Here is a 69,358-nt window from a genome sequence, read left to right on the forward strand (position 1 = left end):
GCAGTGGTCTGGACCCGCTGCCTGGTACTCGCAGCACCTGTACAAAGCCCCCGTGACTTCAGTGAAACAGGGCCGAACAAGCAGACCTTTCTGCCTGCTGGAAGTGCCCCTGGAAGGGATGGAGACAAGGGGGGGGGGATGATGTCTGGCTGCCCGGATCAGGTTGCACTGCCAGATTCTGCTGAGAGGAGATTAAATTAAACGCCGTACAGTTGCTTTGAAGCTGAACCCTTCCAACCCTACTTTAAAGCGTTCAGTGGACTGGTTCAATCATACCATCTACTGACGGGGGTTAGGAAAAAAAAAAAAAAAAGAAAAAAAGCAGTTTTCAAAACCCAGCAAATGAAACAAGAGGCATCCAAAATCCCTTAGCCACCAGTGGGAGACACTTCATAATTTTCCACAGCTTGGCATAGCGTGAGGCGGTCTGGGAGCATCAGCACCGACTGGGCTCAGCTGGGCTGAAATTCCTCTTGGGATAAAGAGTGAAACGGAATGGATCAGGGATGCTCTTTGGATACCTTATTTAAATGCCTGACAAACCTTTATGCTTCTGGCATAATTCAGGCGAGTCCTGGCATATTTTGACTTCTCTGATGATTTTTGTATCTAGGAAAGCTGACATTTGCTTTTGGCTTTTCCTGAGGGGTTTCTACCAGTTTCTGCCAGCTGGGGACTCGGCCCCCTTTTATGCACAACATGCAGTGGTGCAGCAAAGCATGCACAGAGCTGGTGAGGAGGAAAAGAAGAGGGTTTTTCTAGCTTCATGAAGCACTCTACTGCTTGAAGATTTGGGATTTATGAATCAGTTCAATCTAAACCATTCCACCCAGGGCGAGCTGCTCTTCCTGCACTCCTTGTTATGGCTGAGGTCAACTGCATGAAGTTCAACAAGGCCAAGTGCCGGGTCCTGCACCTGGGGCGCAATAACCCCAAGCAGAGCTACAGGCTGGGAGAGGAATGGTTGGAAAGCTGCCAGGCAGAGAAGGACCTGGGAGTGATGGTGGACAGTCGGCTGAATATGAGCCAGCAGTGTGCTCAGGTGGCCAAGAAGGCCAACAGCATTCTGGCTTGTATCAGGAACAGTGTGACCAGCAGGGCTAGGGAGGTGATCGTCCCCCTGTACTCAGCTCTGGTGAGGCCGCACCTCGAGTACTGTGCTCAGTTTTGGGCCCCTCGCTACAAGAAGGACATCGAGGTGCTTGAGCGGGTGCAGAGAAGGGCGACGAAGCTGGTGAGGGGCCTGGAGAACAAGTCCTACGAGGAGCGGCTGAGGGAGCTGGGCTTGTTCAGCCTGGAGAAGAGGAGGCTCAGGGGTGACCTTATCGCTCTCTACAGATACCTTAAAGGAGGCTGTAGCGAGGTGGGGGTTGGCCTGTTCTCCCACGTGCCTGGTGACAGGACGAGGGGGAATGGGCTTAAGTTGAGCCAGGGGAGTTTTAGGTTAGATGTTAGGAAGAACTTCTTCACTGAAAGGGTTGTGAGGCACTGGAACAGGCTGCCCAGGGAAGTGGTGGAGTCACCATCCCTGGAAGTCTTCAAAAGACGTTTAGATGTAGAGCTTAGGGATATGGTTTAGTGGGGACTGTTAGCGTTAGGTCAGAGGTTGGACTCGATGACCTTGAGGTCTCTTCCAACCTAGAAATTCTGTGATTCTGCGTGATTCTGTGAAAACCTGGCGAGCTGTAGGGCTGGGAAGAGCCCTCCAGAGCCGACGGGAGGCCGGGCCGTGCCGTGCCGTGCCGTGCCGTGCCGGGGCGGGGCGGGGCGGCGCCGCCGCTGCGCGCTGTGTGCTGGAATGCGCCTCCCGCCGCCAGCAGCGCCCGCTCGGCCCCGCGCCGCGCCGCGCCCCGCAGCAGCAGCAGCAGCGGCAGGAGCAGGAGGAGCAGCAGCAGCGGCAGCAGCCCCGCGGCCCCGAGCCGCCGGTGAGTGCGGCGGAGCCCCGGGGAAAGCAGCGAGCGCAGCCGGGCAGAGCCGAGCCGAGCCGAGAGGCGCTGTCCAGGGCTGATCGGCGGGGCGGGGGCGGCCGGGCCCGGCCGGGCCGAGAAGGGAAATGGGAAGGAAGGGAATGAAGGGAAGGGAAGGGGGGGGGGATCAGCACCACGGCTAAGGAGCCGCCGCCTGCACCGCGCCGGGGCTGGGCGGAGGAAGGGCAGCGCCCCGCGGCCCCGGGAGGCGGCGATCGGCCGCGGTGACCTTGCCCCGGAGCCGAGCCCTGGTTTTGTGTTTTTTTTTTTTTTTTTTTTTCTTTTTTTTCTTTTTTTTTTTTCTTTTTTTTTTTTGGGGGGGGGTGTGGGGGGAAGGAGGAAGCGGAGCCCTCGCCTCGCCTCCGTGCCGGTTCCACGGCGAGGCTCCCCCCCCCCTCTTCCTCCCTCTTCCTCCTCCTCCTCCTCGTCCTCCTCCTCCTCCTCGCCTCCTTCCACCCCCCGGCGGCGGGGAGGGCCGCTTTGTGTGGGCAGGCAGAAAATGGCCGCATGCCTGGCTGGGAGGGAGGGAGGGGAGCGGGGAGGGAAGGAAGGGAAGGGAAAGAGGGAGGGAGGGAAGGAGGACGGGGGGGGAGGGCTGCGGCGGGGCACGGCTCCCCCGGCCGCCTCCCGGCTGCACCCCCGGGGGGCTCCTCGGGGGGGGGGGGGGGCGCAGGGGGAGCCCCCCCCAGCCCCCAGAGGGTGGCTTTGTGTGTGTTTTTTTTTTTTTGTTTTTTTTGCCCAGGTGCTCACTGCTGTTGCTTTTCTTCCTTCCCCCGCAGCAGCGCTGCTATGGCCACGCAGGTGCTGGGGCAGGCCGGGGGGAGCAGCCTGTTCCCCGGCGGGGCCAACCTGGGCATGGCGCTGCCCGGAGACATGTACGACCTGCACGAGCTGTCCAAAGCCGAGCTGGCGGCTCCCCAGCTCATCATGCTGGCCAACGTGGCCCTGACCGGAGAGGTGAACGGCAACTGCTGCGACTACCTGGTCGGGGAGGAGAGGCAGATGGCGGAGCTGACGACGGTGGGGGACAGCAACTTCTCCGACAGCGATGGGGAGGGTATGGAAGACCCCCAGCCTGAGCAGAGCGACCGGGAGGCACCCGAAAATGTGGAGCTGAGCCCTCTTGAAGTGCCCAGCGTGGAAAACGAAGGGCCGGTTGCTTGCCCCGCTCCCGAGGCTCCTAGTGCGGACAAAGAGGCCCCGTTGGAGGCACCGGGTACTCCAGAAAGCACGGAGGATAAGTGTAAGAGCCTCAAGAGCAAGCCGTTCCGTTGTAAGCCTTGCCAGTACGAGGCAGAGTCCGAAGAGGAGTTTGTGCATCACATCAGGGTTCACAGCGCTAAGAAATTCTTTGTGGAAGAAAATGCGGAAAAGCAGGCCCAGGTCAAGGAGTCCGATTCCTGCACCACCGAAGAGGTGGATTTCTCCAAGGGCCCGATCCGTTGTGATCGGTGTGGCTATAACACTAACAGATACGATCACTATCTGGCTCACCTGAAGCACCACAACAAAGCCGGAGAAAACGAGAGAGTCTACAAGTGTACCATATGCACTTATACTACTGTCAGTGAATATCACTGGAAGAAACACCTAAGAAATCACTTTCCTAGGAAAGTGTATACCTGCTCGCAGTGCTCCTACTTTTCAGACAGGAAAAACAACTATATTCAACATATTAGAACTCACACAGGTAAGCCTTTAATCTTCTTTTTTTTTTTTTTTTTAATGTAAGCTTGGTAAGTACTGTGAAACTGAACGGATGAAGCAAACCAAGATTCTTCTCTTTGCAGAGCTTGTTCCACCCTTGTAAGGCTTTCTTGTTGTACTTGGTGCTACCAGGCTGTAGCCTGTGACATGGGGGTTGGGTTTGAGCTCCAGTCTGCAATTTTAAGAAGGCCCTGACATCTCTCGATGTCGGGAGCCCACAGGGAGGTGAAGAGCATCCTGTTTATTAATTGTGGGCAACTTTTTTGAAGAGGGCAAAGTGTGCGTGTGATGATTGCCAGGGTCTGCGAGGCCCTGATGTTTTGTGAGAACAAAACAAGCAGGTTGACAAAAGATGCCTAAATCACATAGCTGGTTTTGAAAACCGTGGCTTGAGACCAAGCTGAAACTTGACTAAGTTGTGAGTAGAAGAAAGATGATGCACACATGCAAAAGTGCTCTCTCCTATCTACAAAGTCATAGTAAATGTTGAGTAGTGTTCGTAGGCAATAAATTTCCCTTAATGGCCCTTACTTTTTTTCTAAGGTCTGCATCACTGCAGTAGCCAAAAGTAGATGCATACTAATGTTGGCCTACAGGGAGCCCTCAAGTGAGACTTTGGCTTGTTTTCATGTCTTCTCCCAGTGTCAGTTTGTAATCTCCAGGAAAAGTATGAGGCCCCTTTCAGCTCTGATTTATACCAAATGGATTCAGAGGGCCTTCAGTCGTGCAGCTGTGTGAGCTGGGGCTGCAGCTGATTAGGAAATACCTTGCTTTGTATCACAGAGCCTCCGCAGCCCCTGACGTGGGAAGTGCTGAAGTGCAGCCAAACTTGAGACTCCTTTCTGACTAAAGGCTGCGGTCTGAGAGGGGATGTCGCAGCCACATCCTCTTCTTAGGGCAGCGAGGTACAAGCGCTTTGCCTCCTGATGCCTTCCGTGGGCAGGGAGGGGCCATTCATACTTTACTTGCAGGTTTTTTGGAGAGCAGCCTTGCTAACTAGCTTCTGGTGTGATGTCCTGGCCCGGTTCCCTTTGCTGGAGGTGAACAAAAACACTTGTCGAGTTGTTTCTTCGAAGTTACATTTCACACTGCTGACACGAGTGGCTTTGAGGCTTCTGCTTAGTTTTCTGCAGCTGCCTGGAAGGGGAGGGCTGCACGCTTGAGACCTTGGAGCTGGGCCTGAGCCGAGGTGTGGTGGAGCACTGGGGAGCAGTTTGGGCTCACAAGCGTGCCTTAGGGGCTGCTCTGACAAAGGGTCTGCAGGGGCTCTTCTGATTTTTGATACATTAAGGCATGCTACTCTCTTAACAATAGCTGTGAGACGTTGTTTAAAGGAGATCAGTCTTGTCTAAATATTTTTTCCCAAACAAGTAAACAAAGGTTATTTTAGGAGGTGTTAGGAAAATGGTACGTTTTGTCCTCCAGTGTGTTTTCATTTATACGTATTGTGGGAGATAACAGGAAAGAGACCAGGTAAAACTGACCAAATGTAGGAGAAACCTAAATAAATCATCCCAGGAATTCGTTGCCAAGTGTGAGCTCATGCTGTGGTGCCTGTTCTACATATGTCTCGACTTTGAATTCATCCCTGCTAGTGTTTGTGTGACATCAGGTTCCCACTCTGATCTCTGAAAGCCCTCATTGAGTTTTAGGGGAACTAACCCTGAATGCATGCTTGAGGAAGCACCTTGTTATCACTGCAGCTGGAGAAGGAAGGCAGCAGAGGGTGATGGCAGCAACTGTAGAGCTGGGAAACTCTCTGCAAGCTCTGAGAACTGCAATCTTAAAGAAAATCAGTGACGGAAACTATTCAATACAATCCTAATTTCCCAGAGCTGCAGGCAGAGTTCTCTGAAGGTGACAGTTTTCAGCAGACAAGTGCTGCTGTTTTTTCATGACTGGTGAGCTGTATTAAAAAAGAAAAAGGAAAAAGAAAAAGGCAAGTTAAATTATGTAGAATATTGTCCAATTCCCTTTTTCTCCTTTAAAAGTATTTTGGTTTGGTTTGTCATGTCCTTTCATTGTTTTAATTAAGCTGAAGAAGAATAATTATGATTTTACGATTTCAGCACTTTTTAGTTCGCTCTGGTAGCTACTCTCTTTGCTAGCTGCTAGCTGAAAGCTAGCACATGCAGATCTTTCTGCCAGTTCTCACCTGATTAAAAATCTTTCAAATAAGTGGATTCCTTTTTAAATGTGCATTGTTTGCAATAACAGTTTTTATAGATTCAGCTTACCAAAATGGCAGCGAAATATCCCTCTCTTCATCCCCAAGTTTGTTTTCTGCTGGGTAGTGAACTGAAGTGGCTTAATGAGGGCACACACAAATGCCAGAGAGGGGAAGGGGGCTGCAGGCAAGGGCAGTGCGTGGTGGAGGAAGCATCTGACCTCAGGAAAGCAGGTGGGTGTTAGCTGCTCGCCTTGTGCTTGCATCTCTGTGGAAAAGCAGGCGTGTGTGAATCTGTCCTGGACTAAAAACTGAAAACTGTGGGACAGGCTGCTGGCAAATGGGGGACCTTGGGCAGAGGGTGGTTTAAGGATCCTGCAGCAGGTCATAAGCTTGTCTGCTGGGAAAGCTACCCCTGGAAGAGCCTGGTGTCTGGAGGAGCTCAAGGCCATGCCTTTCTCTGCTGGTGGGGTAGAAAGGCCTCTGTGTGTTGGGGACAGAGCCACCTAGACTCATTTGTGCTCACTAGATATATTAGAGCAAGTTAAGACTCGATTTACCCCCCCTCAGGTACTTCCTCCTGCTGATCCTGGAACTGTATTAAGTGCAAGACAGAATGCAGTTATTTTATTTTATTTTATTTTATTTTATTTTATTTTATTTTATTTTATTTTATTTTATTTTATTTTATTTTATTTTATTTTATTTTATTTTATTTTATTTTATTTTATTTTATTTTATTTTTCCATTTTACTTACCAGAAACTATTTCTAGGAGCCTTAACCAAAACTCATTTACAGGGCTATATAAAAAATGTGCCTTCTTCAGGCAGTCCCAGTGTTCGGTGCCTAGCTTCGAGCTGCTGTACTTTTATTTTGTTTGCTGTAGGAGATCTCTCTTGCTTGCCGCACTGTACTGGCAGTTTGATGGAAGCAATTTTGTTTCAAGCAGAGCTTTTAGGAGCACAGGAAGAAAAGCTTTAGTGAGGAGGTGATCTCAAACATGTTCACTGAGGTCTTTCTGCCTGTTCATTTGTGTAGAGTTGAGTGTCTGCTTTGGCTTTTGCCAGCTCGGGGTTTATTCTCTGAGCGTCTCATAGAGGGTTTTTTGGGGGCCTGTTTGCATACAGCGAGCTTGTAAAATAACATTTGGTGAATAGGACTTTATAAAACAACCCTTGTAGCTTGGCATAAAGGCTCACTGCAAGCCCCAACCATTTCTGTATGCCAAAAGCCCTACCCCTCCCTTGTTCGTGACTTAACCTTGTCTTAACTGGAAATTTGGGGGGGTGGGACGGGGTTGTGTGGTGCGGGAGGCTGTGATTGTTAGGGTGAATTCGTGTTGAAGTTGCTGATACAAACGAGTGGTAATCCAAATGATTTAATGGGAGGAAGGAAGGGGGGAGGATTTGTCTGCATTAGCAGGACTGCTCCTACTGCTGATTCATCACAGACCAGCAGTGGAGCCTCACGTCGGATCCTAGCAGCTGGAGGTCTTTGCTGCTACAGGTAAAACGACGCTCTGAAAGCGAAGGCATAGGCTGTGTACAGGGCTTCTGCTCCCGCCTGGATCTCAGTGGTTTGGGGAGGACCTTGGCTGTATGCTTTGATTGATGTAGCAAAGTGCTGCGGTGTAATGCTGACTATGCCCTGAGTAGTGTTACAGCTGAGAATATCCTTTTCCCTTCCCACCATTCCTGCCGTCCCCTCTTAGGCGTATCTGCTCTAAACTAAAAAGTGTTTCCACAACGTGCAGTGGAGACAAAGCAGCCTACATCTCTGGGATGTGCTGGCAGTTTGAGGCAAAAAATAAAAATAAAAATAAAAAATTGGGTCTTATGTGGATCTGCCTAACGGATGTTATTTCTAAATCTGCCGGCCTTTATTTTGGGCTTGTCTTCACTTGAAAAGGATTTTCCAAGTGTACTGGTAGCTACACAAGCTAACTCTCTCGTGGAGGCCTAATTTATGGCAGGCTAGTTTCCATCAGTTCTCCAGAAACAAAAACTGCAGGTGGAGGAATTTGAGTCTTCAAAGTGCTGCTGCTGTGCTCGAGCTGTTGCTAGCAGTTTCGCTGAGCAAGGCATTGTGCTTGTCCACGTTCCAGCCAATTTCACTTTGCCAATAAAAGTTCGCTGGTATGTCCCAGTCCCTTGCACTTGGGAAAATGCTGTTCTGGGATGTGGGGGCAGTTTCTCTCCACCCTTAATCCACATTGAACGTGGAGGTTTCAGGTAAGGCATTAAAGGAAGCAAAAATGTGCCTGGCTTTTTACACGGTCTGTATCTTCTGTGTGTCTTTGGGCTGATGACAGAAAACACTGTAGAAAAATCAGCTCTGGTGGCTTATGATTTCCTCAGGGTGGCTGTCCTGATCCCCTTCTGCCTGAGGTTACTGTCCGACTCTAATACTCTGTCCCGTCATTGCAGTCCCACGTTCATAAGGCATGACACATCTGCTGGCTCAGCTCAGGCACATGCTTCTCGCCCTGACCCTTTTCTGAGCGATAACGTGTCTTGAAATGCAGCTGGGGGGTTCTGTGACAGCCTGGCACGGATGGTTTGGGAACCAAGTATGGGAACCAGCTGCGTGTCAGTAACTAATCGCTGGTGTTTTTGTTCCCTTCTGTTCTGTTTTCGCAGGAGAGCGGCCCTATCAATGCGCCATGTGTCCCTACTCCAGCTCTCAGAAGACCCATCTAACCAGGCACATGCGCACCCACTCAGGTTGGTAAGGGGGTGGCGGTGGCAGCAGCATGCCTCAGGAAAAGGGGGGGGCTCTGGATGAGACGAGGCACTCATATTGTCCAGGATAGCCTGAGCTTTAGCTGCTGGTTTTAACAGAGAAAGCTGTCCTTACCTGCTAAAAAAAAAAATAAATACTGCCATTCATATATGAATGATATGGGAATATATATTTTTTTCTTTCCCTTCACTATCCAAGATGTATTCTGAGGTTCACAGGACTGCTGTAGTAGTCTTAGTCTAGTAGTAAATACAACATTGCAATGATGTAGGAACAAATTCTTGCCCTCTGTCTGCTGCAATACCTCAGTTCAAATCAGTGAAGCTGGGAGAGGTTTGATTAGCTGAGAAGCTCCCCTGTGATGTTTGTGATCTCATCGCATCGAGGAGCTCCGAGGAAACCCTCAGTTTTTGCTTAGTGTTACAAAAAGATTCAAAGCAGTGCCTGCTTCTGGCACAGGGGAGAAATGAGCAAACTCAGGAGTTTTTTTTTTACAAATGATGATTCAGTCTTGTGGCACTACGGGGCAGAATTAGCAATTTTCACTAGCATTTATTTTCCATCATTGATCACAAAGCTGTGGTGTTAAAAAACATCTCCTGTTCTCTTGTGAATCTTTTTGTTTTGTTTTGTTTTTGAATAAAATAGCAGCATTTTTTTCTGAGCTCTTACTCTGCAGTCATGCTAAACGCAAGCACAGGTGTACTTAGTGACCTTTTTAGGGTAGCTGAGGTAGATGCTTTGGGTTTGCTAAAATCTGAATTGACCAACCCTAGATGAATTCCCATCCCTGGCAAACAGTAATAAAAGCCTCGTGAACAGTAGCTGTTTTGATTTCAATAGCTGACACCAGAAGGCGTTTTTAACTGTTGTGGGATGGGGGTTTGCACCCATTGAAAATAGCCAGCTTAAAAATGACGTGCCAGTATTTTGGTTTTGAGAATTTTTCAATTGAATTCTTTCAGAAACAAAACCAAAACCAACCAACCAACCAATTTTTTTTAACTCAACCTCTGGGCTAAATGTGAATTTGCAAATGGTTTGGTCAAAACTTACCGAGCCTGGAAACTATTTCCTGAACATCCTCTTCTCCCCTTGTCTGTGCAGAGAAGTCTGAAATGCAAAGAGGGACAAGGAGTGGGATATGCCCTTGGTCATTGAGTTGAAGGTCTGGGAAGGAGGGCATGAGCAGTGCTGCCAGGAATGGGATTGCACATAGGAGATTGCTCTCGGGGGGGGTTTATTAACAGCTGTCATAACTTCTGTTGCCCATCTTGCCTTGCCCCCTTGTCCAGGCCTTTCTGTAGCAACTTCTGAGCATCTTCCAGATTCTTGCAGTTCAAAAGCTGGACTTTTAGGGCAAACCAGTGCTGATTTTAACTACCTTCAAGTGCAAGGCAGTGAAGTGCAGTGCTTCATAGTCCGCTGCACTACTTTAGCTGTCTTAGCCACCTTAGTGGCTAAGTGATCCACTTGCACAGGAACGTTGGATGTGGTAGAGGTGCCAGACACAAGCTTTCTGCGTACAGTGTGTGTGTTACCTGTTGGATCTGGCTTTCCAACATTTCTGAGCACTCTGTGTGGTTGGAACAGCTTGTTGTAACGCATGTAAGAGCGGGACTTCTTGTCCTCACTGTCTATAACGTGAAGCTGATGTATGCAGGGTAGGTGAATAAGGTCCACCCTTGGCAGGAGTATGCCCAGTGAAGCACCTCAAGGTTAAGCTCGTGGAAAAGGTCACTGGGAGTCGAGGAGGAGGTGAGAGGAAGGAAAGAAGATGGGCTGGATCAAACCAATCCTTCGTTAAATAACAAGGAGATGCTGCAGGCAGAAATGAAGTGTTCTAGCCTCCTCAGCAAGCGTCACCAGCCCTGCTTGCCGGGGAGGCAGCACAACCTGTTGCAGTCCGTGTGGCTGACACACAAATGGACAGCGCAGTCACAGCAACGTGGCGTTAATTGCAGGCTGCTCTGCTCTCCTGAGTCATGGGGCTTCCGAGGAGCAGCATGAATCGGGGCAGTGGGCTGGAGGGATGGCACAAGTACTATTGTACCATGGACGTAAGGGCCTGGGGTGGCTTCTCAGTGTGCCTTCGAAGTGGCATGCACTAGTTCCACAGGTCAGTTTTGAGATGGTTTAGAGCCCGAGAGCATCCCGAGTTCCTCCGCTGAATTTGCCTGTGTACAAATATTCTCAGAGTATTTTTGTATCGATTTATTGCGCTGAAAGTGTTTTTCCTGCGTGCTTTGATGTGTAAATGGAAAGCCAGTTGGGCTGCAGCAGCGTGTGCTAAACCTAACATTTCGAAAACACTTATGCAAGAGTAACTCCAGAAATGTAAATGCAGGTTTCAGTAGTAACGCCATGGCTTTAGAATGCCTAGGATTGCCTTGCCAAGAGTAGCCCGCAGCCAGCACGTCGTGTTTGAAACATAAACTCCAGCAAACTGAGCTATCAGAGGCCAAGATCAGCTAAGCAGGGTGCTTCTCTCACAGGCGTTGGTTTTTGCTAGCTTATTTTCCCTTACTTCTTTTCTCAATGCAAGCATGAAGTACGCTAACTCTGTGTAAAGTTGGACTTTTTGAAACGTTTGTGTGAAACTGCTATTCATCCAATGTTGCATTTCGTTTTTCTACAATGCATTCAATGGACCAGTTGGGTATGGATTCCATTTGCTAATATTACTGTAGAGGGATCTCTGCCGGTATGTATGCATAGCCAGAACCCGTGACGTTGTTACTGCTTGTTTGGTTGTGGATCCCTTTCCTCCCAATCCTTGCCCCTCCTCTCTTTTTTTTTTTTTTTAATTTTGTATATCGTTTTTGGTGTCTTGTGGATGTGTTTGTGACTTGTGGATTTCCTATGTTGGTAGTGTTTAATTTTAAAGGCGCATGGATCATTTTGTTTGCCTTTCTGAGTTCCGTATCTCCGTGCCTGTATTAGCACAATGCCGTTTCCTTTCCACCCCCGTGCTCAATAATCATCATCGTTCCCTTCCGCCCTTCCTTCCTTAGGTGAGAAGCCATTCAAATGTGACCAGTGCAGCTACGTGGCCTCAAACCAGCACGAAGTGACTCGACATGCGCGGCAGGTTCACAACGGGCCGAAGCCTCTGACTTGCCCACACTGTGACTACAAAACAGCCGACCGCAGCAATTTCAAAAAGCATGTTGAGCTCCACGTCAACCCGCGCCAGTTTCTCTGCCCTGTCTGTGACTACGCGGCGTCTAAAAAATGCAACCTGCAGTACCACATCAAATCCAGGCACCCCGACTGTTCAGACATCACCATGGATGTCTCCAAGGTGAAGCTACGGACTAAAAAGAGCGAGGCGGACTTTGCCGAGGGCGTTAACGACAAGGCGGAGAAGGAGCAAACGAAGGGGGAGGCAGCCGCAAAGAAAGCGGAGAAAACTGTGAAAGTGGAGAAAAAAGAGAATTTAGCAAAGGAAAAGAAGCCGGCAACCAGCGTTTCGCCAGGCCAGGTGACAACCAGAAGTCGGAAATCAGCTTCAGAAAACAAGGAGGTGGATATTAAAACTGAGAAAAATGCTGAGAAAGCATGTAAAACAAAGAAGATCAAAAGAAAGGCAGAGGCAGAAGTGAATTCCTCAAAGCAAGAGCCTGCAAATGACACCTCAGCAGTGACAAAAAAGAAAAAGAAAGTGGAAACTAAGCCCAAAGACTACCAGGAAGCTCAAAAAAATGATGCACCGGAGGAGGAGCCTAAAAAGCAAAATTCCTGCCTTAAGAAAAACAAAAAAAAGAAAGCTCTGAAAAACAAGCACAGCAGGAAAAGCAGTCGACCTGATCAGGAGAAGATGGAGGAAGAGGAGATGCCAGATGAATGTCCTCTTAGAGAAGAAGACGGGGGTGTGAAGCCTGACGGTCTGAGCGGCGACCAGGTGAAGGAGCAAGATCCTGCTGGCCCAGCATCATCATCAGGTGATGGTGGTGGTCACACTCGCGAGGGGGAGAGCGTCAGTGCTGAAGGAGGTTGCACACAGGAGCCAGGACAGCTTTGTCTGGCAGAGCAGGATGCAAATGCAGACGGTGAGGTGAAGGATCAAGACATGCCTGCTGCAGCAGAGGAGAGCAAAGACGCCGACTGTGAAAAAGAGGAGAGAAAGGTGGATACGGAAGAAAACACTTCCTCTGAAGAATCTCCTCAGGAGGCGTCTTCTGAACACACGTCGGATGAGCCCATGGACGCGTTGCCAGATCTGGAGCCTGAGAAGGAGCCAGAGGAAACCTGCGTGGCAGAAACTGTGAGTAACCCTGACCCGATGGACCTGACTAAGGCACGCCTGCCGGCGACAGAGCCCACGGGAGATGCCGTGCCAGCACCTGCACCCCCAGAAGGGTGCGTGCAGAGCCCTACGGTAGCGCTGGCCTTACCGTCTCCGGGTAACGCAGCAGGGAATGAATCTCAGGAAATGGAGGAGGATGAGGGCATCCACAGCCACGAAGGCAGCGACATCAGCGACAACATATCGGAAGGAAGCGATGATTCGGGGTTGAATGGCGCTCACTCTGTGCCAGAGGAAGCCAGCCCTAAGGCGTCAGAGGGAGCTGCAGACAGCACCGTGGTCAGGGAGAACTATGTGTGCATTTTCTGTGACCGCTCGTTTAGAAAGGAGGGCGAGTACAGCAAGCACCTCAATCGCCACTTGGTCAATGTATATTATCTCGAGAAGGCGACAAAAGGGCAGGAGTAGAATTAAATAGTTGTGGTTTTGGGGTATGTGTATCTTTTGTAAGATCTTATGTAGCTCGTGTACAGATGCTGTAGATTTTTTTTTTTTTTTTTAAGCATGGGTTGCTTTAGAGTCTGCGTTGGGATTTATTTTTCAGTTGAAAATATTTTTGATGACTTTTTATGTAATGAACTCATTAACTGTTGGATCTCCTCGTTAGAGAAGGCAGGTAGGGCGTATGAGGCCGTGTCCCGTAAAGTCTGTCTGCTTCTAGTCCGTTAGCTTATGCAGTTATTTTATAAATAGAATTTTAGGAACAAGACTGTAGCAACTCATACACAAGTTGGATGTTTATAGAGCCGCTGACAGTTGCTTTTTGTTCTAGCAGCCAACTCATCTCTTTCCCCTCTCCTCTGCCTTTGTTTCAGTTCTTCGTAATGTCTCTGGACGTTCAAAGTGGTAAAAACTACTCCATGTTTTTTCTACCAGGGTGATAGCTTCTATTACATAAAAGAGCACTTTGTAAAAACAAATCAAAGTTGGCTAGCGATGAACGTGACTGTTGGAGATAATTATAATTGTGAGTGTACATTTCAGATCCCCGAAGTGTGAACAGTGAGCCAAAATTTGGGGTTAGTCCTTCCAACTTTTGATTGGAGAACCTGTCTTGATTAATGTCTTATTAACTATGATACATACTTGGCTCCGCTGTGGGGAAGTAAATTCGTTATTTTTAATTTTCTGCTTTTTTTTTTTTTTGTGTGTGCTTTAAAGGCTTAAAATATTGCACATTGTTTTTGTTTTTACCTATGCAGTTTAATCCTTTAGGAATAGCGCTTGTGCAGTACGTGTACACTTTATATATGCATGTTTGGTTTTGTTTGTGTAGCCATTTTTATTTCAAAACATTCAGATTCGTTGCTTACCATGGGCCAGTTTTTTTTTTTTTTTTTTTGTGATTCTCTTTACTGCATATTTTTCTTGTTTTCGTGGGGTATTGCTACTTGTGCATGAAATTATGAATTGTTTGGCTATATATTTTTGACTAGCTTTAAAATTTTATAGCTGTTGAGCAAAAGGATACCAGTGCAGTTTCAAAACACTATTTTACATTTTTTTTCATAGAAATGCCACTTCTGGTATTTTTAATATGTATCCAGAAGAAAAAATTCTAATTTGGGATCACCAGACAGGGCAATACGTGCTCTCAGTGGAAATGTCTGCAAGTTCTGCAAAGTCCAGCTGATCTTTTTTTTTTTCCTTTTTAATTTCCACAATGGACAGCAGTCAAACTTCATGAACTTAAAAAAATAAAAAAATAAATAAAAATAAAAATGTAGCACTGATATAAGTATGGTTCATCAAAATCTAATGCCTCACCAAAAACAAACAAACAAGCAAAACCCACAAAGATAACTGGTAAGCAACAAACCTGGTATTAAAACTTGTAGGAATTCCTGCTCCTTATTCATTCAAGTTGCGTTTAGTAAAACCATCCTGCTTCCATGCAGAGGGAGAAACACGTAAGATTGTGATCTTAGGTCTGTATGCAAGAACCATCACTGCAGGAGTTCTTAATTCTAAGCAGATTTCTCTTCTGGTGCACAGAAACATGCAAGAGATTGCATGCCTGCTGCTTGTAGTAGTAAAATGTGAACAAAATCCAAATAAGCAGGGAAAGCACAAAACACTTCCATCTGCAGAACACCACTCTTAGCTCCCTTTTCAGCTGGAGCAGTTGGGGGTAGCTTCTTGTCAACTCCAAAGAAGCAAATTTGGAGGCAGGTGTTTGGAGAGGAGAGATCAATCAGTATTAATGTGTTTTATGACCTAAAATGTTCTGGAATATACCCCATTTTGCTCTGCCTGTCCCTATGTCAGCTTCCCCTCCAAGCAAACCCTCTTGAATGAATAGAGAACAACAATGCTACGTTGCTTCTCCTTTTGGGAGAGATTGGTATAATAGGAGGCCAAAGATTTGAGAGGGAGGACATCCCTCGTGGCAGAAATAAGTTGTATAGTGAGATTTTGTTTGCTTAGATAGCATTCAATCCTTACCTTGGCTGTGACAATCAGTGTCAACTAAAGATCACGTTGCAACTATATTTATGTTAAACATTAAGAAAATAAACCTAGATGAATTGTTTTCCTAGACAACCAGTTGTGATAGTCTTAGATATTTTTTTTTCCCCAGTGATATAAAATGTTGCCACCATTTGTGAGCAATGTGAACAGATGCTGGGAATTCCAGTACTGTGTAGAGATTTTATAGCTCCCCTCTGGCATTTGCCATCTTCTGAGAGACTTCAAGGACTTCAGCTATGTTCAGATAAACTTGTGGACTGGCCTGATAGTTTTTTTTTTTTTGTTAATTTTAAAGGAAAGTATGGTGTAGACTGACTTGAAATCTCTCTTTATGAGATAAAAAAGTGTGTTTTTTTGAGATACTCCTCTGGACATTTCTGGGAAGTGGTCAAGGTTTTAATGCGTGATCTACCAAGAACTCTTTGAAGACAATGGTGCTTCTGTTAAGCAGTGTTTTATCACAAGATCTTCTTAATATTTCAATATTAAGAAGAAAAGTCTACTTGAGACCCTTACCAGCAATGTCCTAAGATGCCTACTGTTGGTACGTAGCTGTGTTGGAATTATCTGCTTGGTGAAGGCCAAGATTTGGGAGTATGTTAATTAAAGCAGCAAAGATTTTACTGTGTCATGTGTATCTAAAATGTTAGAAATGTCTAATATTGAATATTTGATGTGGAGTGTATGAATTAGGTAACCTACCACACGTGGGGGTTTTGCATTGCTGTATCTCCTTTTTAAACAACGACTTCTGTCTCTTTCAATATTCTTAAATTATTCTGTGTCAGTTTGACCAATACTAGCAATTTCTTTTTGTCTTGATGATGATAACCTGCACGAGTGTTCAATTCATGGCCGCAGGGAGTAGTAGCACCAGGACAGCTCTGCACTGCCGGTCCTTGGCTGAGCAGCAAACACGGTGTGTGGGGTTTTTGCCTGTGTGGATCCTCCGTACACTCAAAGTAACTGCCCTAAGAAACGATCCAGAAGTGGATTGCACTCATAATCCAATGTTTTGGGATTTTGGTGGTCTAGGCTGAAACTTCATTTATTGAAAAAAAAGGTTTGACAACTGACAGGCCAGTTAAGATGTGGTAGCGTCATTAATTTCAACAGACTTAGATGCAACAGATGTAGCTGAAAAGTATTAACCAAATTCAAGTTTTCTTGAATGGCAGTTCTGTAGATATGTGGCATACGTACAATATTAACAGAATCCGAATAGCTTATGGAATTATTTTATGTGTACATATACTTCCTCCCTCTAAAATTATACTAGCTAACAAACGTTTGTAAGCTGGCACGGAAATGTGTTTGTGATGTTTGGTTGCACCATGTTTGATGCTTTTACAGTGCAATACTTGTATTCTCTGAATTAAACCAAAGGTAATTTTTTTTCATGCTCGTTCTACTGTAGTGCATGACAGCCTTTTCTACGTTTTTAATAGATGTAAAACAAGCCAGATCGTACATCCTGTTTTTACTTAAGACATGTATAAGTCTTTTGTCCAAAATGTAGTGTAAAGTTAAACTAAATTGCATTATATTAACCCGTACAAGTGTATTTTCCTAAGCATAGTTATGATTAAATAAACTTTATTAAGGAACTTGCAGCCTCTATCTACAACTTATTAATTAACAGCTACCAGAGGTGTTTTTAACTGATGGCAGCAGCAATGCAAGCATCATTGCATCTTTAAGCCATCAGGACAGAGTGATGTGGGGAGCCAGGATATAGCTGCCAAGTGCATATATGTGCAGACTTGATTGCAGAAGGGGACTGTGGCTCCAGAAATATGTTCTTTTTCCATTTAATTGTATTAATTTCTCTGCTCACTCCAGTTAAAGCGAAGCACAAAGTGAGAGATGCAGACAAGGTTCAAACGTAATGCTGGGCCTGTGTGAGTTCAACTTGATGGAAGTTGCAGATCTGAATTTCAGGTTTAATGCTGGTGGCAGTTCCTCTTGTGTTCCCAGCGGATGTGTGGTTCTGATGATTTGGGGAATTCCTAGCAGATTTATAAAAATGAGGTCACCTGTCTTCCCCATGGCTATGGTACTGGCTGTACAGGGATAATGGAAACGTCTTGAGAGCTGTGGAACCTGATGTATTTTGTATCTCTGATGCTAACCTGTCTTCCAAGGCCTGGCCGTGCTGACCTGGTACTAACATGGGACTCTTCTTCTTTGCCATGGGAACCAAGGCAAGTGATGCTTGATTAAATTGTGGGGATAGTTTTATACACAGTTGATTCAGCTTTGAACAATTTGGGGTGCTCCGCAAAGCACAAGAGGTGAGTGTTCATGTTTGCTGATTGATCGTTTTCTTGTATGCATCTTCTCTCATTCCCCCAAGGGTGGTGGTCTTAGTCTGTCAATGAAAATTTGGGTTTCAGGTAATGCTGAAGCACCAAAGAGCAGGGGGCACTGCTGCTACAGGACATGGCCTTGGAGGGTGCAGGATGGAGGGGCTTGGACCAGGTAAGGGGCACGTTTTGGCTTGCAACTCTTAAAGTCTTGTAGGTAATGTGTGTAGTTTATCATAAGGGGGGTGTGTAAGGACAGGGAGCAGGCGTGGTACCCAATCCTAATAATGAGCTGCAAGAGAGGTGGCCTGAGAGTGTGACACAGAGATGGAGGGGTACTTCTGTGCCTCTCCGCCTGTGCTGTGTGAGTTAATTATTTCAGACAGGATCAATAGAGGAGGCCCTGCCTTTTACATGACCAGCTCATGCTGTTTCCCCTCCCGAAAGAGTCAAAATCAGGTGAAATCTCAGGAAGTAGGTTGCCAATGTGAGAAACAATTTTCCCTTACGCCTATAGCCAGGTCATCCTTCACCCAGCTTCTTGCACTAGGCTGAAAACTTGCTGCTTGATGCTAAATTGTGCACCACAAGTGCAAGGCCGTGTGGTACCAAGGCAGCGTGTGACCTCAATGAAATACAAAGCTCACGATTTTGGCTTGGTATCTTTTTGTTTCTTTGTGTTGGTTTCATATGTAAGTAGTTAGCACTTGCAGCACGGATCTGCAGCACAGCACACGCTCCTGTCTAACACACGTGCAGCACAGCACGTCTGCCTGCCCCCAGTCCAGCCTTGCTCTTTGCACTGTTTTTTCAGCATGCCTGAGCCCTGCAGTCATGGAGCAAAACTGAAAAGAGGGCTGAGCTGGAGAACCTGTTTTTTATAAAGAGCTTACACTTTTTTCCTCCCCTTTCTGTGCTATTCCTTCCAAAAAGCATTTCAAGCCCTGCTCAGAGCTGTCCAGAGTAACCCTGTTGGTTTGAGGTTCCCGTCTCCCCTGTCCCCCTTTCTTGGTTTAGGGCTGCACAGTGAGGCTCGGTTGGGAATGAGGCACAGACTAATTAAAATTTCTGGCCACAGCCACACCGAGGCACCCAGTCTCTGAAATGTGGTGTTCCCACCATCTCGTTATCCTTGAGCAGCTGGTGAAGAGCACTCTGGTGTTCCAGGCTGCTGTGAGCCACCTTCACAGGCACAGCTCTGCCACCAGGGGGATGGAGAGGGCAAGTCAGTGCCCACAGGGCACCTCGGTCTCTGTCCTGAGCGGTGCTGGACAAGCACCAGCAGTTTGGCTACAAGGTCTGTGAAATCAGTCGCTGGTGAAGAGAGTTTACAGGTAGTTTCATGTAATTCACGACTTGTAAATAAAAAATCAGGAAGCAGATGCTTGAAACTTCTGAGCCATTGGGATCCCAGCCCAGTGCACCTCTTCCACGTTAAGGGCTATTTTGGGGGCATTAACAGCGAGCAAAAACCTCAAGGTGACATTTGCAGGGCATTTTGTTCTTCTCTTGCCATGAAAAGCAGCAGCTTTTTTTTTTTTTCCTAGGTTGGAGGTACCTGGCTGTGGTACATGGCTGCTTTATTTTTATTTATTTATTTCAGTACTCCAGCAAACAGAGCTGTCCTGCTGATAACACACTTTGAAGATTTCCTCATCTTTCTGGAGTATTTCTAAGTGATTGCACCCAGCTCCGTGAAGGTGAGACCCTCCCAGAAGGTTTGGCCTTCCCAGCCCTGTCCTTACACCTCATTTTTGCACAGAGACTCCAGCTCCATTTGCTTTTGGCTCCCGTGGTAAGATTAAATTAGCTGTTGTTGTCCACAGACACGTTAAAAATCGTCTTGCCTTTCAGGCTGTCTGGCACTGGTGTAAAACAGACACGAGCTATCCCTTTGAGAAGTGTTCCCGAGTAGATCCTCAGCTTCAGTGTAATCCAGCCCTCCGAGCTCATTAAAGATATTTCTGTGCTTTCATCAAGGCACTAATTGCTTCCACATTAAACCTGCACGCTGAGGTTTAACATTTGCCAGGAGCACACGTTTTTGTTCCCAGCTGGGGCTGTGGGTAGCCGTCTGCTGCTCTCGTGCTCCGTGGAGTTGATAGATGAGCAGGGGCTCTGCCAAAGCACAGAACACCCCCACGACTTCCAGTCCTCATGCTGCCCCACGTGCACGTCTCAGGAAGCACCAAATGACCCTACACATCCTCATGTTGGCAGCAAGATTTTTCTCCTAGATGCAGCCCTAGCACCTGCTACACCAAACACAGCTCACCTGCGTTTCTTCACGTCCAGCTTTGGTGCTGAGGACCCGTGCTGTAGCAGAGAAAGGTCTTCCAGTTTACTCTTTCTGCATTTGGTGTTTGTCTTCTGTATCGTGTCTTTCCCAGGCTTACAGCAGCAGAGGAACATTACAGGAGGTGCCTGCTTTGTATTTGTTGAGCTGGTTTTAACAGACCGCAGTCAGACCCTTCTCCTGACCTCCAGTTCAGCTGGAGGACCCCGGCTGATAACCCAGCAAAATGAAGAGTTGCTGCCAGGTGAGGCATTTTCCTGTTTTTGCTCATGCTATTATCAGAAAAAGTGTGGCCAGGAGGACCAGGGAAGTGATTGTCCCCTCTCTACTTGGTGTGGGTGAACCAAAGCCTCGTGTTTGGTTCTGGGCCCCTCAGTACGAGGACACTGAGGTCAGAGCATTAATTCAGAGAAGGGCAACAAAACTGGTGAAGGGGCTAGTGAAAAAGACATAGGGGGGCACAGAATCACATAAATAGTTGAAGAGAGGGTGCAAAGAGGACAGAGCCAGGTTCTTTTCAGTCATGCCTAGTGACTGGATGAGAGGCACAAACACAAGCTCCCCCTGGAGAACTGGAGGCAGACCACAGGTCAGAGCACCTGCCTGTGGTGACAAACAGGCTGCAGGAAGGCGTGCAAGTTCATCATCACTGGTGAGGATCAGGCTGGACTAACAGGACAGCTGGTGACATGGCCCACTCAGCCACAGGGGAGCAGGATGAGTCTGCTGGAGCTACATTCACCTCAGCATTGTGTCTGCCTGCAGTCTGTGTGGCCAGACACAAGTATGTCAGCTCTGCATGCATGTGTCTACTCTAAACACATCTTCAGCCGCTCCAGTGGTTGAACCTGGCAGGACTTCACTGCAGCAGTCTCGTCTCTCTTGGGCTGTCAGCTGTGGCACGATACATTTTCCTCTAACACAAACCATCTTGCTTGTGCTTTTGTGTAGTTAGCAGGACGCATGCCCGTACCAGAGTGCTTTGCCAGCACTTTCAAAAGGAGACAAAGAAGTCTCTAAAAGGTTTTTATTATACACCCTCAGTTTCAGAAATCTTTATACAAGCTACAGAACCAAATCCAAGCTGTGAGTTGTGAAAGTTTTTTTTTTTTTTTTTTGTCAGGCACCTGTGCAGACCTGCTTTTTGTTAATTCTTTCTTCCTGTGCCTAGAAGTAGGGCACTGCACTCCCCAGTCTGCCCCAGATGGTGAAGGACTGAGGGGGCCTGATTTTTGGTCAGTAATACTGAATTACTGTCAGTCCCTGAGAGCGTCATACCCACACCAGAGCACTCCCTGCTCCTCTCCACACCCTCATCTTTGAAAGCAACATAAAGTCCATGAGAACCAGGTAATAGTTTCTGACCTGCAAGAAAAGACCTACTCTTTGAGCAGCAAAGTCAGCCCAGGGCTGGCAGCTGAGTTCCATCCTGTATTTCAAGAGGGAACAAGGGAAGGAGTTACTTCCTTATACTCACAGGTCAGTCAGTTGAATATCAACAGGCAACAAGGTTCTCCAAAGGCTGTTCTGTCTCTGTCTTGCTCAGATGATGAGAAGTGCTAGCTGTTCTTCATGGTTTTCAGATTTTCCACCAGGGAAGGTGGCTTTTTAGTCCTGTAGGCAGCAGTACCTGCAATCCGGGCCCCTCTGATGCTGCTGATACACGGTAGAAGTGGAGGCTCCCGCACCACCAGTTCAGTGCCCTTGGGAGTGTAGGCTCGGAGCAGCAGTTCCTCTTCCTCGTGAGCTGTCACTGCCACCCAGCCTGCAGAGACAAGAAAAATAAGTGCAGCCAGTGAGAAGAGTCACCCGTATCAGAACACAGGCTCAGCACTCCTGTATCGGCTACCCAGGTGGGATTTCTTTGCGAAACTAAGCTCAGAGGTAATACCAGAGCTTTTCCAGTAGAAGGCAGCACCTAAAGCCACATCCTACTCTTCCCAGATACATCTCTTTTCTGCTCAACTTGGAGGGATGGTGGAGACTATCAAAAACTTTCTGATCTGTGGCCCCTTCCCTCTCACCAGGACAGCAGGCAGGGTCACATCCATTCCTGGTGCTGCAGTACCTCTGTGGCAGCCAGAGCATCAATGCAGTCATCCTGCACAAGCGTGGCTGTCAGTCCCCATTCCTGTAGGCTGCTGAGCCTCAGCTGTAGTCACGGCTGTCCTGATTTTGTGTTAGTGACAGTCCTGCCCTTAGCAGAAGCCAGGGCTCGAGCCCTTGCTAGGCTACTTCCCAATAATGTTTCTAGGATAGAGATCCCGTACAGCAAACTAATGAGGAAAGGTTAAATTACCTGCAGAGGAAAGCTTGATATCCGCGACTGCCTCAGTGGTACCAACTCCTTTCAGTGTAATGTCCTGGGGGACAAGTGGGGGAAACTCTTTCATTCGCTCTTTCCCACCCATGGGAACCTAAAAACAAGAGAAGATTTAGCAGCGAAGAGATGCTTCAGTACTGCTACAAGTAAGACCTGACTTGAATATCCCTATATGAGCTACTTCACATTTGCAAAGAGCAGAGCTTCACCAGGCTTCACCTGCCCATCTGCAACCAAAAGCCCTGGACAACAGCTCCTTCTCTCACCTTCAGTAACTCTTCGCCAGCATGCTTCTCATAGATAGCATCTGCATTACTCAGGGTGGAGATGTGGACTGGCAACAGGTTAGAAGCCACAACAGAAAACCAGGCAGGTTTTTCTCCCTGAAATAAAATGAAGAGGACATTACTTACAACAGAAAAGCATCTTCAGGCTGCTCTCTTGCTTCATTTCTTTTCTGCGTGTTGAAAACCTGTCTGATTGTTGTCCCCTCCCTGACCAATGGTTCTTGCCTGCGTCACCGCAGAGCAGCCATGGTTTATGCAAACAGAGGAGCACCAACAGCTTCACTTCAAAGCACCCCCAACACCACAGCCCCTGCCATTGCATCCCAGGCAGCTCAAGCAAATCATCCAAGAGATGTCTTTGCTCAAGTTTAATTCCCCAAAACAAATTTGGAGTGGTTATTTAGCAAGAGAAGTGAGTGACATCTCTTGTCTGGTGTTCCCTCTCCTACCACTTTGCGTTTCTAACATCCCTAATGACAAAAACAACCCCTGTGTCTGAACTGCCAGCCCTATCCTCTCCTCCTGCATCATGTGTAAAAACTGCTTTGGCTTCATCCATGCTCACAGGCTGTCCTGATCTTGCAGCATTTCATGTTCTGGATTCTCTGCCCATGCTGGAGCTCTATAGCTACGCTGGTACACTTCTACTTAGAGCAAGCACCCTGTCACCTTCACCTTTCTGCTTTTCTTCCAGCAGGACAGGAGCTTCCTTAGCAAAGTAAGGATCCAACATTTCTACATTGATCTTGGAAAGCTGACTGAAACAATGGAATAGCCATGGACACAACCCCCTTCTCCAAGCGGGGCAAACCACTGCGAAGGGCATTATCTATCACCAGTGGTAGACCCACATCTGGAAGAAACTGCCCCTTCCACAGGTAAGGTGAGGGAAGGCTGGGTCCCCACTGCTCAGTAAAGATGTATCACATGGGATTTCTAATAAATCAAAGAAGTTGCGAGGAGTGGGGGAGGGAGACAGCGTGTTTAAAAAGTATTTTTTCAGAAACTAAAATCCATGTACATTTACTTGCTTCCTTGGATAAATTCTTCAGTTATTAACACCTTTGTCATCTCAAAAGCACCTCAGAAAGGGGCTGGGGAAGCTGTCCGAGCAGCCTTTTATTGGTTGGTATAACATGAGATGAAGGAGCTGCTCTTAAAAATCCTTTTTTTTCCCCTACCTGCAAGTAGTCGACACGTCCCAAAGCTGCTAAAAACAAGACCATTCCTGGCTTGAGAATGTAGGTCCGTGGAATTATGGCTTTTGCTGGCATAACCAGCTTTACTTCTTTATCTGTCAGGAGATTCAAAACCTGCAAAATAGATTACATAACCATGAGACACCAAAGGTGTCCCAACAGTGACAACAGGTTAATATTGGTAGAGGGAAAAGATCAAGTAGGGCAGCGTGAAGAATGCCTAACACAGGAAACAGGAGAAATGCTGCTAGCTCTGTCCCAGACGTGCCAGTCATGCAAATACAAGTCTGTAGCAGTCCAGCCACAAGGATTAATCTCGTTTAAGCATTAAAAGACCAAACTAACAAGGGCTGTGGTGCAGCCAGAACACACAATGTTCTTCCTATGGTCACACGCAGACAATCGTTAGTTTGAAAGCCAAGGCAGCTTTTAACACCAATTGTGAAAAACAAAAACCTCCGTCCTACTAGCTGCAGGCTTTCTGATGTATTTGGCAATGCTTCAATGACAATTTATGTTATCAGTAGCCTTTGCTATGCTTTCCAGAAATTTGGCTTTGGAAGGAGGCGTGAGGAAGCAGCTAAAAACAAACCTCCAAGGAATACGGACAAAAACATAATTCCGTCATATGCTAACAGCCCCTTCCCCTGTTCCACCTCCTTCCAAAATACAAATCAAGACAAACGAACCGGTCTGTAACTGGAAGCTTCCCCTGCCAAAATGTCACACAGACCATCTTGGTTGTCCTCCAGCCAGAGGGCAGGAGCCCTGTCTTTACAGCAGACACTAACTCGCTACCACAGAGTTCAGTGCCACAGTAAAGCGGGTTATGATCTCACAAACTTCTACTAGAAAACCAGTAGTAGCGTTGAAGACCTTAAAATGCTTAATTTGTAAACACAAATAGCCTACAGTAGCTTGGCTAATCTTATCTATCAACCAAATCAGAATCAGTGTGTCCCTGGACTCCAATTATCTGGGCTGCAGAGTCTAATAGGATTAAGTGTTTGGTGCACTGTCCAACATTAGCTTCTCTGACTAGGATTGTGGGCTGTAAAGACCAGCTCGCCACTGTAGCAGGCATGATTGCTTAGGGGTCTGAAAAGTCATCAAAGCACGCCCTCTTAAAGGTTGATTGTTCCCTAGTGATTTATTGACAGAACACAAAAAGCGCTCTATACCGCACTCTAATTATATGTATGAGGCTAGGAAATGTCACGGGACGTTAAATCCAATTTACAGTTTGATGGTTTTATGATCTTGGGAGACATACCTTCTTAATAAGGTCTTACAGCTGGAGAAATTTATGAGGTTAAGATCTGTGGGCTTGAGCTAAGACCTTGCCTTCTCAAGGGGAGGGACTTTTTTTTTTTCTTTAAGTAAATATTTTCAATGGAAAACAAAGTACTCAAAAATGTAATAAGGCAATGCAGCGTGAAATATCAGGCAGTTTTTCTTGCACTTTGTTCTCTTCTGAACTTTCCTATCTCCCTGTACTTTTTAACATTTCCAAAAAGATGACCTGCAGCTCTGTACAGATACTAAAGCAATGAAAAAACAAAATACAGCTTTTTTGTATATATAAACTGTATCAGCACTGGCTTCAGTGCCCTTGCTCTATCGAAACATTGAGGAAGGCCTCACATATTGGAGCTATTAACAGGGACGCTGCAGATCCTGCTGGCATCAGGAGAACGCTTCAGGTCTTTCTCAAAGATCTAGTTTGATCACATAACAGTGATAGCCTTGCTAGGGTTCACTTTTTTTAATAGGCTTGTTAAAATGTGCAAGCTTCCCTGAGCAACACTGGTATAAACTTGCTTTAATAGTGCCATTCACTTCCCTTCATTAGCAACATTGCTGACACAGTCACGCAGTTCCTACAGATGACAGCGGGCACCATTCAGAAACATAACAGCAGTAACATGATAGATGCTCCCCAGGTAAAGAACAAACTGCATTTTAACAGTCATCCAAAACAACTAACTCCTGACTCCGAACTCCAGGACTGCATCAGAAACTCTCCCACATGTGTAACAGAGGCAGAGCAGTCCTCCCAAACTGTGACCTCCTCAGACACACAACCTGAGAGTACCTACACAGTTTTCCTTTACAATCCCTGGAGTGTCAAAACACCAGCGAGCATCCTTCACTTCATTGTACGTGAACTCTTCTTTTTCCTTAGGCTTCTTATGTGAATGGCTGGGATCTTCATCTATGCTGTATGAGAGCATGTCAGGGTCAAACTCAATCAGAGGGCTAGACTTCTGACGTTGAAATGTTCTTCCAACTCTTCCTGGATTAAAATGAAAGGGTTTCATTTCACTTCCTGGCAATTAATTTATTAATTGCATTTCCTTCAGTTGGAAATCTGCCCTTTCTCTTGCTTATCAGCAGTAATATAAAAGTGATAAAGATGTTATGTGGCTAGAAACGTGCATGTTCAAAAGCCAAAAGGCTAATAAATCCCTTAATATATAATTCTTTATTAGCAGACCTCAAGCCCCAAAACATTAGCAGATCACAGATACTCCAATATTTCCTTTACCAGGCTGATTTCTCTTTTTTGTGTCTTCGATTCTCACAGATTTATTCATGTCAGAGCTAGCTTCTGGCAACCCTCCTTTTCAGGATACATACCACGTTGATACACAATCCCTATGGCCTGCAGCCTAACATGATAATTAAAAATTGAATTTGTCATCTTCCTCCGGGAATGAAAGGCACAGGCTAGAATGCAATATTCTTGTAAAGCACCAAGCTACCCAAACCAGGTCGACAAGTGCCCTGTTGATGGGAGGTGCATTGCACAGAAGAAACCTCTGCCATAGCTACAACAGCTACCACAATTTTGAAAGAAATACTACTGATGCTACCAAGGGAAGAGCTGGAGGCTTTGCATCCATTCCTCAGGAAACAGTATCTGCTCAAAATAGCTTGGATACAATTTATTTATTTATTTACTTTACTACAGATACAATGTTCCTCCCACAACTAAATGAAAACAAGTTATTTCCGTGTGGGAAGAAACTACTTTCCAAAACCAGCTGCATCCTGCAGCAAATTGAGGGGTTAAGAGCCCCCTGTGTGAGTATTTTCACCAGGACAGAAGGGTTATACCTTTACTTGGACAATACTCACCCACTAAGTAGCCTTGCTTTTTAAGGCGATTAAGGTGCCGTTTTTCTTCACTGCTTAGCTGATCTTCTGTTTTCAATGCCTCTTCTTTCAGCCTCTCCTGCCTTCGGAATATCCTGTCACACGTAGGATTAATAATTGGAAATTTCAATAGGTTCAGTGTTGTTCCTGGGGAAAAAAAAAGGCACGTCTGGACCCACGACTATCTGTTATATTTAAGCTCTGAGGAACAAGAATAAAAAACTACTTTTACAACTTTTGGGTGAAACCCAGTTAACACAAAGTTGGAGGTAGAGCTAAGCATCAGCAGGTGCTCCCGTAAAGTACCAGCCTCCAGGTAACTGAAACGAGGTATCCACCTGCTGGATAGTGCTGTCCAGTGACAGGACCCGAGGGAATGGGGTCAGGCTGTGACAGGTGAGGGTCAGGCTGGACAGCAGGAAGAGGTTCTTCACTGAGAGGGCTGTCGCGCACTGCAACAGGCTCCCCAGGGACGCAGTCACGGCACCGAGCCTGTGGGAGTTTAAGGAGCGTTGGGACTGTGCTCTTAGTCATAGCTCTGAATTTTGGGGTAGACCTGCGTGGAGCCAGGGGTTGGACTCTATGATCCTTGTGGGTCCCTTCCAACTCGGGATATTCCGTGATTCTATTGAGATCTGTTTTCCTGTTGCAAGGGGTCTCTCAGCAATCCACAATTACCCTCAAGTGCCCTCTCACAAATTAACATAATGCTAACACCAGCATGGTCATGGGTCATCCAAGACACAACAGCTACCTGGTAGATTTTTGGACAGTCAATTAGATACCTGAGCACCAAAGTATGGTCCTAGGGCCAATTTCTATGAAATTAAGGGATCGGAATTTGGCCAGAAGCAATGTTTGGGTCAAGAAAACGATGCTGCTGTTTGACTTTTGTCAGGGCCAAACGTGTGGAGACCCAGGCCAGCTTGCAGAACAGGGCCTGTCTGGCAGCAGGACTAAAACCAGACAGCCCCAAGGCACCCCACCGAAACGGGGCACAGCATCAGCGCCCCTCACCTGGCCAGGGCGAGACGGTGGCCCTGTCGACGACGTCGGGGGCGCGGGACTTGCAGTAGTCGGAGCGCAGCAGGGCGTTGAAGAGCGTCGACTTGCCCGAGTTGGTGGCTCCCAGCAGGTAGACGTCCCCGGCGCACTTCCAGGAGCGCTGCAGCCGGCTGACCAGCCCCTCGAGGCCGAAGCCCGTCTTGGCGCTCACCAGGCGGACGTCCACCAGCGCGTCTCTCCCCAGGCCGGCTTGGGCGCAGGCGGCCTCCAGCCGCTGCCGCAGCCGCCCCAGGTGGCCGGGGGAGTCCGCGGGCAGCAGGTCCACCTTGGTGCCCACCACCAGCACCCCGGCTGCGGGGACCTCGGGGCTCAGCAGCTCCGGCAGCTGCGGTAGCAGCGGGTCGGGCAGCTCCAGCACGTCCAGGAGGTAGAGGAGCAGCGGCCCCCGGCCGTGCCGCGCTGGGCGCTGCAGGGCAGCGCTCACGACCCGGCGGTGCTGCTCGGGGGGCAGCTGCAGCCGCAGCGCCCGGCCGTGGTGGGCCAGCAGCCAGCAGCGCTGGCACACGGCTCCCCGCAGCCCCGCTGGGCTCTCCTCCAGCCTGCGGTACTTGTCCGCCGGCACGAAGCCCGGCTGCGCTCCATCCCGGCACTGCAGCTCAGCCCCGCAGCCCGAGCAGCTCACCCCGCTGGGCGGCACCGAGGGCTCCGGGCTCCCCGGGGGAGCCCCCACGACCCCCGCCCGCCGCTCCCTGCTCGCTGCCGGCCCTCGAGGGTGCTCCTCTGCCTTCGCCTCGCCCCTGGCTGCCTCCAGCTCCGGCTGCGGCTCGTACTCGAGGAAGACGAATTGCTCCTCCTCGCCCTTCACCGCCGCCCCGCGCCGCGGCGCCCCCCAGCAGGGCCGGGCTCGGGCCATGCGGGCCAGCAGCGCCCAGCACGGGCGGTGCATGGCGGCGGCGGGGCAGGGCGAGGAGGGGAAGAAGGGACAAAAAATAGGAAGGGGAAGGGCTGAGCGGCCGCGCCTGCGTCTCCCAGCCCAGGGGGCGGCCCTCTCGCCGTCACAGCGAGCGCAGGCGCCGCCGTTCCCCTCCCGTCCCCGCTCCTCCAGCAGCCGCCGAGCTCCCTGTGCCCGCCTGGGCACCCCCCAGCCGCCGCCATGTACGACGCCGACGAAGGTGAGGGCGCTGCGGGTCGCCCCCCGGGTCTCCTCGCTGCCCTCCGGGTCTCTTTCGCCTTCGAGGTCTCCCCTCTCCTCCCCCGGGCTCGGTTCCCTTTCCCCCCCCTCATGGCGCCGCGGCCTCAGGCGCTGAGCGGTGTGTGAGCGGTGTGTGCTCCCCCCGCAGATATGCAGTACGATGAGGACGACGATGAAATCACCCCGGACCTGTGGCAGGAGGCGTGCTGGATCGTCATTAGGTGACTGTGCTCGGTTCTCAGTGCTGCTCCTGCCTCTGTGGGGTTTTGGGGATAAAAGGTAAAATCTAGCCGGTTGGGAGCAGCACAACAGCCATGGCTATTCCCTTTCCTGAGGGAAGCTTGAAGGTACTGGTACAAAGGTGTTTGTCACTGGTTTTCTAGAGAAATCCTGGCAGGTGTGGGTTGCTCGGATGGCTTCAGGAGTTTGAGGTGTAGGACCTAACACAGCAGATTTAAGTCATCTCATTAAAAGCCAGGATTTAGGCTTTGTTTTTTACACTTAGGATGCGTTGGGTTGAATCTAGGTGACACAAAGGCCGGCGGAGATCCAGGGAGGAGTGAAGCTGGGAATGGCAGTGTGTCTCAGCAGAGGGTGTCAAAGCTAAGGACATTTCTGAGAGTTGTCACCTTGATTAGGAGCTCACATTTATATATCTTGCTGAAAACTTTGGCTACAGCCACCTTTGCTGGTGTTTGTCACCATGTTTCCTTTCCTAATTGAAGGTGGGGTGTGCATATAGGGCTCAGCCAAGAGGTGGCAGCAAGTCAGCCACTTTGCAGTGTGCCTTAAAGCACTGAAAACAGGTTTAACGTTTCAGACCATCTATGAATGAAACTCACGCCTCATGAAATAAGTGTTTTCTTACCATATTTCATGGCATTTGAAGGTTTTGTTATAAATATGTCTTAAACTTGCTGACAAAGTACGTGAATGAAATGAGATCTTAACTTATTTAATGCACTTTTTTTTTTTTAGCTCTTATTTTGATGAGAAGGGTTTAGTCAGGCAACAGTTGGATTCTTTTGATGAGTTTATTCAGATGTCTGTGCAGAGAATTGTTGAAGATGCGCCACCAATTGATTTACAAGCTGAAGCCCAGCATGCTACAGGAGAAGTGGAAGAACCAGTAAGTGGAGGCCCCAGGTGGAGGTGATGGGTTTTTACAATGCAAAGTGATTTTTTCCCTTGCTTAGGTGGGTTTTATTCAACCTCCATCCTGAAAGACTGAAATGTATCCAAGTTAGGATGTTGCTTATGCAGCCAAGAGGACAGAAGTCTGATCTCCTTGGATTCTGTAAGGAACATGCCCGAGTTTTTAGATAATCAAGTATGCTGCTGAGAAACACGTGCAAGAGTTTTGTTATCTGTGGTATCACACTTCCCTCTCCTATAGAATCACTGTCACCTGCTAGGTAAAGTGTTGGTTGAGCTGAAGAATGACCAAGAACAGCTGGCTGCTGCAGTTTGGCTTGTCAGTAACTGTATTAAGGCGCTAAGGATGGGAGCAAGCATCACTGACAAGGATTTAGCGGAGTGTGTCTGAGAGTTTAGCAAAACAACACAATTAATGCAACGATCTGCTTAATCTATAGAGGAAGTTAAACCACCTAGCTCAGGTGCTGAATGGGTAGTTCATGTGGTTTTGTGTAGGACATGATGAATAGAATGTGTAATTACTGGAAGTTTTTGAGTGTTTTGTTCACCTAGCCATCGAAAGAGTGTTCATTTCTATACCTTAAGCTCAGGACATGCAGCAACACTGGGAATTAAGCTATAGGGCTGCTCTTGAATAACCCAAATGGATGTTTTTTCCATTACAGATAAATGTCTTCTTGTTTTCCAGCCCCGCTATCTCCTGAAGTTTGAACAAATCTATCTTTCCAAACCTACTCATTGGGAAAGAGACGGAGCGCCATCACCTATGATGCCCAACGAAGCCAGACTGAGAAACCTTACGTAAGAAAGACCTCTGTGTTGATCAAAACACAAGGAAGGACTGACAATTGTTAATTGATAATCTTTTTTCAATTTAGTAATTCTGAAGATACATTCTTTATTGCTCTTATTAAATTACAATGCCTAGTTGTTAAATCCAGATGATAATTTGGTAATAATGCTTAGTATTACAAACGAGGGCTTGAATAACTGCATTCGTTAGCCTTCTGTACAGGCCAGAGCAATAACTGACTGCTAATGCAATGGTATTTTTATTCTGTAGGTATTCAGCCCCCTTGTATGTGGATATAACTAAAACAGTTATTAAAGAAGGGGAAGATCAGTTACAGACGCAGCATCAGAAAACTTTTATAGGGAAAATTCCTATTATGTTACGATCAACATACTGTTTGTTAAATGGCCTAACTGACCGTGATCTTTGTGAACTGAATGAATGCCCTCTTGATCCTGGTGGCTACTTTATCATTAATGGATCAGAAAAGGTAAGGGATGATGCCTTGCACGGTTGTCTTTATAAGCACTGGAAGTTCTGTTACTTACTTCTATTTCTTTTGCTAGGGACATAAACGCTTTCATTCTAGTTTCTGCAGGTACTTGTGCACTTACTGTGAGCTTGTGATGAACTTGGTCCTTTTCTAGGACTTTTTGAGCCACCTTCTCTTTTTCATTGAGACGTGTTTCTTTCTACAGATTCATTTTCAACTTCGCAGAGCAGCGTGCACTCTTAAATGTCATCATCAGTGTGAGGAAGGTGCTTCCTCACTTGCATGCTCCTTCAGGTTGTTCACAGCTGTATAGATGCGTCTTAAGAATAGGATAAACCTATGACTTTCATTTCTTCCCTCTACTGCTGTGGATTCAGCTTTAGCAAAGCATATCCCCTCCACGCTTGCGCCTCACCAAACTGTTTTTTTTTAAATTTTTTTTTGTAACTGATGCCTGGGCAAGACACCAAAATAAATCTATTTTTCTTCTTGGAGGAAAAAAAAAAATCTGGCTTTTACTATCAGAGCTGGCATTTGAATTTGCTTGCATGGTAGCTCATTGGCCTTGAAAACAGATAGTGAAATTCTTTCTTTTATCAGTATTTTGGCTAAAGCTAACGCAAATGTCTTAGCACAACTAGCAGATATGGCGACTGCATCACAGAAAAGTGTTCTCCAAGACTTTTATTTTGGTTATTCTATTTGAACAAAGTATGTGTTTTGCTTAATGTGCTTTTAAAATGGCGAATATAGTCCAACTGAGTTTAGCAAATTGAAATCATGCTGTGGAGTGCTTTAAACAGTAAGGCATATGAAGCAAGGGTAGAACCCCTGTGCTTGTTATTTTCACATTCCCTTTTGTGAGTTACTTACTATTGTTTTTGTTTCTAACACAGGTTCTGATCGCTCAAGAAAAAATGGCTACAAACACAGTATATGTGTTTGCAAAGAAAGATTCAAAATATGCCTACACAGGAGAGTGTAGATCTTGTCTGGAAAATTCCTCTCGACCAACAAGTACTATATGGGTTAGCATGCTAGCCAGAGGTGGGCAGGTAAGCCTAAGCAGTGATAATCCCTTTCCCCAGGGCTTACAGTGAAGATTGTTCTAGGGGTTTTGTTACTCTCCTGTCTCTTAATACCACTTTCTTCTTCTGCGATTTTAAGAAGACATTTCTTCTGATGTTGTGAGAAGATAAAAGAACTCATTTTCATATAACATTGTCAGACTATGCCTGTCTCTAGGATAAATAATTTGAGGATTGAAATTAAGACTCTCTTTGCGGCAGAGCAGAATGGAGTTAACAAATAATCTTACAATTAATTACTGTAAATGAGTTTTTAGAAAATCCAAACTACTTCCTGCTTTTTGATAAAGGAAAAGAACAGGAACAGGGACCCTGTCTTTGCTGAAAGCCAAGCTAGTGTTTCAGTTGAGTTTTGCAGACTGTATGTTAACTAACATTTAACATCTAATTGTGCCACTTGTCAAAGTCCAAGCACTGTGCAGTGGCTGTAAGTGACATAATTTCAAAGGCAGAAGGTGTTGGTACTTGCTTGCCATCACACTGAACATTTAGAAAATTCCAAGCATTCTAAGAGCAACTTTAATAGAAGCCTTATACCACTCTAGTGCTTTATAACTGGGACGTTCTTCCGTTATTGCCCCTCAGTATCACTCAGTGTTTGATCCTTTCTGAGGAGGAGGGAGCACCTGCTTCAGTAATCAAGAGAATGGAGATTTGTGCAGCTTTTATAAGCTGGACTTAAAACTGACAGAAAGAAAACCGAAGATAGATAACGGTTCTTTGCAAATACTCAGGAGGGAAGAAATGATGCAGATGGGTGGATGAATGGTGTTATTCAAATTCCTTTGTATGGGGAAAAACATTCAAGTTTTTGCAGACTTCTGAGGTTAGGAAAAGCTTAAAAGAAGTCAATTCTGGAGTAAGGTTTCCGAATAGATCTTCTTCACTTAGTCTGCTGAGGAGTCATGGTTTCCTGTAGTAAATACAACTATAATACATCATCTAAGTTTAGAGAGAGTTTTTTATTTAAAGGCAAGATCATTTTAGACTAATGTGTGTTCTCCCCCATCTTTTTAGGGTGCAAAGAAGAGTGCTATTGGTCAGCGCATTGTAGCAACTTTGCCATATATCAAACAAGAAGTGCCCATCATAATCGTCTTCCGTGCACTCGGGTTTGTGTCTGACAGGGATATTTTAGAGCACATCATTTATGATTTTGAAGATCCGGAAATGATGGAAATGGTAATATGTTAAATAACTCATTTTCTTGCTTAACGTTAGATGATGTCCTGCTGTGGTTAGTCTTTTATTATTGAGTATTTTGTTAGCTTTCCTATTGTAATTGCTTTATTTCTGTGGGTTGTCTGTTAGAAGTGCAAAGAGCTGTCTATTTAAACCATTCTAATGAGTATTTTAAGTGAATGAATTGCAATGGAAATTGAAAAGAGCTAATATATTTTTGGAGAGGAAGGCTCAGCCTGCTGCCACTGACTTTTAATTGTAAAATCTCAATTTATATGCGCATCAGCAGCAGGCCTAGAATGTAATTGAATGAGAGCTGCTTTCTGAAGTTTAAACTGTTTTTCGTTTGCTTTCTGTGTGCTCCATTGCTTTCTGCTGCTCTTGAAAGAACTACTAGGGTAAAGTCAGAAAGCAGTAATTAGTAGTTCCTGAGAAGAATCATCAGCAGGCTACTGTTTAGTTTTCGTCAACCCAAACAGGCACTGTATGGTTCATGATTTTACTGTATTTTGTGTGTTAGGTCAAACCTTCTCTGGATGAAGCATTTGTCATTCAGGAGCAAAACGTGGCTCTGAACTTCATTGGATCGAGAGGTGCGAAGCCAGGCGTCACCAAAGAAAAAAGAATCAAGTATGCTAAAGAAGTCTTGCAAAAAGAAATGCTTCCGCATGTTGGTGTCAGTGACTTCTGTGAAACCAAGAAGGCCTATTTCCTGGGGTATGTTACTGTGTTCTCAGGTGCACTGTCACACGCTGCAGCTCGTCACTGAGTACAGAGACTATGTGCATGATTGGGAAAGCACTCTGAATAGGAGTTCGTTTTTTAATCTCAGTGTTCTGGATACTCAGTGGTAAATTTTAGAGCACTTGCAGGTTTTCCTGGCTGAGAAAATGCAAATGATGATAAAATAATGGAAAAAAAATAAAAGGAGAGGGAACAAAACAAGCCTCCAACACACCCTGGATTTAAAGTTAGATGTGATGATATTGACCAAGTGCTTTTAACGTCTCATTGCGTGGACAACATATAGAGGTTGATAATTAAGTTGTAGAGTGACAACTATTTATAAGCTGTATGTAATGTAAATGAATTGTTTAAAGCTATTGGTACATCCTCTTGATCACCGCTTACTGGTATGCAGATAAACGACAGCATCAAGAGACCTGTTGTTTTGCTTCAAATAACATGCCCTGTTCACAGTCTCACTAGCTTAAACATAGACTGTATTATGGCATGGGGTAGACATGTAGCAGATACATTGTTATCACAATGTATATACTAACTTTGTTTTGGTTATTTAAACTTAGTGTGTCATTTAGCTCTAAGGACGTACATACTTGAACAGACCTGTCTTAGATCCAGCAGTATTTTAACTTGATCTAGAATGGGCAGCCTTTAGGAAACAGTTCACTGATGTATCTAATAACTTTAAGTGTTATTCGTTGTGAATGTCTGCTGTTGGCTTAAGATATAAACTTATTTTCTTAGGTATATGGTTCATCGATTGTTGCTGGCAGCACTGGGAAGGAGGGAGCTTGATGACAGAGATCATTACGGCAACAAAAGACTGGATCTTGCTGGGCCACTGCTAGCTTTCCTGTTCAGAGGGTAAATATCTAATATGTTCTTTGGAGATAATTAATGGAAGAGCCATTGCCAGTTCCATGCTTCTAAATAAATCAGACTGTCCTGTGTAGTCTGATAGCCAGTCTTGGGCAGCACAGCCTGTATCTGATTATGGCTTTGTTTGCGGACTGGGGTAAGTTTCCTCTAATAGCGGGTGGTTAGTATTGGATTGTTTTAAAGTATGTATTACACATGGTCACAGGCAGATTAATTTGATGGGTTTTGGTTTTGTTTTTCCCTCTCCTCCCCTAGTTACAAATCACTTGCTTCTGTCAAGGAGTCCAGCGACTTTCTCCAGACAGTTCTGGGTAGGCTGAATTGCTGTTTAATTACTGTTTAATTGTGTTTCTTGACATCTTTTACAGAATGTTTAAGAATTTGCTGAAGGAAGTGAGAATATATGCACAAAAGTTTATTGACAGAGGGAAGGATTTCAACTTGGAACTGGCCATTAAAACGAGAATTATTTCAGATGGTTTGAAATATTCATTGGCAACTGGAAACTGGGGTGATCAGAAGAAAGCTCACCAGGCCAGAGCAGGAGTATCTCAGGTACAATTTTGGTTCTTGTCAAATGCATCATTTCTAGATGCTGTTGATCCTTTGTTCTAATGTATTATGATGCCTGTCAGTACAACGCACTTGGGAAGCTTTCATTAACTGAGTTCCATGCTACATCCAGGTGCTAAACCGCCTGACCTTTGCATCTACGCTTTCCCATCTGAGACGCCTGAACTCTCCAATTGGTAGAGATGGTAAACTGGCAAAGCCCAGACAGTTGCACAATACGCTGTGGGGAATGGTTTGCCCTGCTGAGACTCCGGAGGTAATTAAATTACTTACCATACCTAACTGCTTTTATCTGACAGTCATTTTATGGCCATAGTGCTTGCAGTGATCACTTGTATTTTGTTTGAAGCAGTGATGTGAATATTTAGCTTTATAGCTAGTTCTCTAGTTGAATGGTAGAATTTAATAGTATGTTTTGTGTATAGTTCCTTGAGGACTTGGAACTTCAAGTTCTCCGATCTGCTTAGGGGAGTCTCTTGGTTTGGAAATGCAGAATAACTTGTGTGTTTTCACTAGGGTCATGCAGTAGGACTTGTCAAGAACTTAGCCCTTATGGCTTACATTTCTGTGGGGTCTCAGCCATCTCCGATTTTGGAATTCTTGGAAGAGTGGAGTATGGAGAACCTGGAAGAAATATCTCCAGCAGCAATAGCTGAGTACGTGCAGATGAAATCATTTAAACAGATATAAGTTTTATTACCTGCACAGAGCTTCAGAGAATTTTTATTTATTTATTTATTTTTTCTCCCTTCTTTCTAGTGCTACCAAGATCTTCGTTAATGGCTGCTGGGTAGGAATACACAAAGATCCAGAGCAGCTTATGAATACACTAAGGAAGCTCCGTCGTCAGATGGATATCATTGTATCAGAGGTATAACCTTTTCGTTTAGACTTCGGGTTACCTTTTTAGATAAGGGAGGATAATACTTTGAGAGTACTTTGCTAGCTCCCCATGGCAAAATTTGCAATTGTTTCTGCACATATTGTTTTTTTCTTGTTGTTAAGAGGAACCAGTTGAAAAATAATCTTATTGTAAGTAGTTAAAAATAGTCTCTTAAAATGCTTTTGTCTGGATGAGTGTTAAAGTTTGTTCTGTGCTGGTGACGACACCTGTAGGGCCTTTGCTTCTGGGAACTGTGCTATCCTATTTTGTGTGCTGTAGTTCTGATTCTATGCTAAGGCTTTGTACTCTTTGTGCTGCTTTCTTGTGCAGGTCTCAATGATTAGGGATATTCGTGAGCGAGAAATCCGCATCTATACTGATGCAGGCAGAATTTGCCGTCCCCTTCTAATTGTGGAAAAACAGAAGTTGCTGTTGAAGAAAAGGCATATTGACCAACTGAAGGAACGAGAGTACAACAATTACAGGTGAGACATTTTTCTGAAATTCAACAGAATTTCTTAATTTTCCATCCTGGTAAGCTCCCTCAGATTGAAGGGAGAGAGAAATGTTTAAAGCTTTGTGCAGCACAAAGACGGTTTCTCTGCCTGGCAATTTAATTCATTTTTTTAATGAGACTTCCTATGTAGTGGTAGTAGTAATAAGGCAGAGAAGTCCTTGTTCTTGTTACTGCTGAAGAGACCCATTTTGTGTGTTAGTTGCGTATTTCAAACATTGATTATTCAGCTGGCAGGATCTCGTGGCCAGTGGTGTAGTAGAGTACATTGATACACTGGAAGAAGAGACTGTGATGCTGGCAATGACTCCAGATGATTTGCAAGAAAAAGGCGTTGCGTACTGTTCAACATACACGCACTGTGAGATTCACCCATCCATGATCCTGGGAGTCTGTGCATCTATCATTCCTTTCCCTGATCACAACCAGGTCAGTGCATCAATTCTGACATTCCGCTTTTAAGGTTAACAGAAAACCCAGATGCATATGTGCATAATATATATGGGTATTTCCTTCTCTGTCTAGTCTCCTAGGAACACGTACCAGTCTGCTATGGGTAAACAGGCTATGGGAGTTTACATTACAAACTTCCACGTTCGTATGGATACACTGGCACACGTTCTATACTATCCTCAGAAGCCCCTTGTAACAACACGCTCCATGGAGTACTTGCGTTTCAGAGAGTTACCAGCAGGTATGTTGTCAGTCAATGTTTAATAAACAAAAATACTATTTTTTTGGTCTAAACTGTCACAAACGTGTGGAAAATATCTAAATAATTAGCATATTAATGTAATTTAAAAATGTTTGATAGATTAAATGTTAACTTAGACACCTACACTGAAAAAAACCCACAACATTCCTAGTGCTGCAGCTGGAACTCCTTTGCTATATAGCCTGTTGAAAATCTAACTGGAAGTGGTGCATTTTCTACATAGGTTCTCCGCATGGGGTCACTCTTCAGTTGATAAAAAAAATTTAATCTCTACCAAAAACCTCTATTACTGACACAGTGTGTTTTTTGCACGTGGGATGTGGATATTTTAATATCAGAAGAGGCTAGGACAGCTTTAATTTAAGGAAATCAGCTCATTTTTAGTTGTAAGTAATGCCTGTCTCTTACATGTTCATCTTCTCAAAGTATTCACCCAATGTATTACAGGTATCAATTCAATTGTAGCCATTGCATCGTACACAGGATATAACCAGGAAGACTCTGTCATCATGAACCGTTCTGCTGTTGACAGAGGCTTTTTCAGGTGTGTTTTTTTGTTTTTTTTTTTAAAGTTTTTGAACTGTTTGAAAATAAGTAGTGTGCTGAGTTGTCCAGAGGCTCAAGAAAAAGTCCTCTTAAACTGGAAGGTATCCTTAAAAGGCAGCAGAACAAAAATGGTGAATGTGTATCTTGGCAAACCTCAGTGAGTTAATTCTTTGTGTAACTTGCCAGAAAGGCAGAGTGGTCTTAGTTACTATGTTAATTGCTCTTTTTATGGTGGTTAGATTAAATGATATTCTGAGTCTGTGCATGACTTGCCAATCATATGAACTCCTTAATGTTAATATTGCAGCACTGTAATAAAATATTTAGTAGCATGACAGTTACTAACTGGTGAGGATTGGCATGTTCTTCTCCTTAGCAGGAACTGCTGTTGAGACAACTTGCAACTGATCTGTCTGTGCATTATTGCTCTTGCTTAGGTGGCTGTATAACCTTGACTGGTCAATTGGTTTCTGGCTTTGTTCATTATCTTTGGTCTGAGTTGCACCTAAGAAGTGTGTGCCTGCTGTCTTGCATCTGCTACCTTCTAATGTAGAAAACGTATGGGACTATATTGCGTTTTTAAGGCTTATATGAAAGTTTTATAGAACCTTCTGTGTTCATGGGAGCTACTAAATGTGAACAATATTTATCTTAAAGGTTGTAGTTTTGGTATGCTAGCAAATAAGGTAGCAAACAGAAATCCTCAAAGGCGCATATAAACTGAAACATTTCCACTGAAACTCTGAGTACTGAGTGTGGCATTGTAAGGTATCAGAAGTAAAAGTGCTTTCAAAATGGCAGAGTTAAGGAAAAAAGTCATATGAGATTGATACGATGAAGATATGAATTGTCCTCAAGAATAGTAACTGCTTTTGAGATGTCAGGCAGATTGGATGGTCTCCATCAAAAATAAGCATGTTATCAATAGGTATTTTGGAAGTGTCCAAAAAGTGACCACTAAGATGCTAATATGAAACTTTTTTTTTTTTTTTTTTTTTTTTTTTTTTTTTTTTTTTTTTTTTTTCCCCATTCCTTAGTGACAGTTAGATTAACCAGACTTTAAAGTTGTTTGGCTTGTGAATTTGTTTTTGTTGTCATTAGTAACAGTAGCCACAATATGTGTTAAAGTGGTGGTTTTAATGAAATTGAGATGTACATATGAAGAAAAATTACACTGTTTCACAGAGAAGGCTTTATGACTTTGTTTCAGATCTGTGTTTTATCGGTCCTACAAAGAGCAGGAGTCCAAAAAAGGATATGACCAAGAGGAAGTTTTTGAGAAGCCTACACGTGAGACTTGCCAAGGTAAGATACAAAAGTATATTGAGACAGAGTTCGTTAAGCATTTGTGGTAAGGTTGTTGTTGAACTGATTCAATCTTTATTTTGGGATGTGTAAAGTAGCCAAAATATATGTGTTAATAGCAAAATGCATCAGCTTTAGACATTTTTTGGCAGCAGGCTGGTTGAATTTCTATAAAACATCAAAGTCAATATGTTACAACACGTGGAGATCTTTGTTTTTTCCTTCCCCCCAAGGTATGAGACATGCCATCTATGACAAACTCGATGATGATGGCTTAATAGCACCTGGGGTACGTGTGTCTGGGGATGATGTCATCATTGGCAAAACAGTAACGCTACCAGAAAACGAAGATGAACTGGAAAGCACTAACAGACGCTTCACAAAGAGAGACTGTAGCACTTTTCTGCGAACTAGTGAGACTGGTATTGTAGATCAGGTCATGGTAACACTGAACCAGGAAGGATACAAGTTCTGCAAGATTAGGGTGAGCACCAACATGTATGTGTTTTCTACCTAATCATTTTTGTTCTGTGCCTAATTTACCAGTTAATGTTTTCTTGTGGCTTTAAGGTACGTTCTGTAAGAATCCCACAAATAGGAGATAAATTTGCCAGCAGGCATGGTCAGAAAGGAACCTGTGGTATCCAGTACCGGCAAGAGGTAGTGATTTCATTTTTCTTTTTTTCCTCCTTAATATTTTAGCTTTGATCTTTTTAATATTGTAACTGCTGTGAGTCATCTGTAGAATATGTACTAGGGTGCAATATATAGACTTAAGTTTAGCTAGACTATTTAGAACGGGACACAACTCTTCCTTACATAGTACTTCAGGGCCCTTGAAATGCCTTAAAAGGATTTAATTTGAATCTATGGACTGCTTTTCTTAAACCTCTTTTTTTGGGAAGTACTGACTGTCTGTTTCTCTGCTGTAGGATATGCCCTTCACTTGTGAAGGCATCACACCTGATATAATTATCAATCCGCATGCCATCCCTTCCCGGATGACCATTGGTCACTTGATTGAATGTCTGCAGGGGAAGGTAAGAAGAATGCTTTATGCTGCGTGCTTAAGGAATATGGTTTCATATATATATATATATATATATATATATATATATACACACACACACACATATATACATATATATACACATACATACATATATATATATAGAGAGAGATATTATATATTATATATATATTCTCTATATATGTTATAAAAAAACATTCTCTCTCGATACATATATTTTAAAGATGCTACTGCCTGGTAATTATTAATGCAGTTTCTTTTTTTTTTTAAATAAGAAGTTCTTCATTTATGTAATAGCGCATGCGAGTTTCTTGGAGGACCTACAATCTCGTAAATTTTGTGTATCAAGTTAAATGTGTATATTAATCTGTTGCTTTTATTCCAAATGTTTCCTGTAACCTAGAAAAAGGAGTAATGATGTTACTGATACCGTATATTTTTGAAAATCTCAGCTATAGAATTTTGCAGCTGATAAACAAAGCAGGATACAGTGCTATCATGGGTGTTGAATCTCAGGTTCTGGCATTAAGAGCTAAAATTGTTTGAAATGTGTTGTTTGATAAGTTTTTGAGAAATCTTACACGTTTTTGCAAATCTCTCTGCTGTAGGTGTCGGCAAACAAGGGAGAAATTGGTGATGCTACACCCTTTAATGATGCTGTCAATGTGCAGAAGATTTCCAATCTTTTATCAGATTATGGTTACCATCTGAGAGGAAATGAGGTATAATCAAAATATGATTTCATAGTAACTTGTTAATATATGTTTGGATGGTAAGGCTTCAGTGATTGCATTAACTACTTCAGGTCCTCTACAATGGCTTCACTGGTCGAAAAATCACATCACAGATCTTTATTGGTCCTACATATTACCAGCGGTTGAAGCACATGGTAGATGACAAAATCCATTCTCGTGCAAGAGGGCCAATCCAGATACTTAACAGACAGCCCATGGAGGGCAGATCTCGGTAAGGATGTTTATTTTCTATATAGTGTTTTGGTTTTTCCCCCAAGTCTTGAGCCCTAAAAATTAGCTGCCTAATTAACTGATTTTTCTGTGGAGAGAAGCCCACACTAGAGGAGTTCATCTGGCAGGAACTGTGGCCAGTTCACATTTGAACAGAGAGAACTTTTCTGAGATAAAAGAAAACTAACGCACAGATTTACTTGTACCTTAGAATAGTACTGTTTATTTCTGTCAAGTTACATTTTCTAGCAACCGATGTATTTTGCCAACGAACTCAAGTTCTTTTATCTTTTTCTCTTGTCTCCAGTGACGGTGGCCTTCGTTTTGGAGAAATGGAACGAGATTGCCAAATCGCTCATGGAGCAGCCCAGTTCTTGAGAGAGAGATTGTTTGAAGCTTCAGACCCGTATCAAGTCCACGTATGCAACCTCTGTGGGATTATGGCAATCGCAAACACCAGGACTCACACCTATGAATGCCGGGGATGCCGCAATAAAACGCAGGTAGGTGTGGGCTTAATCAGGATAAAGGAAATGCTACCAGGTGAACAGGAAGTTATGTTTAAATGGAGATGTTTTAAGAAACACCAGAACAATTGCTGTTTTAGTTTCCTAAATACTCAAGTGTTCATAGTGTCCTAGCTGATTTATTTGGATGTTTCCTTATTCATGTTATAGCGTTGGCTTCTCCCTTGGCAGGAAATGCTGTTCAAATATTTTGCAGTGCATAAACAGTTGGAGAGCTTATTTTTAGAATAGGCAGTAAATCCCAGAAGTGCACGAATTTATGGTGTCACTCTTGTGATTTTTTTGTTCCCATGAAGCTATTTTATGCCTGTGAGCAGGGTTCTTCCTATGGGAGGTCTTTTGCATCGCATTTAAAAAAAAGTATTACTTAAAGCATGTATTCTTTTAAGTATTATTTACAGTGATAGTGTGTGCTTGGTTACAGAGTTACATGAAGGCAGAGTGACAGCAGAGATTAAAAATAGTTGACTTAACTAGACTCGGTGGTGTGCTAGGACTTTACTGCTGCACCTCTAACTATGACATTAGGGTTACTGAAGAGATGTGTGCTGCAATCTTAACTGTAGTTACTGCACAACATGCATGCTTTGCTAAGCGTTGCCTTGTTAAATGGCTTTTGTTTTTAGAACCCATCCCTTGGCTGCAGTTCTTATATCTAAAAATGAGTTCTGCATAGTTATTTTGTAGCCTCTACCCCTTGTCTTAGCTTCCCTCTTGCTTTGTTACTATCTTTAAGCAATTCTTGTTAAATGCTTTCAGATTCAGCTTTGAGCTAAAAAGGTGACAAGTTATTTGTGTACTTATCTGTGTGACAGAAGCTGATAATTTAAAGTGCTCATCACCAGTCTTTTGAATTTTTTTCCCAGATATCTTTGGTTCGAATGCCCTATGCCTGCAAACTCCTCTTCCAAGAACTGATGTCTATGAGTATTGCGCCTCGTATGATGAGTGTTTAGCCTTTAAATTTTTTTGTTATTTTTTTTCCAAAAATGTGGGACTGAAACGTTTAGGTTCTTTTCATTTGGTTTTAGGTCGCATTTAAAATAGTTCTACTCATCTGCTACGTGCTGTTCAAAAAGTATGTTTATTTCCTGTAAATAGAATTAAAGTTTGTAATCAAACTCGTGAATCTCTTTATTTGTATATCTGCAAAAGAAGTGTGCAAGCAAATTGGTAATCAAAGAATAAAGGGAGTAAGAGAACGATTAGTGAGCTAGAAAAAGCCAGAAGTTGCGGCTTCCAAAATACTGACTTAAAACTGTGCATAAGTGAAAGTCCTCACATCACAGCTCTGCACCATCATCTGTGGAAAAACAAAAACATGTTATGCTGCACCCTGTATCAAGGGGTAATGCCACAGCTTCAGCAGTAGCACAGGAAGTGAGTTTTCTGATGTTTTAACTGAGCATGAGACCTTATGGATCTGTTCTGACCTTCTTTCCTTCCCTCCCTACTGCAGGACTCCAGCTGGAAGGGGGGTGGTAATAGATAGCGTTTTTTGGTGCTGACATCACCTGGAAACTCCCTAAGCACGTAGAGTGAAGCTAAGCAGAAGCCTGTTGTATCCAACAGCGTGCTCTGTTACTATTCCCAACTTCCTCTTAAGCTGGCAATCCACAATAACTTACGGCTTAGCTACAGCATGCATACTTGAGATCTTTGCTATAGCTGAAAAGAAACAGCTGTAGGATGTACGCATAGAATTAGAACTCCTGACTCTACACACAGGCCCACACAAAGATTAAATCATATGTTTGAGAGTGTTGTCCAAATGCTTCTTGAAATCCATCAGGCTTGGTTGGTGCTGTGACTGCTTCCTTGGGAAGCCTGTTCCAGTGCCCAGCTCTCTAACAGGGCTCTCTGCAAGGCCCCTTTAACCTTGACTGAGTCAGCAGCTCCTCCCAATTTAGTGACGCCTGCTAACGTATTCCATGATCCTTCAAATCCTACATTTAAGTCATTTATGAAACATTAGAGATAAATGACCCTAAAATGGAGCCCTGGGAACCCTACTAGTGACTAGCTGCCAGCCTGATGTAACCCAACTTACTGTAACCCTTTGAGCCTGCCTTGTAAGCCAGCTGCTCACCCATTGTACTAGGTACTAGGGGTAGCTGGATGCTGGACATTTTGTCCAGAAGGATGCTGTGAGAAACAGTATTAAAGCTTTACTGAAAGCCAAAAGGATTACATCAACTGTTTTCCCTTCTACTAGATGAGTGACTTTGTCATAAAAGGAAAGTCAGTTTGTTAAACAGGACCCTCATATTGGCTATGACTGTCATACAAGTGTTGCTGCTCATGGTTTAACTTGCTAAAACTCAATTTCATTCTCATTCATAAGAATGATGTTTGAGAAGAGAGGCTTTTAGCTAGTCTCTGTGCTAAAGGTTTCTATGCCGAGACTGATTCTGGGATTCATTTTATGCTGTTATCTCAGTGCCAGATGCTGTTAATATTCTCCTGAAGTCTTTCAGCTATCCAGAGATACAAGGATCCAGTTTTGTCATCCTGATAAAGCCACTAGAACTAAGAATTATGTCCAAAAGAGGACGTGGGGGTGCTTGAAGTCTCTCCCTTGTATCTTTTTGATGGTTATGCCAATCCTGCTCCAGGAAAGATGGGCAGCTTTAGAAGTGTTCCGAGAACACTGTAAGGATACAAAGTAAGGTCTGGAAAGCCAATGAAAGCTGCTTTGTAAAACAAAACAAAAAAAAAAAACCAAAAAGCTGTTCTTCATATGGCATCTTGGTCTCCAGTACCTTAGAGCTCTTGGGGTTATTTGACAATCCCTTGAGAACGAGCAGCTGAGATTTCCTGAGTGTGTTTTGCTAAACCTAGTGCACGTTAATCTGATATTTCTAGTGATTTTTTGTTTTTTGTTTTCCTTCCAGAAAGCATTAAAACAGAGGTGGTCCTGTATCAAATAACTAAGTAAACTGTTAGGGGAGAGCTGCTGAATATTCAGCCACGCCACCTACCTTTGTTCAGGGCTACGTCATTCAGAGTTTCCACAACATGGATTTTTGCAGAAGCTGTTGCCTCTCCTTTGGCGTTTGATGCATGACACTCATACTCTCCTTCATCTTCTTTGTTCAGAGGAGATATCTAGGGAAAGAAACATCCATCAGTATGAAAGCATGAAAAGAAGGGAGAGGTACTTCTGTCTTAAGGTATCTATTACAACTTGTTAATTTCATGAGATATAATGAGATAACCAGAATGGATAAAGTATCAGTTAACCCTTACAGACTGTCTTCTTTACGTAATTTGGTTCAGATGGTGGTGGTTTTCTCCAGTCAGGTTTGGGACAAGCCACTGCTGGGATTCAGCCTAGTTTTCTTTGGCTTTGCTAGGCCAGATTGTGTTCTAACACTCGCTCCTTTTCTTTTAGTGCTTACCTAGTCCAGAGATGTGTCAGAGCACTGCACGCTTGACAAGGAAATGGAGGCAGGAAGACAAATCCTTCCTGGAACATGCTGCATCCAGTCTGTTACTTCTGCAAAACTGCAGACTCAGACTGTTCCCTCTCCCTGTTTCCACCCCTGCTTTGGCAAGTGGTGCAGGAGCCACTCCCCTGACCTGTGCTCTCCCAGCTTCCCTGCAGCTGGGAGCCATCATACTCACAAATGGATGCAACTCCATTACAGGGGGAGGCACAGCAGCTCCCTCGGGCTTCCCTACTGCTTCCCTCGGAGGCACACATGAGATACTTACCAGTACCCAGCCAGTCACTTCGTGTTTCTCAGGGCCACCTCGGGTCTGAATCGCCAGATTTTCCCGGTCACCAGGCAGCAGCTCCATTCTCTGGACACCATGTTGTCCCCGAATGATCTAAACAGAAAGGTTTGAGGGTTTGGGGACTCGTGGTAGAATTTGTTATGACCATACCTGCACCCAGACAAGATCAACACTAGTTTTGTATGAATATATTTCGTGCAGTAGCAGTGTTTTTCTTTCATTAACGAGAGAGCAGCAGTGCTCTCTCAGAGTGAGTTATTCTCTAGTGCTGGGTATCTGAACACAGAGCATAGCACAGGGGGTAGGTTGTACTCAGCCCTTGTTAGCACAAGGACAAGCAGTTTCTTGGCCATGAAGCAAAGCAGCACTGGCAGTGTAAATACAACATCTGTTTGTAAATGAGCAGAAAATGCTGCTAGGCTGTATGCTAACTCAAGAGTTTCCTCTGGGACCTTACAGACAGAGCGTGCTGTCTCAGAATAGCGATCTTTGGGCCAATCTATTTTTTCCTCTATGGTATTTTTAGTGTAGTATTGTTTCAGCTTAATTTTAAGACCTCTCCAAAGCGTCCACAAACATTTGGCATTTGAAGAGGCTGCAGAGGCCGTGCAGTGGCTCGCAGTCCTGTGGCTATGATCCTCTGTGCTCAAGATCAGCTCCTGCCCTAAGCCAGGTGCTACCAGCCCTTGGAATTACGTGCCCCATGTCACAGTGCTTGATGCTGGGGGAACTGTGTCCAGCTGCCTCAGGGACATTCCCCACATACTCGGAATACCAGGCGCTACCAGGAAAAACAAATCCTGTTCTGTGCTGGGGTCAGTAAAAGTTTAGAAAAAAGCAATGACTAGAGATTAAACGAGGCCAGATGGCTGGGGCTGGACAGAACTGCACAGATGGGAGAACTCATCGAAGACGCGTGTTTCTAGGGAAGGATTTCTTATGACTTGGTCCCGTTACTCACCAGGCAGTTCCAGTCACCTCAGCTTTGCTAGACCCCCAAAAGGTCCTGAAAAGGCCCTTACCTTGTTCCAGATGAGGACAGGAGTCGGAATGCCCATGACTTCGCAGCTCAGGTAGATCTGTGCCCCTGTCACGTTCCATATGTCCTTAGGAGGGGTCACGATGGAGGGTCCTGCAAAGAGGCAGAAACACTTCTCAGCACTGCGTGACTGCAAGCCCTTTTAAGAGGGGCAGTCATTTCTGATGGGTTCTGAGGATGAGGTGAGGGGGCCACCTGCTGTGAGCAAAGCACGCAGGACTCACGTCACAGCACGTCTCTCGCCAAAGCTGCATCCGATCTTAAACTGTTCAGTGCTCAGCACTTCAGGCCATCAGTCCAGCCACTTGCAAGACTGAGAATCACAGAATGGTTTGGGTTGGAAGGGACCTTAAAGAGCATCTTATTCCAGCCTCCCCACCCTGCCATGGGCAGAGACACCTTCCAGCAGACCAGATTACTCAAAGCCCCGTGCAGCCTGGCCTTAAACAGTCACAGGGATAAGATACCCACTTCTCTGGGCAGGCTTCTCTTCCCTCATCCACCAGTGCTGTAACCCTGGAGTGGAAGGCCAACAGATTCCTCAGGCAAATCCGAGGCTAGAGGTAAGGCAGCATTTATATTCTGCTGCCTTGGGAACCACGCAGGACTTCATGAACTGCTGCTGCCTTTGCTCACCACGTGGCCACCAAGTGCTGGCTTGGAGGAAAGGACCCCCACATACTCTACAGGAGACAGAGGGGTCCCAATCACTCTGCCACGCTGCAGGGAGCTTGGCCAGCTTTGCAGCATCCTTTTCCCAAGCCTGATTTTAGTACACAAAAGTTCGTAGCAGTTAAATAGCACTGAGTTCTGCTAGCCACGTGCAAGAGTCAACCAGAGAAGGCTGCCTGTGGAGGGTGCCAGAGCCCTCGGGGGGAATCTGGGAGGGGATCAGGTGAATGCAGATCTCCGTTTTCCCCAGGGAGTCAATCCGTGGGGAAACAGGGAGCTGTTTCCAAAGCCAGATGTGAGCAGAGCTGTTTTGCAGATCTGGCTGGAGATGTTTACCCTTCAGGCATGAAAATCTCAGAGCAACAACCCACCCCTATTCCATTTAGGGAAGAATGGCATTTCTGATTAGTCCCTCTTTAGCAGGGGAACCACGGCTGCTTTGCAAAATGCGGCTATTCATTTCCTACCATAGGAAATGCAGAACAAAGGAAGACATGGTGTTTATTTCCACTTATTGATAGCTTGAAGAACGTAGATGATTTTCCCCTTCGGCCCTAAAGAGGTAGGCAGTAATGGGAAACAGGCTCCCCTTCGGCTTCACCAGGACAAGTGATTTCCAGTGCAAACAAGAGGCCCCGACCTGGCCTGTTGCTGCTGGCCATCCTTACTCACAGCCCATGGCTCCTCCTGGGGTCCTGAACATGCACTGATCTCAGCTGTACCCTGCTCTGCAGCCCTCCCGCAGATTTTGGGGGAACAGGTTTCTGGTGCATCCCGGCACACCGACATCTTTTTTGCTGCTGGGGATCCAGGGGCAGATCCACACCAGCCAGAAGACATCAGCCATCCCTGTGTCTCAGCACAAGGGATGCCAAGGTGGCTCCCCATTGCTGAGCAGCTGCTGTCACCCCAGAGAAGTGTTTGCTCTTCTCTTCCAAGACCTCCCTGTTCAGGGGTAAGTGTACACAACCTGTTCGTGGGAAGCCACGCAGAGCCTGGGGTGGCTGCAGCCCATGCCCTCCCTTACAGACACATCCCATTCCTCCTGCACGCAGCACCCTCTCCAATATGCAAGGGACTTTTTCGCTGGAATTATCATTGCTCCAAGCAGTCAGAAGCAGGGCTGCACCTCCAGGCAGCAGCACACACAGGCCTGCACTCTCACCACCACCCTGCTGTATAAACAGCACAGTGCAGAGGAGTTATCCCTGGAGCACACTGCTGTGTGAAGCACTGCCAGGGCCCTGCACAGCAGCAAGGACTGGTCTAGCTCACGCTATGGGCTCTCATAACCGAGCCACTTCAGGTCACACACTGCTTTCCAGCCCTTGCATGGCCACTTCCTGAGGAGCTCTGCCATTGTTTTCCTTAAACAATAAGCTGTGTCCCTTAGACAATAACGTGCTCGGCAGTTCGGTGGTACCTGGATGTCTCTGGGCTCTGTAGCTCGCCCCCACACCCTGCAAGCACCTCCCAGGGATACGTGTGATTGTAGCCTGTTGCTGTGAGCTTCTGCTCCTCAAACTGCAAGATGCCCTTCTGGGGAAAGGGCAGGAAGGGATACACTCATCCCCTTATGACACCCTCCTCTTTATCACCAATTGCTTGGGGTCTCCACGAGGAAGGAAAACACAGCTGCCCAAACATGGCCACGATCTCCCACTGCAGAAAAGGAGACGTCCTGAGCTGTATATTAAAAGCCTGTCAGACTTCAAAGCACTGTTACGCTCTTACTGGATCTGTCTCAATTCTCTCCTGACTGGGAACTGGCAATATCCAACACACCACTAAATCCAGCTGACACTGAGTTTGGCCCTGTACCACTGCCATGCTTATTATGGACACGGAGGGGAAAGGAGCCAGCAAGGCAAACTGGTGCACCAAGTACTGTCTCACTCATACCAGTATTTGTCTGCAGCAGCAGCTGGCAGGGAAAAAGAGAGGAGTCATTTCAGCTCCTATTTAGGGTGAGGAAAAATTGTTTATCCCCCCTGGAAAAGGGCATCACCAGCACAGCTTCACAGCTAAGCTCTGGCTGGCCTCGGGGCTGCAGCCAAAGCATGGTGAGCATTTGGCCACTACGAGGCAGCCCCATGCTCGAGATGTACTTTTTGATCTAATAACGAGGAATGTAAGAATCTGGCTGCAAAATGAACTGGAAACATTCACAGGCCTCCATCTCTATCTGACGCAGCCCTGAGACCACGACGGAGCACACATCCTGAAAGATGCGAGTGTCATGGGAAGAGTCAGTTCGGTCCCCTGGGATCTTTTACTTTAATCCAGACTTCCAAAACTCTAGAGTTGGGCTTCTTCCTCCACTAAAAATAACTGAGAAAGGCCAACAAGCCAACAAATTTTAAGTAAAATTCACAACAGACCACAGCAATACAACAGTAGCTAGACCCCCACAACATTGTGATCTCTCCCACAAACCCTCCCAAGTAGCTTCTACCCTGGAGATGGGCAGGGAACGTGGGAACCTGCAACAATGGGAGATGCCTGAGCCTTCCTGGGAATCCAGATGATGTGTGCACATTCTGCCTTGCAAGCGACCCCCAAAATCAGGGGACCTTCTGTAGGGAGCAAGGCCACCGCGCGTTGTTCAGTAGAACTGGAAGCAAGCCTACCCCTTACAGAGCAACAGAGCTGATTTCAGACAGCAAGAATCCTCTCTGGCCCTCATCTTACATCCTGCATCCTAGAGGTCGTGCTGCTCCAGTTGCAGCACTGCCCACAACGGGGAACCTTTCTCTGTCTGTTTCCTTTGGGCTGGTTACTTGCAGGCTGTACCTGCTTCTGAAAATGGTCACCAAGAGCAGAATCCAGCCCCAGATGACAGAGACATCAACCTGGCTGAGCGGTCTCTGCTCCCTGCCAGAGACTGACCCAGGGGCCCTACGATGTTTAGGGTTTCCCTTGTGGTACTTGAGCTGAATGTGCAGAAGCTTTGACAGGACACCACAGACTGTTGACAGAGATCAGCTGCTCTCCACAGGCACTTCCCAGCTGCTCTGCCCACTGTCAGTAAGACAAATAGCTCTCCCTGGCCAGGAAAGGGGCTTATTTACAGAGACAGTGTGTTCATTCACCTGAGAGCAGAGCCTGAATATGGCAGGCTTGTTTTTTCCTGCAGATCACAAGGAGCCAGTCTGCATTGTGTCAGCAGCCAGAGAGGAGTTACTATTCAGTGGCTTTTCTCCCAAAGCAGCATGTGGCAGAGCCCGTGACTTCCTCAGCGAGGCTACCAGTTAGCATACTCGTCCCAGGTCCCTCTTCCCTGCTCACCATGCTGAGACTCCAGACCTCTGCCTGTCAGCTCCCAGCCCCACCACACGCCCCCTGCTCCCACCGCAAGGATGGTCCATCACAGCGCAGGGTTAGCTGCCCCCAGCAGCTCTCTCTGTGGTGTTCAGGCCCACAACCCTTCCCCTTGGGAACACAGATATATCTACAGCCATGGAGGGTGAAGCATCTGGTCACAGCGAAGGCAAAACCACCCTGCCCCACATCGCGAGAAGCTGCTCCGAGCTTACGCAGAACAGACTGTGAGGCCTCCACAGAGGCCTCAAAAACTGTTCTCCCAGGAATCACACCATCACAGGAACACCTTAAAAATCACACGCTTTTCAACACAGAGCAATTCAGCCTTCTCAATTCTTGGTCTTCCACAGCAAGTGCCAACAATCCTGTCAGAAAGCAGAGATCACATGTGCGGGCAGGCTGGGCCTCAGCAGGGAATCCAGTCAGAGACACTCCCTGCATGCTTCTGCCTCTGAACAAAACATCCACATTCTTTAAGACTAAAGCACCCAGGCTTCATTAAAGCACGCACACACGAATCTTACTTTAACAAGCAACAACTCCTTTGATAAAGTCAAAGAGGTTGCAGGCAGGTAACTACAGACAGAGACAGGCCCAGCACTAAGCACCGCTGGGTAGGCTGTGGCACTCGGGGGTGTGTGTATGAAGTCCTGACCAGAAAAACATCAAGAAGTGTACTACATGCTGAAGCTTGTGTGGGTGTCAGCCTGGTTCCCAGCCAGCTGTCCCAAGGGCTGCATTGCCTTGTTGCAGCCCCAGATAAAACACAGACTGGAAAAACTCAGACAAAAATCAAAGCAAAAGCTAGACAGCTTTCACCTACTCAGGCTCTGGCAAGCCTGGATATAGACCCACTGCAGTCTCTTAAATCTCTGGGAAAGTATTTTCCCTTCAAAATTGCTTTATATGGAGACGGGGAACCCTTCTGTAAGCAGCGCCTGCTAATTCTGCCTTAGAGGCCCTGAGCTGCTCCTTCCCAAGGCAAAGCTCTGAGAGGCAACAGCGGGTGGGAAGCATGAGCAGTGTCTCTCAGACTTTATCAGCCCAGTGATTCTCAGCCAGTGCAACAGACTGAGGTGTCCCAGGGGCTGGGACAACACTGCCATGGATCTACTGCTCTCCATCCCACTGGACTTGGTACAGAGCACAGAGTGGTACAGCCAGTAGTGGCCAAGAAGGCCAGCGGCATCCTGGCTTGTGTCAGGAATGGTGCAGCCAGCAGGAGCAGGGAGGTGATCGTCCCCCTGTGCTCTGCTCTGGTGAGGCCGCACCTCGAGCACTGTGTTCAGCTTTGGGCCCCTCACTACAAAAAGGAAACAGAAGTGCTGGAGTGTGTCCAAAGAAGGGCAATGAAGCTTGCAAAGGGTCTAGAGAACAAGTCTTGTGAGGAGCAGCTGAGGGAACTGGACTGACTTAGCGTAAAGAAAAGGAAGCTCAGGGGAGATGCCTTACTGCTCTGTACAACTACCTCAAAGGAGGCTGTAGAGAGGTGGAGGTCCGTCTCTTCTCCAACAAACAATATTATTGTAACAAGCAACAGCACAAGAGGAAACGGCCTCAAGTGGCACCAGGGGAGGTCTAGGTTGGGTATTAGGAAACACTTCACTGAAAGGGTTGTGAGGCAGTAGAACAGGCTGACCAGGGAAGTGGTTGAGTCACCATCCCTGGAGGTATTCAGAAGACGTGCAGCTGTGGTGCTTAGGGATATGGTTTAGTGGACTTTTATGGTTTAGTTAACTAGACTTGGCAGTGCTGGGTTAATGGTTGGACTTGATTACCTCAGAGGTCTTTTCCAACCTAAACAAGTCTATGATGATTCATTGATTCTAATATAGAGACCCTGTGCATGACCTTTATGTGGCTCCGTATCAGTCCTGCTTCGTAGTTCACACCTAAGGTGGAAGGGTTGGGGGTGGAATTACTGCCAAGAAAACCTTAATCCATTTTTCACCTAACAAACAGAATGATGGGGCTGCACTGACTCCAGTGTTACACTCAGAGAAATGGCTTCAATTCTGCATGCCTCATCCCACGTGCAGTACCTTGCTGCATTCAGCATCCCAAATGCAATGCAAATTTTGAAGCTGAAGGAATGGGTAGGCCAGTGTGGCCGAGGTCACTCTGAAGCTCAGCTGCAAGCTTATAACCAAACTTGGCTCTGGAAACAGCAAAAGGTGTCTGTGCTCCTTGCTGCATGAAGGGGAAAGGCCAAGACCTCTGAGCAGACAAGAAACAGGCCTTGCTAAGAGAGTGCCATAAGCCAATGTCTAACAACTGCCTAACCCTTTCCCCTTCTCTTGTCAGTCTCTCATGTCTGCTGTCCCTAGCGTCAAACATACATCAGCATTCTGCGAACACCTTTGCTGCTTCACAGCCATGTCCTGCTGTGTATTTCTTTTTTATCCCAGACCTGCTTGGACAAGCTCTATCAAGAAACTTCTTTACTCCCTCTCCTCCTGGCCTTGGCTTCCCCTCTTCTCTCTGTGTGACCTTGGCTATTTTACTGAGAAAGCTGTCATCATGGCAGGAGGACTGCAAGCTAACCAAGGCGAGATAAGGGCTAAGCAGTAGCTCAGTGTCTGTCTGCTAGGGACAGGAGAACGTGCTCAGCCCAGTATTTCATTTGTCCCAGCTTCATCATCGCACACCACCCAGTGCTGCTCCCTTTAGCGTGCCAATAGCAAAGAGCTGCAAAAAGCACTTGGGTATGTTTGTGGCACTGCACTGCAACAAGGCAGGAGAGAACTAGGAGACAGCTCCATTAACCAGCTGTGGAGGATGCCCCTGTCAGCGATCAGGGCTTGCAAGCCACAGGCTAAGCTGTTTTGGTGCCATACAGATGATGCAGGACATGCTGTAGAGCAGAAAGGACCTGGCTTTTGCATAAAGCAAAATACAGGCTTGCCTCCTTCCAAAAGCTTTTTTTGTTAGGGAGATGTGAAGCAGGAAAGAGTATGAAAAGCTTGCACTGTGAGAGCTGGGAGACACAGAAACTAGACATGGCAGCATTTATTCATGCTAAAGCAAGCGGGGCTTTCAGAAGTCCAACCTGATTAGACTTATTACTTGATAATCTCCTATTTAGTATGAACCTCAGTGAATCTCAGCCCAACAATGGATTAAATTCCTTTTATTATTATTTTTTTAAACACAGCATGCCTTTCCAACAGCAGAAAAAACAAACATGGAGAGGAATTTGCTGATCCAAAGTCATTCCTTCCTAGTGAATTCTAATTTTCTACAATGACTGTGAATGAAGACAAGTAAAAAATATGGGATCTCCTTGGACAGTGGCAGTGTTGCAGAGTCCCAGGTATACTGGGGCTTTCCTAGAAGCATGCCAGTGAACATGCTCTGAGCTGTTCAGTAATATATTAAACAGCTTCCCTGATAAGATTTTAGCACTGTAACCATAAAAACTCAAACCGTATTAAGCTCCAGTGAACCAGAAGACTTTTCACATAAGTGAATGCATTTTAAAGGGGAATTAAGGACCTATGCTACAACAGTGGAAAAACCCAAGGTTGTAGATGGTTTTTACAAACACAAGCATAAAACTTCAGCCGTGAAAACTCAAAATCCCAGTGCACCATGTGTTGGAAAAGCAAGGAGCATGCTGAACCCCACTGCATCCCTGCACTATGTTCCACCTGAAAAGACCCTGTGGTACAACCTCCCACTAACCACAGTGAGCACCTGTGTGGCTCTGCTCTGTCACAGACTCTGTGGATGTGGCACAAAAATGCCTACAAGATCCACCCACAAATACAAAGTTCTTCTTTGTGGTGGGAGGAAGTGGGTAGCAGGCCCCTGCTCCAAGACTTCTGACGCAGAAACCCAAACCAGCCTCATAGGAGAATTAGGGAATTTAGTTCATTTCCAACCACAGATCACTTAGAAAAAAACTCGCCTAACCCTCTCTTTCACAAGCAAGAGAAAAGAGCTCATAGCTCGTGGCTATTCTTTTAAGTCTCTTATAATCCAAGGAAGAAAGAATGGTAAGAAGGAACTAAAGCAACCTAAGCCGTTAGTTAATTAAAAAGCATAAATCCAGAAGAGCTTTTTCAAAACGTGGTCTGATACGAACTATGCTCTCTGTTATCTAAGACTTAGGAGCCTTTGAATTTAAGAGAGCTGTATCAGAACACGAGCCAGTGTCAGTGATCGAAATCTGCTACCTCCCAGATACTTTTGTAAACAGTGTCCAAACGCTTTTGGACACTTTTTGTTTAGATGTGTACAAACACATCTAAACAAAACCACTGTGGAGGCTGAAGGAGGGCGCAGGCACTTCCTTGGAAGCACTGCAGCCTGTGGGATAGGCCAAACCCCTGCACGTTCCCAATGCTGGGAAAGGACTTCCATGGGACAAGTGAGATGCAAGCCATGTTCAGATCAATAACAAACCGAGCTCCTTGGGATGCTGGCATACCCACCCTTCACCCAGAGAGGCCCCTAGTTTCTACCTCCGTGAAGTATCTGTAGCTAGGTATCAAACAGCACTGATTTTCTGACAGTAAAACACTGTCCTCTGATGTCCACCAAGGGCTGCTTTGTGTTACACTGTGTCTGTGCAAGAATGGGAAATTGGGAATGGAAAATTGGGAAATTGGCTTCCACTTGGGATGGAGAAGTGAGCGTAAAATAAAGACAAAGCCTTGACAGTCACGGCAAGGCAACCTGGAGACCTAAACCCTGCTGGAACATGTATCAGGGATTTTAAACCACAAGGCCCTTGGGCTGTAATAAGGCAACTTCATCAGTATTTCCAGCAGTCACAACACGCTCCTTGAAGCAGGTATCTGCTGGTAGCTAACGATAAGGGTAACTCGGGGAGATCTGTCCCTGCTTGCACTGTCTGAGCAAGAAGTGTGTGCCTGGTATTTTTCAGCTCAGAAAGATCATCAAGCAAAAAACAAACAAACAAACAAAAAACACACAAAAACTTGTAGCTTTTTGATGGAGGCTGGTATTTTGAGGGTTTGTTCTGCCTGTCTTGAGCCAAGTCATGTAACTTCCTTTGCACTCCAGTTGGAATTTTTGGCTGCTCTGGAAATACCAACATGGGTTCCCTTTGTTTTTGTATAAAGGACATAGGCAACAGATCAGAGAGGTCTGGAAAACAAGCAGAAGAAAGAGAATCCCGAGGAAAGGTATAAGCAAATTAGGTAGAGCCAAGGAATGGTTCCTTGCTTAACCTATTAACAACAAGGAAACATCCAGGTTGTTCCCAGTTGTTGGGCAGTACCTCTTAGCAAGCAAAAACTGCAGAGCATTGCACAGGAAACCATATGACAGGCACTATAAACAATATAGAAAGCTCAGCTGGACTTGTATTTTGTCAACTTCACCAAACAGCATTTTAATGAACTTTTTTTTATCCCCCTGGAAATTAATCTATTAAAAAATGCATGTGCCTTAAGTAGTATTTTGCATGTTAAGCCTTACGTAATTTCCTCTAAAATTAGTTCTTTTCTTCTAGGCTGCTTTATAATCTCTCCCATAATCTCTCTGAAATCCAGTGTAAGTATACAAGTGGTACTTCCTGTGCATTTTAACGTCTGGGACATTTTGTTGGACACTACTGCGCAAATTGACCTTTATCACGCAAAAAAAAAAAATTAGCCATGTGACAGAGACAAAAGTTAGCTTTGTAATGATTCTCTCAGTTAAAGTAGGAATAGGAACCCCAGCCATTTAAGTGCCTGTGGCTGATCACTGTGTCTTGGGGCATGTGTTTTAAGGCAGCAGAAGAGGCTGTGGTAAGATTCACTCCCACCCTCCTTGGGAGGTGAAGTTTGGGCTAATGGTTGCACGAATGAAGAAAAGGTGGTGTTAGACCTACTTGCACCTGTGTCCTGTCTCCTCCTCCTCCGCCCCCTCTTAGCATGCTGCAGAGTAGGGTGGGTGAAGAGGAGCATCTAATCGTTCCCAGATGCATTCCTTTCTTCTGCTGTATGCCCTGTCTTGTCTCCAGCTGCCTCCCTTCCTGCTGACGACAGCCAAGGCCAACAGAAGTCAAAGCTCTCCATTTCCTCCTGCCCAGGACAAGCTTTCCAACAGGATGTACAAACAAGCAAAGCTAAACCAAAACAAGCCCTCCCTGTTACACCTAAACAAAATAAAACAAAACAAGCAAAAAAACTCTGAACAGTCAGGACCCGCTGCTCTAAACATGCTTCTCTGGACCCCTTCTCAGATTTGAAAGGCTGCTCTCTGTTGTCCTCAAAGGACACAAGCCTGATAGACTGTGGACTGCATGCTAGAAGTTCAGCCTTTTTTCTTTTTTTCCCCCTTTAAGAAATTCAGAAAAGTGGATCTCCCATCTGGAAAGATTTGTTCTGCTGCAGAAATGGGCAGGGAGACCTTTGTTCCAATTCCCCTTGCTACTGGGTATCCGAGTACGCAGTAGAGCAGTCTTCTCCCAGGCTAACCTGCTTTGATTCTCAGTATGTTCCCTCTAGGAGTTAACACTGTAACACAGTATTTCCAGCTAACACCTAAATCCGATGTTCTGCAGAAGGTTTGTCAAAAGCAACACAGGGCATTTAAGCAGCAACCCAATCCTTAACTAACCTTTACTACTTTCCTTGGGAGCTTCAGAAATACTGCTTTTCAAGATACACTTGGCTCGAGTTGTGGGAAAAAAAAGAGAATGAGGAGGGGGAGGCTGTCACATACTGTGCTTCTAAAATTTCCTCCTCCACAAAAATGGTACTGGTGCTGAAATACCGCCCTTGAGACATACCAACCATTTACTGAATGTCATGCTATCTCCCCTGGCTTCCTGGCAAAATCCAGTCCCCTAACTGCCTGGTTCAAGCTTCACAGAACCACTTATTTTTAAAGCACCATCCCTAAGCAAAAGCTTGGGAAGAACTGAGCTCCTGCTAGGATGCAACCCTTATCAAAAATATTCTGAGTACAAACTGCTACGTGTGATTCAGAGGAATCCCACCACCTGCTTTAATTGCAAACCAAAGTAAGCCAGTGACAATAACACTGGCTCTGAATTTCTGTGACTTTTCATATCTATTTAATCAGACCATTTCTCTTTCTCACTGCTTGCGAACATCCTCTGCCAAACCCTGCTCTGGATGGCTCATCCCCTTTGTCACGGCATCCTGAATCGTAAGCCACAGGCACAGTGTCTAGGACAGTGAAAAGCAGGGCTTTGTGGTTCCACCACAGCTGGAAACCAAGGAAGACTGACTGCATTTCTTTGTATTTCTGGGGCTTGTCTGAAGTCTTACACCAAATTTAGGCAGCTTCGCATGACTGGGCCTCTCAAATCCATTTAAGGTGGTTTTACAACTATTATATTTTCTCTTCCTTTTCTGTCCTATTAAGCTGTCTTTGTCTTAACCCATGAACTTTTACTTTTACTTTTTTTTTTTTTTTCCTGCTTCGATTCCCTCCCCCAGTCTAACACACCAGCGTTACACAGCAGAGCAACACGGTAACATTAACCCAGGGGTGAGCAGCACAACACGGAAAACATGCAGCAAGTAACGTGCTATATACAACGCAGTTCTGAGACCAGACACAACAAATCCAAAAGCAAAAACAAACAAAACCACAACGTGACATTGTGATCAGCAACTCTTAAACTGATTTAATGCTTTTAACAGTCTTGTTTTAAGATGACCTGGTCAGATGTGTTGCTGTCTCAACCCTCCGGGCCCCGCACTGGGTACACAAGGGGTGGTTGTGGTGAACCCAGCAGGCACTGAGCACCACTCCCCAGAGGGATGAAGGAGAGCATCGAAGCAAAAAAGAGAAGTGGAAGGTGACAGGTTGAGATAAAGACAGCCTAATAGGACAGAAAACGAAGGGAAAATAATAACAATAATAAAATATACGAAGCAAGCGATGCACAATGCAATCTCTCACCACCTGCTGACTGATGCCCAGCTCGATGCCAAGCAGCGCACGCCCTCCACAGCCAACCACCCCCTGCAACCACTCAGGGTATCGCAGCCCCGCACCTTGCTCGCAGGCTCCCTTGCTGCGCTGGGCGATGGCCGGCTCCCCGCGGCTCTGCGCTCGCAGGCTGGCTGCTCGGAGCTGGCAGCCGCTGCCGTAGGTCCTCCCGTCGCTGCCGCACACCGGGTAGCGGCTCTTGCACAGGCACACACCCACCGGGGCAGGGGCAGAGGCAGCGAGGCCGGCAGCCGGCTCCGGGCTGCCCTTCGCCTTGCGGCGCTTGCGGCTCTTCACGCACTCCAGCCCCGGGGCGCAGCGCCCCCCGCCAAAGCCGCCGCACGCCTCGCCCTCGCCGCGCCCGCACTGCCAGCAGCAGCCGCAGGCGTCCCGCACCCGGCCCAGCGGGCAGCCCCGCGGCGGCAGCGCCGGGCACCGCGCCGGCTCGCAGGGCCCGCAGCCCCCCGCTGCCACCGCCCCCGCCGGCAGGGCGGGCGCCAGCAGCGCCGCTGGCACCAGCGGTAGCAGCAGCAGCAGCATCGCGGCTCGGCGCTGCCTTCCCCAGGCACCGGCTTAAGCCGAGGCCGGGGAAACTCCTCCCTCGGCGGCCGCCCCCTCAGCGCCGCCGCCATGTTGGGGGCCGCCCCGGCAGTGTCCGTCCCCTGCTTTTTCCCCGTAGCTCGGCATGGAGCCCCCTTCCTCGCCTGTGAGGAGACATTAGTTCATCCCTGGGTGCAGAGGGACCCCTAGTGTAGCTTGGCGGCTCGTGCTCTCGTGCATTCGTTGAACTTCGCAGCGTGAGCAACAGGCGGATAAATGGCAGGAGGAGGGAGGGCAGCTGCTGAAGTGCATGTTTCGAGCACATCGCTGTGAACATGGCAACATACATTTGTGCCTTTCACAGAATCACAGAATCACAGAATTTCTAGGTTGGAAGAGACCTCAAGATCATCGAGTCCAACCTCTGACCTAACACTAACAGTCCCCACTAAACCATATCACAGAATCACAGAATTTTCTAGGTTGGAAGAGACCTCAAGGTCATCGAGTCCAACCTCTCACCTAACGCTAGCAGTCCCCACTAAACCATATCCCTAAGCTCTACATCTAAACGTCTTTTGAAGACTTCCAGGGATGGTGACTCCACCACTTCCCTGGGCAGCCTGTTCCAGTGCCTCACAACCCTTTCAGTGAAGAAGTTCTTCCTAACATCCAACCTAAAACTCCCCTGGCTCAACTTAAGCCCATTCCCCCTCGTCCCGTCACCAGGCACGTGGGAGAACAGACCAACCCCCACCTCGCTACAGCCTCCCTTGAGGTACCTATAGAGAGCGATAAGGTCGCCCCTGAGCCTCCTCTTCTCCAGGCTGAACAAGCAGATGGATGGGCTTCTCCTCAGACGGGAGGCTGAGGACACTTGGTTTGCCTAGTCGGGAGAAAAGAAGGCTAAGATGCAATCTCGCCGTACTCCACAGCTTTCTGAGCTTTGCAACGTGAAATGTGAATCTTTATCAGCCATTAATACAAGCGTCCTAGTCATTTTGTAGGAACAATGGGATTGGATGCATTTTAATTACGGTTTGAAGGATCAGACCAAGCAGGAGGATCCACTTCTGACACAGAGCAGCACACCCATAGTCACCAGTTGAAGACCAAACCTAAACCAGCTCTATCGGGGCAGACTGAAGGTCTGTCTAGTCAGGGCCCAGTAGAGACCGCTGAAGATGAGACTGTACAGGTCTCATTTCCACTGCTAGTGCCCATTATGTGAATTTCCCAGCACAGAGCAACGTCCTGCCTTCCTATGAAATGATGGCAGTCGTTTGCATCACAACACGCTGAACAGCAAACCAACTTTAGTAGCACTGTTTTACGTTATTTAAGCTACTTCGAAGGATCGCTTTCTTACATCATAGCAATAATTTTATTAATTGCAAAAATGATGAGGAAAAAAATTGAGATAGTTTCCCAATTATGCTCTCTTAATGTGGGCTAGAATTCATACGAAATATTTAATTTTCACTGTCCTTAATCTGACAGCCATTTATATGTACTCTAAAAAATAGTAAATGGGTACTTTATATTACAGTCTTATTATTTAAGGGAAACTACCCAAAAGTGACGATTTAGAAGCAATCTACCTTCAAAACACACATGCCACTCTCTTCTTTGTAAAAGTCTGTAATGTGAATAAGTGTTGAAGTATAAGAATAAGAAAATAAGAAATAAGTAAAGAGTTGTAAGTGTTAAACTGTTATCTGAGTTTTGCATATCAGCTTTTAATCATGGTGCTGAAACTAAAGCCTGAGGCAGGTCCAACATCAGTCCACAAGTCAGGGTCCAAGTCAAGGATTTGGGGACCAGTCCTCCTCAAACAAAATTCAGGGCAGGAGGGAGGGACCAGGATTAAACTCAATTAGAGGAGCCCCTGTAACCGTGGGCAGGGTGTAGAAAAAGGCCCTAGGTGAGGCTGGTCATAAACATTCATGGCCATCAGTGCAGTCTGGGCCAAGAACACTTCAGAAGAGAATTCATATTCAAGGACAGGAATAGAAGTTATTGAAACTCAAACCCATAAGCAAAATCCATTAGTGTTACAGAGTCAGCTCTAAGCAGCCTGTAGCACATAAACGACACGTGCTATTCTAATATGCTATGTCAGGATGTAAGTGTTGCTGCTTATGAGTTCTGTTTTCAGTAAGTGCTTTTATCAAGGCTGTGTTTACAATGAGGCAAGTTAAATTCTCAGACGCTATGCAAGACAATGTTTTCTGCACTCCACCACCATCAGTCCCATTAATGATCCTTCCTGAAATAAACATGCCACTGCATCAGTAGTTTTCGCTATGGGTGAAGCGATTCATGGCAATTAATGTTTAATTATTGTGGGTTTTCAGTTTTCATTAAGCCTCCTTTGTGCTAAGTTGTGTTTCTATGAGGGTGTGGGTTTAGATTATTTATTTATTTATTCATTTTCGTTGTTCTTCTTTATGTAAAACATGGAGTGGAGACAACTCCTGCTGCAGTATTTAATGAAAAGGTTTATCAGTGAAAAAATGTCAAAGAGCTTGAAGGCTGTTTCAATGGCTGAAGGAAAATAAGTAGGATTCTTTACATCCTGGCTAATAGAGTCTGACAGATGGTAAAATTATGCCAATATCATGTTTTCAGGTGACCAAAGTCACAAAAAAACATTGATTAATGTCTTCTGACTGCCCAAGTGAGCTAGCAATGGTAACAGCCAGGTAGGTAACAGAGATGATTAGAGCCCAAAATAACAGCCCCAAATAATTGCTGTTAGTTTAAATCCTGACATGTTTTATGAGATGCAGAAAGCAATCTCCCAGTCTCCATCTCTCTCCCCACTGGGCCAAGCAGAAAGGCAAAATGGATGATTGGCATAAGTCCACTCCATCAATTCATGTTATTATTCACCTGATGTCTCAGGGCCCTATCTTACATTAACCCTCCTATTTTCTTCATTAGCCTTTTCCAGGATTAATATCCTTTCTTCTGACTGGAGGATGGCATTCAACAGGACTTGCTTATCTTTCCAGGCTATTTGAAATACTCTGTATACCTTTTCAGGATTTTAACAATACAAACCTGTTGAGTCTTTCCAATTTATAAAGTCAGAGGATAAAAAATGATTCTTGGTAGATTGGCAAGCCCTGTGGGCTCACTGCCTCCTGGAGTGGGCCCTGCATGATTGGATTCCTAGTTCTTGTCCTCCCTGTGATAAGACTGAATCCCGATGCTCCTCTAAATTCTTCATATCCTCCTTGTCTCTCATCACCACTTCCCCTGTCACAACCTCTCTCGTTTGGATTTGCACCCCCAGGTCCTTTTCTGCCTTGCACCTTTCCTCTCCAAGCATGGGATTGTTATGACCCAAGTGCAGGACCCACCTTGTTAAGCTGCAGTCAGATCTGGACCGCAGCTGCTAAGGTCTTTGGAAAAGGTAGCTCTCAGTCCAGTGCTTCAAGAGAGGAGAGGAGAACCTAAGTTTTTGAACTCATGATATTTTTCCCCCAAACATATTTTTTCTCTCCTCTCTTCCTTTCCTTCACTTCCATGCATGATGCAATTCACTGTGGCTTTCAGTCTTGCAGCTTGAAACAAAGGGAAGGAAAACGATTCACTTTTCTGCTTCTTCTTTATGCTTTTTATAAGCAAAGAAGTGTGAGAGAGAGTGAATGTTCTTCCTCCCACCCAAATTACTCTTTTTTTTGGTTTGTTTCTTAAACTAGAACTTTTTTTCCAATAAATCCCAAATGATCTATTCACTTTAATTTCCTTCACAAACTTTCCTTATTCTAACCTCACATTGCCCTTCCACAATGAAAAGGCATAAATAGCCTCATGCTGAAATGTCCAAAGAACACAAAACTTGATCAGTCCATCTCCAGCTATTAACAATGCAAGATTAATTATCTTAAAACCCATTGATGAAATGAGCTCAAAAACATTTACTATGTCATTCAGACATTTACTCTTTCTTCATCAATCTCTTATTGCTACCTGAGTTACAATTGCTGTCTGGCTAATAAATGAAGAAGCGGAAACTTTTGAGTTATTCCTATTAATGAATTAACTTTTCAGGTATTTATTAAAGTGGCAAATGAAGGGGTTGGAAGATAATAAATCTACTTGAAATGTTGAAGAAGGTAAAGATTGGATTCCAGCTATTCCTTTAATCTACATTTACGTTTACAGAAAGCAAGCACAGTAGATCAGTCAAGGGAGCAGTCTGTGCAAGAGGAGATGTTCAGAATATTTTCAGATTGCATTGACTAGAGACAGCAGAAGTGATGGCAAAAGTAGGCTCATGCTAAGTGGATTTTTGGGAGACAAAAGATGTATTGTTCTGGCTGCTCTAAGTTCACCTAGCACCCTCCTGGGGCATACAAAACCCACTGTAATTAGAGAACAATGCTGCACCTATAGTCAATTTTTCTCAAGAAGCCCTCGGACAAGGCCTGAATGCTAAGACCATTTAGTTGGACTGTGGTGTTTTTTTTTGTTTTGTTTTGTTTTGTTTTTTCTTTTTCTTTTTTTCTAGCACCTCCATGTTTATCTGTTTTTTAATCACCACTATTTGTACTGCAAAAGCATTGATGGCCCTAGGTGAGTGCTGAGATGAGATGCTTTGAGTGATAATTCCCTTTTGAAAAGCCCTGTGAACTCTATGTAACCCAGGCAAGGAAGAGAAATTTTATTATTCTCTGTATTGCAGAGGGGAAAAGAGCAATGCTTGTATTAACAGAACCAATATTTCACCTAGAAGCTTGAAATGACTCACCCAAGACCATTCCAAAAGTCAGAGGAGTCCAGATCTTCATTCCCTTGACTACATGCCTTTTTTTTTGGTCCCATGGTTTACCAGTTACCACTAGTGTCAATGGGATATTTCCCTTGGACAGCAGTGCGAAAAGGCTCCTCAACATCCAGTAACAGTGGATTCCATGGGAGAATACAGTGGTCCTTTTGCTATTTCTCTATGTTCCACTTTGGTAGGGCTTCAAGTAGTGGACAAGAGCAGCAACAAGCACAGGTGACAAGGTCACTGATCCTTCAGGCAACATGCAAGTTGTAATGCCACATTAATTGGCAACTTATACCTGAAAACAGGAGAACAGTTAAATATTTAGTATGTGCTTTAAGTTCAAGAATTGATTGTTTCTTTATATTTAGTTAGAGAAACTAGAATTAGTGCTAAGTACCAGAAGGTACTATGAAGTAGCTGCGATTATAGGTAGTCAAGAAAAAAGAAAAAAACCCTGAAATATATTTTGTAGAATGCAGCCAATATACAATGTTAGTCATTACTGTACAAAGATTTCCATTTCAATGACATTACCATATTGTACACTTGATCAGTAGCTTTTTGTATAAGTAATGGGATAGTCCACGGATAAAATATTCTATTCCTAATGCTTATTAGACTGTCAAAGTCAGGCTTAATAACGTGTTGAGGGCTAATTAAGTATTCTATGTACTGTAAAATTCTCAGAGACTTAGTTTATATGAATTATCAGCAGGAATATAGTACTAGCAAAGTGATGTCTTCCCGGGAAATGACAGAACAGGAGGGAGTTTAACTTTCTCAGCTGAGCAGCTGCATCCAGCACAGAGATGATACTCACCCAGGTCACAGTGAGACATTTGATTCCTGGATGGATTCATTCTCCTCTGGAAAATGAGTGAAAGGACAGACCTGAGGATGTTGTAATGGTTGTGATGTCTTAAACAAATCTATGGTTATTATGATTATTTATATTTAATTTTCTCATTGTTATTTTAACAGTGGTTGGAAATGAACAACTCTTCTGCATGGCAAGAACATATTTATTCCTTGGAGCAAAAGTGTCAGGCATGAAAGTGTAACTGATACTTGCATGAATTTGATATTCATGCTGAATTTTGAAAATCTATTTACTTTGAAACACTTCTGCTTCCCTATCTTCCTTCCTTCTTTCCCTGCTCTATATTTTCTAGGCTCCTTGCATAAAAATACTATCTATATTTTGTAAGGGTTCATCTGCTTCAGCTACTTATGTCTATAACTGAAGTCACAATACTGCATTTTTCACATCATAATTATTTCCAGTGTAACCAACTGTAATTTTGTAAATTGACTTCAAGTAGTGAAATAAGCAGCAGGTGCAGATGAGCCCTTAAGAAACAATGATTCTGTCCTTGAAAACAAGGAATGAGGATGAACTGCGGAACAGTATAGCAATTTGTAAGCAGAATTGGGAAAAAAAGTTTTCCTTTTCTACCCCAATATACATCTAGACTACATCCCTACAAGCCAGAAATTAATTCCTAGTTCTCTCCTAGTACAGTTGATCAGGGTGTAGACTCCATATTCTGCTCCTCTGCAAACCCACAATAACAACTGTGAATGAATTGTGAAAGCTTTTCTCTCTGTCACATTTGACAGTCTGAGAAGTTCTTTGGCTGTGCCTGTCCTTAAGTCACAGAAAAGCTTCCAACAGCCAGTCATTAATGATTCTGCCAAATGCCTAAGAGGGACACTTCAGCATTTTACTGGAGTACACAGTGATAATGTGCCTTGGATTGTGGTATAAAAATGCAAGGTTGAGTGACTTTAGTAACTTTGGAAATGTAATACACATTTAGAGATATTCTGGCTAGGGTGTGGAATTGCTATTAGGAGACACAATTTATACATAAAAACAGGGAAAAGAATTACACTTTACTCAGCATTCCAAAATCTAGACTAGTTAAAAAAGCAATCTCCTGCAGTTTATGCTACAGGGAAACTTGGTTAAATAGTAGGAAAGCCAGTAATAATGTTTATGGTGTTTTTTCTTGGTGAGAATCTGGCCCCAATTAAGACAGGGACAGAAACCAGCCTAAACACTATTCTTTTGTGCAGCATGAACTGCACAAAATGATGTTCAACAATATCATACTCAAAATACAGCTGGAAAAATATGCATTTGGAGTGTTTCAAGCTAGTTAGCAGTGGGCAAATGACCAATAGCTAGATATAAAAACCTGTTCATCAGTAAGACTGATTACAAAGAACTGATGCTCTGAGTGTCAGACTGAGGGTATTCTCATTCTGTAACCTGTGAAACAATTCTAGCAGCCATTGCCTATACTGAAGGTTTCATCCTCAGATTCCTTCAAACATGAAAACTTGGCAGAAACCACTTCTGAGCCAAATTGAGAAAGCAGAAAGAGTCAAACTCAGTCAGTTTGGACTGCTGCAGAGATCATATAATCAGAACGGCTTGGGTTGGAAGGGACCTTGAAAGATCACCTAGGAAGATCACCTAGAGGAAGTTTTCTCAGCTTGTAAGATCACCTAGTCCAATCCCCCTGCTGGAGCAGGAACACCCAGATCAGGTCACGCAGGAATGCATCCAGATGGGTTTTGAATGTCTACAGAGAAGGAGACTCCACACCCCCCCTGGGCAGCCTGTCCCAGTGCTCTGTCACCCTCACCATGAAGAAGTTTCATCTGATATTTAAGCAGAACCTCCTATGTTCCAGCTTGCACCCATTGCCGCCATCATTGGATGTCACCGAGAAGAGCCTGGCTCTGTCCTCCTGACACTCGCCCTTTACATATTTATAAACATTGATAAGGTCACCCCTCAGTCTCCTCTTCTCCAAGCTAAAGAGACGCAGCTCCCTCAGCCTTTCCTCGTTAAGGGAGATGCTCCACTCCCTTAATCATCCTTGTGGCTCTGTTGTTTGCAGAAACATACAATAATCCAGTCTAGGGCGGATATAGCAGGTTGTATGCAACATATCAAGCTGTTTAACACCATGTGGCTGACATCATGGACTCTTTATCCATGTGCCGATCTCACTGCTCTTGCACTCTTTTGCATCTCTGCCCAATAAGCATCCCTCCCATGTGCTAACGCATTATGCAAACCACAGAGCCATCTGCTGGAGCAATTTGCACTTTAGAGAGTTCATCTTTGATGTAATCTATTTTGTATGCTGACCAACAAAAAGTAAGTTCTCGTTATCACCTTTGATATTCTTCTCTCCAGCGAAGGGCTTATGTCACCCTTGTAATTAATTTTCAGGAAGATTCCCCACTGAGTTCTTTTATAAGCACAATGCTTTCTGTTCCTTAAGGAATAGCAGAAAAAAAAATAAATCCCAGTTCTCTTTTCTGATAGACTAAGCAAGAAACAATACACTATTATGAAAAGTAACAAAGGGAGTAGCCCATGTTCATGTTTCCCATATGGTAGAGAATACACCTTAAGCAATACAACCAAAAATGGTTGTTTTACCAAAATACAAGATCACAGATCTTCAGTGAATTAAATGAGAAACAGTTACAAAGATATATCAAGTAATCTCTTTCTTAGGCTCTAGGAAAGCTCATTTCTTTGATTCAAGTTAAGAGAGGAAAGTCTGTGTGCACAAAATGAGAAATAGCCTATAATCTGTTCATGTTACAGTACAGAGACCAAGTGAAGAATCAGTGGCAGTGTATCAAAAGCCAGATAATAATTTTTGATTCATCAGATATGATGAACTTTTGCTAGAGGAAGTTTTCTCAGCTTGACAAAAAAAATCATTGGAAAGTCTAGGCCTTTAGAATAAAGATATTGCCTCATCGTAGAGGTATGTGCTGAATATTCTGAAAGTGTCTCAGCATGATGGAGACCCAGAATCAAATCTGGCACCAAACAGAGGAATTATGGACTTTTATCTAGGATGCCACCTTCTAGGTAAATTAGTTAGGAATATGCCCTTCCCCTGCTGGTTGCTCAAGGGAGAAGAATATGCATACTCCTAAATCCCTCTCAGCTACTCTCTGATGTATAATAATAGCAAAATTTCTCCACCTTTGCAAATCAAAATTCTTGCCTCCCAGGCTGTCCTAGTGTTGCTAAGGCAAAAAAAAAATATATATATATATATGTATATTTCATTTGGATCAGCAATTGAAGAAAAAATGCGAAAGCAGTTGTGTGTGTAGATGTGTGCACATAGGTGTCTTACACATTCATAATGGTCTAGGAGCACAGCATCAGAGCTCCACTTGAAACAAAAAAGACTGCTGCCACAGAAACCAGATTTAGGGCAAAAATAATTTTTGTTTGTTTGTTTTGTCTTTTATCTTCCCCTTGAAAAAATTAAAAGGAGAGACTTAGGTTAGGAATCACAATTCATTTGCATGATCTGCATTCTTACCATTATTCCTAGAAGAGTTTCAAATCATTCTTGCATGGCATTTCAGAACAACAAATGGATCCTGAATTTCTCATTAGTCTTCACTTATCAGTCAGAGCTGAATGTAGACATTTCAGTTGCTGCAGAATTCGTTGAATACATCATCTCCAAGATGGAAATATTTAACACTATGTGAAGGCAATCCTGAAAAAATATAAATGTGCATAAAATTGAATGTTTCATAATTACAGACTCTCTTAATTAAATGCTAAGCACTGTTCCTTTCTGGGGTGCAGACAATAGGCAGAAATAAGGTACCTTCACAACAAAGGGATGACCACAAAATCTAACAGAGCTGCTGTATCAGATACGTGCTTAAAGAACATACAGGAATCATAACAGCACTTGTTCTCCATGGTCCAAAGCAGTGGCATACTTTGCTTTTTTCTTACC

General features: G+C 45.2%; 4 protein-coding genes across 5 annotated transcripts; 2 read left to right on the top strand and 2 right to left on the bottom strand.

Annotated features, from left to right (window-relative positions):
- The first annotated feature begins 2,756 nt into the window (after positions 1-2,756).
- Positions 2,757-16,980, top strand: REST (RE1 silencing transcription factor). Its single transcript, XM_032186578.1, has 3 exons — positions 2,757-3,657; positions 8,483-8,566; positions 11,600-16,980. Exons 1-3 carry the CDS (start codon positions 2,757-2,759, stop codon positions 13,300-13,302), a joined length of 2,688 nt encoding a protein of 895 aa, XP_032042469.1. The 3' UTR covers positions 13,303-16,980.
- Positions 16,981-20,981: 4,001 nt separating this feature from the next.
- On the bottom strand, positions 20,982-28,903 carry NOA1 (nitric oxide associated 1). Its single transcript, XM_032187405.1, has 7 exons — positions 27,954-28,903; positions 26,919-27,083; positions 25,877-26,073; positions 23,760-23,891; positions 22,558-22,674; positions 22,268-22,385; positions 20,982-21,733 (listed from the first exon to the last, which is right to left on the bottom strand). The coding sequence occupies exons 1-7, from the start codon at positions 28,885-28,887 to the stop codon at positions 21,528-21,530; spliced, it is 1,869 nt and encodes a 622-aa protein (XP_032043296.1). The 5' UTR covers positions 28,888-28,903; the 3' UTR covers positions 20,982-21,527.
- Positions 28,904-29,013: 110 nt separating this feature from the next.
- On the top strand, positions 29,014-43,656 carry POLR2B (RNA polymerase II subunit B). Of its 2 annotated transcripts, XM_032186102.1 has the most exons (25): positions 29,014-29,113; positions 29,282-29,354; positions 30,112-30,262; positions 30,980-31,092; positions 31,355-31,574; positions 32,474-32,632; positions 33,683-33,847; positions 34,368-34,564; positions 35,336-35,455; positions 35,839-36,025; positions 36,156-36,299; positions 36,560-36,699; positions 36,803-36,914; positions 37,257-37,411; positions 37,671-37,869; positions 37,966-38,134; positions 38,603-38,699; positions 39,912-40,006; positions 40,240-40,490; positions 40,577-40,666; positions 40,939-41,046; positions 41,645-41,758; positions 41,842-42,002; positions 42,309-42,504; positions 43,395-43,656. In XM_032186102.1, the coding sequence occupies exons 1-25, from the start codon at positions 29,095-29,097 to the stop codon at positions 43,482-43,484; spliced, it is 3,525 nt and encodes a 1,174-aa protein (XP_032041993.1). In that variant the 5' UTR covers positions 29,014-29,094; the 3' UTR covers positions 43,485-43,656. The 2 variants fall into 2 exon arrangements, with proteins under 2 accessions (XP_032041993.1, XP_032041992.1); XM_032186101.1 differs by lacking the exon at positions 43,395-43,656 and having other exon boundaries at positions 42,309-42,839.
- Positions 43,547-59,767, bottom strand: IGFBP7 (insulin like growth factor binding protein 7). Its single transcript, XM_032186214.1, has 5 exons — positions 59,293-59,767; positions 47,292-47,401; positions 46,246-46,362; positions 45,510-45,636; positions 43,547-43,831 (listed from the first exon to the last, which is right to left on the bottom strand). Exons 1-5 carry the CDS (start codon positions 59,765-59,767, stop codon positions 43,812-43,814), a joined length of 849 nt encoding a protein of 282 aa, XP_032042105.1. The 3' UTR covers positions 43,547-43,811.
- Between the last annotated feature and the right edge of the window lie 9,591 nt (positions 59,768-69,358).

This window comes from Aythya fuligula, chromosome 4 (genome assembly GCF_009819795.1).
Source record: "Aythya fuligula isolate bAytFul2 chromosome 4, bAytFul2.pri, whole genome shotgun sequence".
NCBI lineage: Eukaryota > Metazoa > Chordata > Aves > Anseriformes > Anatidae > Aythya > Aythya fuligula.

What these genes read in the sequence shown, in the direction of transcription:
- NOA1 (XM_032187405.1), bottom strand. Translation starts at nt 28,887, where the DNA reads ATGCACCGCCCGTGCTGGGCGCTGCTGGCCCGCATGGCCCGAGCCCGG. An exon ending in GGATTGTAAAGGAAAACTGT is followed by an intron (nt 23,892 to 25,876) that starts GTAGGTACTCTC and finishes TCTATTTTGCAG; the next exon opens with GTTTTGAATCTCCTGACAGA. An exon ending in CTGGCGAAGAGTTACTGAAG is followed by an intron (nt 22,386 to 22,557) that starts GTGAGAGAAGGA and finishes TCTTGTTTTTAG; the next exon opens with GTTCCCATGGGTGGGAAAGA.
- POLR2B (XM_032186101.1), top strand. An exon ending in CTAGCTTTCCTGTTCAGAGG is followed by an intron (nt 35,456 to 35,838) that starts GTAAATATCTAA and finishes CATCTTTTACAG; the next exon opens with AATGTTTAAGAATTTGCTGA. An exon ending in CCCATGGAGGGCAGATCTCG is followed by an intron (nt 42,003 to 42,308) that starts GTAAGGATGTTT and finishes TCTTGTCTCCAG; the next exon opens with TGACGGTGGCCTTCGTTTTG.
- REST (XM_032186578.1), top strand. Translation starts at nt 2,757, where the DNA reads ATGGCCACGCAGGTGCTGGGGCAGGCCGGGGGGAGCAGCCTGTTCCCC. An exon ending in ACATATTAGAACTCACACAG is followed by an intron (nt 3,658 to 8,482) that starts GTAAGCCTTTAA and finishes CTGTTTTCGCAG; the next exon opens with GAGAGCGGCCCTATCAATGC. An exon ending in GCACATGCGCACCCACTCAG is followed by an intron (nt 8,567 to 11,599) that starts GTTGGTAAGGGG and finishes TTCCTTCCTTAG; the next exon opens with GTGAGAAGCCATTCAAATGT.
- IGFBP7 (XM_032186214.1), bottom strand. Translation starts at nt 59,767, where the DNA reads ATGCTGCTGCTGCTGCTACCGCTGGTGCCAGCGGCGCTGCTGGCGCCC. An exon ending in CAAGGGAGCCTGCGAGCAAG is followed by an intron (nt 47,402 to 59,292) that starts GTGCGGGGCTGC and finishes GCCTCTTTGCAG; the next exon opens with GACCCTCCATCGTGACCCCT. An exon ending in AAGTGACTGGCTGGGTACTG is followed by an intron (nt 45,637 to 46,245) that starts GTAAGTATCTCA and finishes TTCTTTCCCTAG; the next exon opens with ATATCTCCTCTGAACAAAGA.